The sequence below is a fragment of the Bidens hawaiensis genome, unplaced genomic scaffold (assembly GCF_021521415.1).
Source record: "Bidens hawaiensis isolate Kalapana, Puna unplaced genomic scaffold, B.hawaiensis_p1.1 tig00049975_1, whole genome shotgun sequence".
In the NCBI taxonomy this organism is placed as follows: domain Eukaryota; kingdom Viridiplantae; phylum Streptophyta; class Magnoliopsida; order Asterales; family Asteraceae; genus Bidens; species Bidens hawaiensis.
This window is the reverse complement of record NW_027498962.1, coordinates 1-72,089: the sequence shown is the minus strand read 5'-3', so window position 1 is coordinate 72,089 and position 72,089 is coordinate 1. Positions and strand designations below refer to the sequence as shown.

Below are 72,089 nucleotides of genomic sequence, written 5' to 3'. Positions count from 1 at the left end.
AGATGCAAGAATTGGCAAGCCAACTTCAAGAGTTGACTGCTAAAGGATTCATTCGCCCTAGCTCTTCGCCCTGGGGTGCTCCGGTGTTGTTCGTTAAAAAGAAAGATGGATCGTTTCGCATGTGTATTGATTACCGCGAGTTGAACAAACTCACCATTAAAAACCGGTATCCCTTACCACGTATTGACGACCTCTTTGATCAACTCCAAGGTGCCTCTTGTTTCTCGAAGATTGATCTCCGCTCTGGCTATCACCAGTTGCGCATCCGCGATGAAGATGTTCCGAAGACTGCTTTTCGAACTCGTTATGGCCATTTTGAATTCTTGGTCATGTCCTTCGGTCTAACCAACGCACCCGCCGTTTTCATGGATCTAATGAATCGGGTGTGTAGGCCTTTCTTGGATAAATTCGTGATCGTGTTTATCGATGATGTTCTGGTGTATTCTAAGACCAAGGCCGAGCATGAGCAACATCTCCGATTGGTATTGCAAAAGCTTAAAGCTGATCAACTCTATGCTAAGCTTTCCAAGTGTGAATTCTGGTCTGATGAAGTACAGTTTCTTGGCCATGTTGTCAACAAGATGGGTATTCATGTCGACCCATCCAAAATTGAAGCAATCAAGAACTGGATTACGCCATCCTCTCCTTCTGAGATCCGTTCCTTTCTGGGCTTAGCTGGTTATTACCGGCGCTTCATTTCGAACTTCTCGAAGATCGCTTTGCCTTTAACAGCTCTGACGCACAAAGGTAAACCGTATATTTGGGGCTCGAAGCAAGAAGAAGCCTTTCTAGCGCTCAAGCGTTTGTTGTGTGAAGCTCCTGTTCTAGCGCTACCTGAGGGAAGTGATGATTTTGTTGTGTATTGTGATGCCTCCAACCAAGGTCTCGGTTGTGTTCTTATGCAACGAGGCAAGGTTATCGCTTACGCATCAAGGCAACTTAAGGTTCATGAAAAGAATTATACAACTCACGATCTCGAACTTGGTGCAGTTGTTTTTGCCTTGAAGATCTGGAGACACTACCTTTATGGTACTAAGTGTATCCTCTACACTGACCATAAAAGCCTTCAGCATATCTTTGATCAAAAGGAACTTAACATGAGGCAACGCCGATGGAACGAACTCATCAGCGATTACGATTGTGAGATCCGGTATCATCCTGGTAAGGCTAATGTGGTAGCCGATGCGCTCAGCCGAAAACCCTGCCAGCTTAACTGTATTTTGCCGCGCACGCAGCTTCACTTCGCGCCGATTCAAAGCAACCTTGAATCGCGTATTCGTGACGCGCAGCGCGCATCCATCAGTAATGGTAACCTTCGCGCCGAGTTAGCGTGTGGCGCGGAAGCACTCTTTGTCCCTAATCTGAGTGGAATTCTCTGCTATCTTAATCGCATCTGGATTCCCTTTGATGAGAATCTTCGCGCAGATATCCTGAGTGAAGCGCACAAATCTCGGTATTCTATTCATCCTGGCGCTGATAAGATGTACAAGGATTTGCGCATTACTTATTGGTGGCCCGGTATGAAAAAGGATATTGCTGTGTTCGTAGCTAGATGTCTGACTTGTTCTAAAGTAAAAGCTGAACACCAACGCCCGTCTGGTTTGCTCGAACAACCAGAAATTCCTACGTGGAAATGGGAATGTGTAGCGATGGACTTTATTACCAAGTTACCTTTGACAGCAAGCAAACATGATAGCCTTTGGGTAATAGTGGATCGATTGACTAAGTCTGCTCACTTTCTGCCCATTCGTGAAAACTACCGTGTTGAGCATCTCGCGCAGCTTTATGTCAAGGAAATTGTCTGCCGCCATGGTACTCCTTTGAGCATCATATCCGATCGTGATGGCCGTTTTATATCTCGCTTTTGGAAATCTCTCCAATCTGCGTTAGGAACTCGCTTGGACATGAGTACTGCATATCATCCTCAGACTGACGGACAGTCTGAGCGAACTATTCAAACTCTCGAGGATATGCTCCGATCTTGTGTTCTTGATTTTGGAGGTAATTGGGATTCACACCTGCCTTTGATTGAGTTCTCTTATAATAACAGCTATCATTCCAGTATTGGTATGGCCCCATTTGAAGCACTTTACGGTCGTAAGTGCCGCTCCCCGATCTGCTGGAGCGAAGTGGGTGAAACTCAAATCACAGGACCCGAACTTGTTCAAGAGACAACCGATAAAATCGCCAAGATCCGTGATCATCTGCTGACTGCCAGAAGCCGACAGAAGAGTTACGCAGATCGTAGGCGAAAGCCTCTCGAATTTCAAGTTGGTGATCTTGTTCTCCTCAAAGTGTCGCCTTGGAAAGGTGTTGTCCGCTTTGGGAAGAAGGGTAAGCTTGCTCCTCGTTATGTTGGTCCATTCAAGATTCTCGCGCGTGTGGGAAAAGTTGCCTACAGACTTGACCTGCCGCCCGCGCTCAGTAATGTGCATCCAACGTTCCATGTATCCAATCTCAAGAAGTGTTTAGCTGACGAGAACCTTCACATTCCACTTGATGAAGTTCAAGTTGATGAAACTATGCATTTCGTTGAGAAGCCTGTTGAGATTATGGATCGCGAGGTAAAGCAAACCAAGCGCAGTCGTATCCCTATCGTGAAAGTTCGTTGGGAGTCCAAGCGCGGAGCCGAGTTTACATGGGAAAGGGAAGATCAAATGAAGATCAAGTACCCGCACCTGTTCTCTGCGCAACCTACTTCGAGATAAATTTCGGGACGAAATTTCTTAAAGTAGGGGAGACTGTGACATCTGCCCTGATCCGACCCGACCCAGGTACCCGTTTCTCTGACCCGATCTCTTTCTTTTATAATTTAATATTTATTTATACTTATATTTTACTTTTAATAATAATATATAATTTCCTTCCCGCCTCTTTCTCTCTCTTTCTTTCCGCCGTCCCCTCCCTCTTCCTTCTCTCATTCCGCCTTCTTTTCCCTCTTGTCGCCGTCCCGCCCTTAAGCCTTGTTTCCCTCAACCCTTTGCTTGTCCTTTGGTTCTTCCCGCCTAAGGATGTCTGCAGCTCCACGCGCCAGACTCCTTACATGGAAGCCTGCGTGAAGACATCTTGTTCCTGCGATGCGTGAAGAGAACTCTTCTCGCAGCGCGCTAAGAATGCATGTTCTTCCCGCGATGCGCTAAGAATGTATGTTCTTCCCGCGATGCGCTTAGAATTCTAGTTCACACAGCACGCTAAGGATGTGATTCTTCCCGCAGTGCGCTAAGGATTGTTGTGCCAGCCTTCGCGCTCGCGCACTCAGCCTTCTCGCGCTTAACCCTTGTATCTTCTGTTTTATCCAGCCTGTATGCTCTTGTGTTGCCTTTTCTTCTGAGCTGTTGACCTAACCTATCTAATGTCTGAATAGTTACTTTCGGCGCAGCATGGTTACCAACCCCATTGGTTGGTAGAAAAAGTGACTGACATTATCTTTTGAGATCTGCTTTTGCCATGCTTGACCAGTACCTTTATCTGAACCGCCCATGCTTTTTACTGTTTCCCTGACAGCTTTATCTTGCCCCCTGCAGCTGCCATATCTTTTGATATCTTTACTTTTCAGAACTTTTTACCGTTGATATCTTTTCTTTTACTTTTTGAGATCTTTTCCCCTTTTTCTAGGGTTTGTGTCTCCTAGGGTTTTCCTATAAATAATAATAATATTTTCCTAACACTTCACACACAAAACACTTAATCTCTCTTATTATCTCTTCCTCCCTTTTTGCTCTCTGCCGTTGTCCTCCTGCCGTCTCCTCTCTTGCCTCCGTCTTCCTCCCTGTTCTGCCCTGCTTTTCCGGTATTATATATATATCATATATAATAATTTACTTATTAATTATGCTAACTTATTATCTAGACTTAAAACGGATCATTAAAACAATAATCTTATTTATAGGTTAACTTGTGCTTGTTTAAAGTTGGTTCTTGCTTTATCTTACACCGCATCGTTATCAAGTGAGTTATCTCGTATCTAATCCCTTTTTATTTTAAATGCTTTGGGATGTTCATGTGTTCATACAAAACTTGAGTCTTAAACTGTTTATGAACTTTAGTCGCGCAGTATCCCATGTGTTGAGGACGTAGACTTGGCTGTTTATTTGTATGTGTGGATCATTAACCGTATTGACGGTCTATTCCGCAGTTTTCATGGTACCATTAGATGAACACGGGAGAACTATTGTCACACCCGGCCCTGAGCGGCGGAAACAGCCGGGCGCGCGCGAGTGGGGATTGATAATTAAGCACGGGCCATTGCAAAACATTCAAAGATTTTCATTGCGCATGAAATGTTTAATACAAATACATTACATTGTTTAAGATTACATAAAAACATCCAAGTATAAAAACTGTTGAAGATTTCCACGCCATATCCCCTTGCGCGGCGGGTACAACCACGCGCATCGAAGGGATAGAACTAAAATCTTCCAAAAAGCTAGTTTTAGATGTTCAGCGTGAGGTGCTCTAAGTGTGACTCCATGCGCTACCTAGTTATCTCCTGAAAGACACGTAAAAACATTTGAATCAGTATAAACTGAGTGAGTTCACAAGTTTTAGTAACTTGATAAATCGTATTGCATCATAATCATTCTGAAACATATTCTGTTGGCATCATTAAAACACATGCTTGGTAAGACAGTTATATTAACATATTCTGATAAAACCGTTCCGCGGGTTACGCGCGAACATTTCTGGGAACTGTGCTCGTCTGTGTAAGTGGCGCTGCCACTACGAGCTAAAATAATGTAATACCGTCCCGCGGGTTACGCGCAGACGTTTCTGGAAAACTATGCTCGTCTATGCAAAGAGGCATTGCCCCTACGAGCTAAGGATACTGTCCCGCGGGTTACGCGCGAACAATTCTGAGAAACTGTGCTCGTCCATGCAAAGAGGCATTGCCCCTACGAGCTAAAATAATAATTCCGTCCCGCGGGTTACGCGCGGACGTTGTGCCGGAAAACAAGGCGCTCGTCCATGCAAAGAGGCGCGACCCCTACGAGCGGGCTCAAACCCATAGTACTGCCCCATGACCATACTAGGCACTCGTCCATGCAAAGAGGTGCGACCCCTACGAGTGGGTGGATCAAACCAGCAGTCCCTACCCTTAGAGTTCCAATGGTAAAGTGATCACTTACTCGAGTTCTAGCGCACATACATTGAAAACCTTAGATAACCGTTTGCATTGCTCATCATGAAACATAACTTAAACACATAATCGCTTTCATAGCTTGTAAGTATACCATGATAAAACATTATTTAAGTACGTGTCCCTCGCCCCGAAAGCAGTTTAAAACAGTGAAAACAGTGAAAATAGGGGCTGTGAGACTCACCTGTGGTTCTTGTTAAGGGATTAATCGAGATTCGGGTTTTCTTGGTGTTGGCCTCGGAATCGAAGGTCTAGAATACGATCAAATAACAAGTATATATATTAAGATCAAGAAATAGGAGAATACAAGGGTTGGATAGTAGGTTTCAAGGTTATATTCTCGGCTTACCTAGTAACAAGATCGGAGCTGGAAACAACGGATGCTTGGGAAAGGATTAGTGCAAGTTCGTAGTTCTTTGAAGTGTGTTTTGGGTGATAATTTAGGCTACAAATTTATAGGCAAACTCAAGGGAACACAATCCCTTGCTTTAGGGAATTGTAATCTTTTGAAATGATGATAGAGTATGGAAATTATTATTATTTATTAAAAAGAGTAGAAAAGTAGATTAAAGATTCTGATTTGATATGGACAGGACATGCAGGGCTGTGGCTGGTGAGAGTGGGTGGCTGGCAGTTGACTTTTACAGTTTGCTTTTTCAGTGCTTTAGACAGTGTACAGTAAAAAGTAGTTTTCTGAAACACGCTACCGCCCTCTTTTGGGCGGGGACAATTTCCTTAAATCTGAACATTTTGACTAAGTGTTCTGCGCGTATAACTTGGTGCGCATAGCTTTCTGCGTGTAGAACATTTCTTTGCTGCGGGTAGGTGCGTAACCTTCTCGCAGTTTAGGGATATTTGAGTTTCATTTGTAGATTCTCCAGGTGGTCTTGGTATTTCAACATAGTGATCAGTCATGTTGAAGTCAATTCCATCCTGGAGCTTCAGACAAACTAGCTCTCAACGTTCCCGCCATGCGGGTAGGTTAGTTCCCTTCCGCACGCGCATAAACGATGTAGGATGCACCCGCCTTAGCATCATGCGGGATGGTCAACCCATAGACAACATAACGTTTAAGTTACATGAAAACATAAAGCCAAATCATTCACGCATGGCGCATATAATATATGCTCACGCAGGTTCTTAATATGGTGCGCTCGCGCAGGGCGCACATAACACATGCACGCGCTGACTATCATGGCGCGCATAATATTTACAATCACCTAATTATTAGGTTGATTACTTAGTTTAAGGGGTTGGGAATTTACCGGGTGTCACAACTATCGTTTATGATTTTCTCTTTTGTATACACATGCACAGTTAGTCTTGTTTGTGAGCTCAATTGTGAGCACTGGCAGTCTTGTCTCTTAGAGTTGGTCCCGATCAGATTACACCCTTGTTGAAAACCAGACATACACATGTTGCGCGCAGATTTATTATTATCTATGTATTGTATTAAACTTGATTTCTCACCAACACGCAAGTGTTTGACGTTTATTTTAACACATGTTCAGGTTTGCAGTAGCCGTTTTGGGAGCTTAAGGACACGTAGGAAGTTCTTTATTTTGGACCTAGATTAAAATATATCAAGACAAGTTAATGTTGTTTGAATGTTATAATTTATAATATATTGATTTATGTTTGATTTATGTTCTTTATTTTCCCCGCTGCGCGTTTGCGATAAAATGAGTATTAATAAATATTGACACCAATAGTGTCGCGAGTAATGAAGCAATATGTGGCGCCCCGATGTATAATCCGCCTTTGGTCGGGGTGTTACACCTTGCTTCTTCTACCCCCGGCCGAGGCATCTCGGTAATATCCGCATAAGGATTCGCGGCTTCATTATCGCTTAGGTTGAAGTTTCGAGCGTCGGAACGGGGCATGTCTGGATCAACCAGACGATGTTTTAGACTTTTTTTTACGCGGACCACCTTCGGCGTTGGCATCCAAAACCTGGCCCCATTTTGGGTGAAACCTCAAGTCATCTTTACAAATGCCAAAGTAATTGAAGGCCCCGGAGACGTTATGTTGATACTCTGTCAACGCGTTTTCCCTGACTTCCGTGTCCGAGACACCGCTACTCCTCGTTCGATTCATCCGAGAGAAAACCGTATGGAAACCCATGCATTTGGTGTTTATGTCGCCCCGTTTCGACAGTAAGGAATCTTTTTCTCGACGCGAGTCCCCGCCAAGTTTGTGAAACAACTCTTTAATTTTGTGCCAAAATATCCCCGTTTTTTGATAGTTCGCTAAAAAAAATAAAAACATTACAAGTTCAATGTTTGTTCTAATAAATTTTAAAAAATATATATGTATTTTAAAAACATACCGCACTTGGCATCTTCCGATATCGCGCACCAAGCACGAGCACATAGTATGCACTCATCGATACTCCACGGTAACACTGTCTTTTTAGCCCGAGGTTCGTCGGCGGGCTTCTTTGCGTGTTTTCTCGGACGTCCGCGTTGTCTCGAACCGCCTACGGTCTCCGGGACGGGTTGTGTCTCCGGCACGAACTCGGCGTCGGGTTGGGAACCCTAGTCGGCAAAAATGTTTGTGGTTGGGGTTTGGAAACCGGGCAACGCATTTGGCATAAAGTTTCCTAGATATGCAATGTACGCGGCCATTTGCGCGTCGAACAGATGCGGGGGTTGAGGGACGGAGACGGTTGGCGTCAGGGAGGTAGATGGGTTTGGTTGTGGATTTTGGTTGCTTGCGTTGCCTTGACGGGCAAATTCACCGAAATCGAAAACATTTTGGTAGTATTGTAGTAGAAATAATTGCGTTATATTTGGTAGAGAAGTAGAAGAGTAGTGTTAAAAAAATGAGGCTTAGGTTGGTTTTTATTGTAGATTTTAGTTAAAAAGTTTTTTTTTATAATCCAAACTTTCTAACGGTAACATAGCTTTCCAACGACAACTTTTTTTGATTTTTGAGCCAATTTCAACGTTATAAATAAAACGCGAAAAAAAAATTCACAAAACGCGAGAGGGGGGGTGTTCCCCCGACGTTATAGGCTAAAACTCCTTCAAAACTTAGCCACTACGGGTGGTCTTAAGCTAAAACAACTAAATACAAATTAATCTACGGCATAATAAATGCACATACAATTAATCCAAACAATATAAAACACTAAATAAAAAACCACCAATTGGTGTGTAGCTGGGTTGGATAAGGCTTGGGCTTTCCTATAGGAGGTCTCAAGTTCGAATCCCACTCCGGGTGGCCTTGAGGTACCCGTCACCAATGAAGTTCTACTAAGACAGGGAAGCCGTAGTGGCGCGGGTTCGATCCTGAGGGTCGGCCCAGATCTGTCGCGGACTGAATAGAGGTGTTTTACCGGCGTCATACCTCTTGCGGGGTGGGGTGATGGATATCCAAATGGGTACCGGGGTAAGGGTTCCCTCCTCAAACCTTTTTTTTAAATAAGAAACCATGATCTAAGCGCACAATTAAAAACAATCTAAATATCAAGCATAAATGTGTACTCAAACAAACACTTTTTTTTTTCTTTCTAAAACTCTAAATCCAAACTCATTTTATAATCAATATAGTTGAATTAGTAGTAAATAGGTTTGAGATTGAAATTGACGTTTTACGTACTACAAATTTGCTCATAACTTTTTTTGTTCAAAAACCTTCTTAAACAAAAAACGATTATCCTTTAGACAAATCTCAAATCATACATTTGGACGCAATCGAGACGTGCGCATCTACTTACCTCACCAAGTCAGCCAAAAAGGTATGGACTTGGCACATACAAAAGCATAATGTATCCTAATTACTTTGTTTTGTCCAAGAAGGATATAAACACTACCAATCAGTCCGTTACATGAACTATGATAAAGAAGTGAAAGTTATACTCCTAGCTCCAATTTGGGGGGGCAAAATAAACAATAACATATATATATGAACATGGAATGATGAATATATCCAAATATATAAAAAGAGTATCAATCGATCTCCCCTTTCTTATGAGAGTATATTAATTCAATACAATTTCAACAACCACCTCACATTCAATACATATACACATCTATTTTTACAAACTCTACTTTTCAAATATTGTCATGTTGGAGGCTGATGAAAGAGAGAGCACCCACAGCCCACTCTATGGCAAGGCTAACAATTGTTTTTTCCCCTGCACCTAGCCAATTGATAAACCAGTTTGAGTATCCATCTGGATAACTACCGAAGATCCGTGTCCAGTTTGTCCTTTGTGGCAAATGTTATGTTCAAACAAATAATACCGAGTCATGCTTAATGTTTATTCTCAACCGACATTATAATATTTTGAGTGCATTGCCTGTGGATAAGAAAAAAAAAACTATACAAAAAAGAAGTATCCGGTTAAACATGTTTAAGTAGGAGTAATAATATAAGATAAATGACATCATATATGTATGATGATTTCACACAAGCCTCTTTATATTTAAAACGGACATTTGTTTATTAATAGGATGACATATACTTATGATGTTACATTTTAAGTCTCTTATATAAGAGTTTAAACAGGCATTGTCTCCTGTTTAACGAACATCATCCAAAGTCGATATGGTCCACCCATCGCCGATCAGCCACAAGCCTACACAACAACTCTTAGGCTAAGTGTAATGGGCGACGTTGGAGGGCGATTTTGGGCGATGAGGGGCTAGAACACCGCCCCCCCACCCCTCCCCCGGCGATAATTGGGCGAAAGGGGCAGGGGCGGGGTTTATTTGTTGCCCGGTGGAGAAGAAAAATAATATTATTATATTAAAATGACCGTTTGACAACGGTCAAATTTAAAAAAAAATAAAAAAATTTAAACAATATATATATACCTATATATATATATATAAACATACACCATTCTTCTCCATTTTATATCTATTTTATACACAAATCATACCCAAATTCTTACAAAAAATAAACAAAATGAATCCTAGAAACAACCCGAACCAACCGAACTACCAACTCCCTGGTTTCGGTCAAGCGTATGGTTCGCAATCGAGCCAACCGAACCAACCGAACTACCAATTCCCTGGTTTCGGTCAAGCGTATGGTTCGCAATCGAGCCAACCGAACCAACCGAACTTACAATGGAGCCAACCAAACCAACTGAACTTACAATGGAACCAACCGAACCTAAACATGTACGCCAACTATCTCAGCCCGCAAAACACAATGCCGGCGTTCGTGTCTACAACACCGGAGTCGGAGCCGGTGACGGTGCCGGAGACGCAAACGTCACGGGCCTCCGGTTCAAGTAAAAAAGGCGACCCGTAAACCCAAAAAGAAACAACCAGTGGAGCCGATGGCGCAACGTTATCCGTACAAGCATTGGAGCGAGGAGGAGGTGGTGGCCCTCGCAAGGGCTTGGATCGTCATTTTGGAGGATCCCGACGTCGGTAAGTTTTTTAATATTAAGTATTTATTAAAAATGTATTTAGTGTTTATTAAAATGTATACTAATTGTGACAAATAATTTTAATTTGTAGCTAACTTTCAAGCCACCTGTGCGTTTTGGAAGAAAGTATTTGAAGCTTGGCTCGCGATAACAGGTAAACCCGAAGACTACCGGGGAAAAGAAACGGTTCAAGCCCACTGGAAGGGGCTTAACGCCGATTGTCAAAAATATGCCGGGATAATTAACCGGTTGCAGGGGTCCGGCTGGCGTAGCGGGCATAACGATGTCGACATTATAGTCAAGCCTTGAGCGACTTTCGAGCTCAGGGTCGCACTGTTGAGCGGCCCGGGAAACCGTTCAAGTATTTGAGTTGTTGGGAAAAGCTACGTGGTTGCACGAAATGGAAGGGGGTACCAACCGTTCCGGCCGCCCGACGAGCCGGCTCATCCCGGCCTTCAAAAAGGTCGAAGACATCGTCGTCGACAAATCCGAGCACACCAAACACACCCTCCGATGGTCGTAGCTTCTTCCTGGACGACACGGTCAATTTAGCCGACGATGTTGATATAGCCGATGACGAAGAGGTAGAAGAGTTGCCTCAACCACGCGGGAGATCGAGAAAAAATAAGAGGGAAGGTTCGTCATCAACACGATTCAATACGGAGCCCGTTGAAATAAACGAGTTGGTCGGTCGTTTGGAAACAAATGCCACCGTAATAGGAGCCGACCTTAGAGCATCCAACAAACAACAAGAAAAGCTGAACCAGACGTTGGAATTAAAACAAATGCCACCGTAATAGGAGCCGACCTTAGAGCATCCAACAAACAACAAGAAAAGCTGAACCAGACGTTGGAATTAAAACAAATGAAAGACGACTACGAATCCCTTTAAGCGGAGGGGTTTCACGAGGAAGCCGCATTATTGTTTCAACGACGACGTGAAAAAATGCGCGAATATTACGGATATTAGTTTCTTTTTTTTGTTATGTTTTTTTTTAATTTTTTTATTTAATATGTTTTTTAATATTTTTAGTTATGTTTTTTTTGTATTTCTTTTTAATTTTAATGTATTTTTATTTAATTATTTAAATAAATTGGTTTTATTTAATTAGTTTAATTATAAAAAGAAAATAATAAAAAAAACACTGTGGGCCCAACTAGTAGCCCCTACACCATTACACCCCAAAAACAAATTTCAACTCCATGCTAAATGGGCGCCACGTGTTACAATTCGCCCCTAATTATAACCCCTCCACTACACATAGTCTTATAACACCTCTTTTGCAGCTGGCTTCTAGTTATTATATATTATTTATTTTAGCATTATTATATGTTTGCTACTCATCTAACACGGAGTTCCATATGTTAATTACTCATTTTGATTTGATATTGCAGTACGTACTGTTCATAATTGCCATAATATAACGACTTGAGAAACACGAGAGACCAAATGTGGTAATGAATATTATATATAATCATCAGACTGAAGACATGGTAAAATAAAGGGATTAGAAAATATCCAAATAGTTATTCAAGAAATCATAACTTTTTGTTTACAAATTAAGAGTAATATAATTTTCTAAGAAACATAAGAATAGATGTATACCATTGGATCTAATATCTAGTGGTTAATATTGGTAGTTTCTAAAAGTTATATAGTTTTCTATTTACATGTTATAATGTCCTATTTAAGTGGTGTACTTTATTTTAAAGTCTTCTCACACTTCTTACAAAACAATTATTTTTTATTTAAACCCTTATATATATATATATATATATATATATATGGTAAGGAATCTAAAAGAACCATTTGAAAATTGAGAACTTTGAGAACCATTTTGAACAACTTAAAAAACCTCTAAAAAATATTTTAAAAAATCATAAAACAAAAAATAACAAAAATTTTAAAAAAGTAAAAACCAAAATTCTTATATTTCATTCCGGTTTTATAAAAAAATAAAATAAATTTAAAAAAACAAAAAAAACTTCGTATTATACACATGCGTATAATTTCATTTAATTTCTAGTTACGTAATGTACACATATGTACATTATCATATACCTTAAATTGTACGTATGTGTATAAAAAATCATGTATAAAATTTAAAAAATAAGTATTATACATATGTGTATAATTTTGTTAAACCGATTTTTTTTTTCAATTTTGTTTATTTTTCTTATAAAACTGGAATGAAAAATAAAAATTTTTGCTTTTTTTATTTTTTAGTTTTTTTTGTTTTATATTTTTTTTTATATTTTTTTTTGTTAAAAAGAGTGTTTTTTGTGGTCTAAAATGGTTTTTAAAGTTCTCAATTTTAAAATAGTTCTCACATTATCCTAATCATATATATACAGTGAAAAGATCCAATACAATAATACCTTAACGTACATTACGTACGCGAATCCATTTTTTCACCAATCGATTCATGAAATCACATCCAACTATTTCGGAATCGTCAATACATATCCAGTCAATCATTTGTTTACCGGAAAAAAAACAGATTTGGATGATTAATCGGTCAAGTTTTCACTTTTTTCGTGAAAACCGTTTTTTGAGCGTTTAAGTTTTGTGAGCGTTTTAGGTTTTTGCTTTTGTTTTTTTCCTTTGAGCGTCTCATATACCTACCGTACGTTAAGACATTACCGTACGGTAACTGCACCACATATATATATATATATATATATATAGGGTAAGGATCCTAAGAGAACCTTTTGCAAATTGAGAACTTTGAGAACCATTTTGGACCACTAAAACCACCTTTAAAAAGATATCTAATGTCAGTCGAAGAATTTTATAGCATTTTTTATAGCATTTTTTCTAACGTCAAGTTATTACACTATTTTGTCCACTACGTTTTGAACCCAAGTCATTTAGGAGCGACCCCACCTTAAGGCTATGTGTAGTGGAGGGGCTACAAATGGGGGCGGATTGTGACACGTGGCGCCCAGTCAGCAAATGTGACGAATTTGTTTTTGGGGTGTAATGGTGTAGGGGCTACAAGATGGGCCCACAATATCTTTTTTTATTATTTTCTTTTTATAATAAACTAATCAAATAAAAACTAATTTCTTCAAATAATTAAATAAAAATGCATTAAAATTAAAAAGTAATACAAAAAAAAATACATAACTAAAAATATAAAAAACATATAGCTCGGTTGGCGTACATGTTTAGGTTCGGGTCGGGAAATGAAACGGATAGCTCGGTTGGTTTAGGTTCATCGGGTTCCATTGTAAGTTCACGTTCAGTTGGTTTTGCGAACCATAATGTTAACCGAAAGGAGGGAATGGGTGGCTCGGGTTGTTTCTATGATTCATTTTGCATATACATATATATACACACACAACATATATACATATACATATATATATATATATCACACACAACATATATACATATACATATACATATATATACACACACATACATATAATATAATAATAATATTTCTTCTTCTTCTTTCACGGCGATAAAAACACCCCGCCCCCGCCTCTTTTCGCCCAAAAATCGCCTGGGGGCAGTGTTCGCACCCCTTCGCGCCCAAAATCACCCAAATTCCCGCCCAATTACAAATAGCCTAATAAACACATTAATATCATTGAACTTACAAGCTCGTTTATTTTTTTAGTTATGGATCTATGGTTAGAACAAAGATAAATCAAATTATGTATAGACAGTAAGTACAATATATCCAAAAATTTATAGAAACTGAGTTGTTTGTTACGTAGTCTACGTACCCAAAACACACAACACATGCTGAAGGTACAAAGGAACACGTAATACACACACAACACATCGGTATACTTGAAAATAACATAGTACTCCAGACGCAGCGATGTTCGTCGGAGGGAAGGAGAGAAGACAGAGAATCGGAGAAGATCGAGAGTGAGAGAGAGAGAAAGACGTGGTGGAGGGAAGATGAAATAATCCCGCCGATTGTGCGATAAAATATCATCCATTTGATCCTTATCTTATCAACGGCCAGAATACAAAGTCTGATTGTTCACCCAGATTAGGAGCATTAGCGGCGACAATTGAGATGTCACCGCTAATTCTCACTTTTCTTGTAGTGAGTATAGCGTCTTGAGGCTCTTATATAAGTGTAGTGTATTAACACCATACTTAGTATCACCATGCACATATTATCAACTATAAATATTTAAATTATTTGTCGTACGTAGTAGAAGGTTTGTCGACAATCTATCAAAAAATTGTGTGTTGGTGATCTATTGGAAAACGTCTAAATGAGATGTTTTTTATTAATCGCAATCGTTCAAACTTTCAAATAAAGGTAATAAAAGGATCACACTACAACAGAGAGACAGGTAAACGGGTAACAAGTTGCGCCGTTATCTCATTTTGAACGGTAAATTCGATCGTACTGAAAACAAAGTTATCGTTCTTCGGATGAGTTACTGTGTATGACCCCGTTGAATGAATTATAAGTAATTCGTCATTGTATATCTCTTCGATCGGTAATACCTGTCGTTGGTAATCTGTCAAAAATCAATCGTCCACCCCCAGATTTCCGACAAAATATCTTGGACGAAATATATATGACCAACGGTTAGTTAATATAATAAAATAAAATAAAGTAACCGATTTTGATTAGATCAACAAATTAAGCGGTGAAAACCACGGATTCTTATCGATCTTCTTCATTTGTCATCCGTACAGAAGCTGCCGGTTCGACTAGTGGTGTAAGTGTAACTCTCAAGATACTGGTATTAACTATCCATGTGCATAATATGATTTAGTTGATTTTTAAATAGTTTATTTAATTATAACGCCGTGCCTTGACAAATAGTTAACTTTAGGTGCATGTTAAATTGAAGATAGAACAATAAAAGCTCATTATTATTATTATTATTATTATTATTATTTTATTATACCTTAAGACTAGCAACGTAGATCCGACGGACTTTCAGGATTTTGCTCACAGCCTTCATTCCTTTTCTTCTTTAAACATGGGACCGTATATCAAGGGAGAGTAAGACAGATTACAAATCTTTTTCTACTCATCTTATTTTACTTTTATTTGACCAACGTTATTAAGATACGTTTGATGTACGTGTAACCAAAATCAATAAAACAGTCTGATGAAATAAACAACAAAATTGATGAAAATATCATAGTTTTCTAAGGTGGAGTATTTTAAATAGTGCCACGGTCATCATGCCGGTAAAAACTGTCGATGATCCGTGTTGTCTTTAATTACCCAAATACGGTTTCTTCATGAACTAAAGCGATGGATTATCGATGGTTGTAGTATTCGCGAGAGATTAATAATGGATGAATAGACCCGTATAGATTTTCTAATGTAAATTAATTAGTTTGAAATGAAATAATCAAGGTTACTTTTAGGTTTTTATGTATGTTCTTTTTTTAATTGATCCAATGATCCAAATTACAAAGATTGCTAACATCTTATCAAAATATGTCTGAAGATTTTAAAAGAGTTAATGCATAAAATAGTTTACACATATGATTATTGCTGTAAATGTCGCTAGGCGCTACCAGATCAGTCAACTAGGGAATCGTGAATACGCGGCAAAGCAAGGAGTATTCGGGGATTACTCACCGAGTAATCGGCCTAGTCGGGAACTGGGGAGTACTTAGGGATTACTCGTTAAGTACTCGGCCACCTAAACCAATGTTTACGATACCGCATATGATTGACTTTACTAATAAAAAATATATATTTACCTGCATTTATAAATGTAAACATATATATATTGTAGTTGTATATAAGTGTAAAAATAATGACAGAAGATATATGTGTTTAAACGATGTACAAAACCGTGCAATGATATATTTCATACATGTAGTGTGTTTAAACTATGACAGTTAATTAATAAATTATAAATCATTTTAAATTATAAAAATAACTTTACAGTCATCTTTTAGTTATTTAATGCTTCCGAGTTAAACACCTATCATTCTCTGTGTGACTCTCTCTCTCAAAATTAACATATATGTCACTAACTGAAGCCTGGAGGATGAAGATCATGAGCTGAAACAAAAGTTGACAGAAAGAAAGCAAGTTGGCCAAGTTTTTGAAAGAAAAAACAAACAGGAGGCAGGATCAAAGGAAGAAAAGTTAAGCATAAAAAATGAATCAAGGTAAACTGATTGGTATTCTTTAACTTTTCTATACGCGTGTGTGTATGTATATATCAATCAGATTCTTAAACCATAGAGAAGGAATGTTCAAAACATGTAATCGCCATATATACACTATGGTAACATATAGAAGAAAAAATGTTAAATGGCCAGTTTGAGCTCATTTGATGGTCAATGACAATATCAATATGGATTTTGTTGGAAAGAAGTCCCCAAATAAATCCTATATATATATATGTTACCAAAATCATGAATTTTATTGTATTAGCATATGGTTTAGGAATGAGATCAGTACTTTTAAGTGTATTTTGAAATTTTTTTTACTTTGTGACAATTAGCTGCATGCCCTTTTGTGTGGTGAAAAAACTTTTAATTTTGTGAAAACACTATTGAGTTCGCTTATGTCTAGAAGTACAAAAGGTTACAAGAAAAACACTTAGAGGCTCGTTCCTAAACTAACTTGATTCTTCAAAAGTTTTAAAAATCACACTAGACCAGCCAACCATGATCCACAAGAATTATGCAACGAACGTTTACAAGAACATGGACTTGTTTCTTGTTTCTGATAATTCACTAGCACACAACTAATTTCAGTAGATTTATAACATTCTCAAGGTAGCTAAATTAGAGCATGATGAGTGCAGGAGACGGTCAACTGTCTGTTCCACCAGGATTCCGGTTCCACCCTACGGATGAGGAGTTACTCTACTATTACTTGCGGAAGAAGGTTTCTTACGAGGCTATTGACCTTGACGTTATAAGAGAAATAGACCTCAACAAACTTGAGCCATGGGACTTAAAAGGTATTACCAGGATTTTAAGATAAAGTTAATTTAGAAGATAAATCATTTGTATTCTCATAATTGACATAAAATATAGTAGTCTGTTTGGTGATCTAAAGCGAATTATAAGAATCAAGACTTTTTATGTAAATTTTCTTTTCTCTTTAGTAACATGCATTTTTTTATACTATGTTTAAATTGCATATAACTGCATATGTTAGAGTTGTTATGAGTTCTATGGAAAAGAATACTTTGTTCTTCTTGTCAAATCTTATAAATTAAATAAACACTAAAAATTTGATGGCACGTAAATATAAAAACCCAAAGCTTCACCTTATCTTTACTTAACGAGTCACCCTTGAAATATAATTCGTGTCGATTTATGCATGTTAGTTTTGCCAATATGTGATACCATTATTACTTGATTAACGTACAGTTAATCTAACTAGTTGGTCGCCTCTGAAATATAATTCATGCTGACTTATGCATCTTAGATTGTAATGAACTTGATGAATTTTCATGTAGATAAGTGTAGAATCGGGTCAGGTTCAGAAAACGAATGGTACTTCTTTAGTCACAAGGATAAAAAGTATCCTACTGGAACACGAACAAACCGGGCCACAACTGCAGGGTTTTGGAAAGCAACAGGGAGGGACAAGACCATCCACCTTCATAGCAATTCCAAGAGAATCGGATTGCGGAAGACCCTAGTATTTTACACGGGACGAGCCCCTCATGGCCAGAAGACCGATTGGATCATGCACGAGTATCGCTTGGACGATGAGTATTCCGGGACACCATCAGAGGTAGATGTCCAGGTACAATATTCAAAAATAATATCATATCATTAGCAAATAATGTTTACACTAAAAGAAAATTCATTTCCATTCAATGACCAACGAATCACCATTTAATTGGTTAAAATCCAAGATGAAATATAATTAAAGTTTTTAAAATTCGCCTACGCTAAAGCTTTAAAACATAAAAAATAGTCTCTCTTTATTCTTAGAAAATTGTAAATACTTTTTAACTTTAATTTTTTATATTAAAATAAAAAAATAATGACAGATTTCCGATGACAATCCATCAGTGAATGTCTATGTCGAAATTAACTAGTGACGGAAGTACATAGTCGTGTGAAGAATAGCGTATTGTTAATTTTAAGTTTCAGCAAGTGAACTCTTAATATTGAAAACAGGAAGACGGTTGGGTTGTATGTCGAGTTTTCAAGAAAAAGAACCATAATAGAAGCCCGTTTCAAGCCGAAGATCATCAAGATCATACTATTTATGCCGAAGAAGATAATCATCATCACATAGTTGATCAAGACATGAACAAGCATGGTGATAGTATGCACACTCTACATAGCTACAACTGCAACATTACAAGTAATCCACCATTATTCGATGGTTCAATGCATCTTCCTCAGCTCTTAACTTCCCCTCTCGAACACATCCCATATTTTCCAGCACAACATCTAAGCCGACACATGGTCGATAACAACAACATCAACAACGAGATTGGTACTAGGATGGTAAATGATATGGATTGTTCTAAGAACTTGTTGAACTTAATGTCAATGAGTCATGGTGGTCTTGACAAACCAGTTTTCACGACTAGTAATGTGACTGCCGATTGGTCTTTCTTGGACAAACTTCTAGCTTCAAGCCAACATCATCCCGGGTTTACCTTTGATCATCACAATCAACAAGGAACATGTAATGATCCTTCGTCATCTTCCCAACAAGATCATCATCCTCCTGATGTGAGCCATCCTTCTAATATATTTCCTATTCATAATTACCTTGGTTATGAAACTGATCTTTTGAAGTTCTCCAAGTAGATTGCGGAGGCTACATATCATGGTTTCTTATGAAATACGAAAATCAGTGTAGTGTTATGTGTATTTCATGTCAACAATCTTGTTCATTACTTGAGTTTTTCAGCCTAGCTAGGTAAATCTACTTAAATTTGCAATCATATATAGTGATACATATGGTAATTTTGGTATTTGATTTATGTTATAAAATAATACAAATTAATCATGAGTAGAATTTTAATAAATGATTTAAACACACTCAAAATAACATTTAATTTAAATAATTTATTATATCTGAAGTTATAAATTAGTGTAGAGTAAATGTACTAATGGTAGAGTAAACAGTTACCCAATTTAAACAAACCCGGGAATTGACATTTCAATACTGTCATTTTATATGTATATGGTTAGAATTCTCTCTCCTCCCAATGCGCCTATGATGTAAAACGGGAATCTTTTGATAGTTGGGAATCCCTTATGATAATCATCCACGTTTGAAACATATCGTATTGCCTGAAAATTGGATAGGATGGCCTTTACGTAAGGATTTTGTTCCCAAACATATAACCTTATTTGTTCCTTGGTTAAAAAGATTTGAAAAAAAATTAAAAGAAATCATTAGGGGTGGTTAAGGTAAGCTTTTATGCGGATAGCCCATAATGGTGTTGATAGTTAAAATTTGAAAAATCGAATAGGACAAGTAACTTTAGTCCTAATTGTTGGGTTAGCAAGATTATCAAAGTCCAAAATAACCATTTATTAAGGAAAACGCAGCGGAAATAAAGTTTTAAATCTTGTTAACCATTACACATAAACCCGTTTATGTTAAACCCAATCCAGGATCCATATAGGATTATTCATGCTATCAAAACACAACCATAGAGTGTTAACATACATACCTTCAAGTCTACGGATTTGAAGGAGACGAATGATTGAAAGACGAGCTTCCAATGGAGGAAACCTCAAGCTTGTATACCCGAACAAGCTCCAACAAACACCTTAGTTGCTAGGGTCCTAACACTTGATGCAAGAACAAACCCTTTTGTTCTTTTTCTTCTTCTTGTTCTCAGTTTCTACGGAGAGAAAGAAGAGAGAGTTGTGTGAGTGAGAGAGAGTTGGTAATGTTGATGCAACCAAGAATTATCATCTACCAATTACCCACCTTGCAAGTATTGGAAGAAACAAAAGGAAGAGAGAGATGAGGGAAGTTTTTCCACCCAAATTTCAAATCACCTTTTATTACTTACCATTTATTTACTTATAATGTTTATGTTATAAAACATAAGTAACATGCAATATGTTATTTAACCAATTTAAATAACATCTCTCAAAATATAAATTATCCATATAATTTATTTAACACACTATTGCAAATATTTAGAAAACAATTTTTCAAATATTATAAGTGTTGGTATTTATTAACTAGATCATATCTAATAATAAATATCGTGGCATTTGTCTAGCTTGTTATTGGGTATGACCCGACTTGGATCAACACGTACTAGCCACATCAACTCTAATATGTGTCTTGGGCAGATCGATTCCAACAATCTCCCACTTGCACAAGAAACATATAAGATTGATGCAAATAGCAAATACTGCCTAACAACGGTTTACTATCCCTAATACGCGTGACGAAATGCCATTCAATAACATCATCCCCTTCAAGTCCCATACTTGAAAATGATTTAGGTGAAACTATCATTTATCCTTTTTGCCACAAATGTCATGTTAAATCCAGTGACACAGAGTGATCATTCTCTGTTGATTTAACTAATCAGGCCTTAGACATTTAACTCTCAACGAATAAGAGGGACAAATCCCTTATTGACCACATACGTCTCTCACTATCACCTTGTACTATACTTGAGCTTAGCCTTATGTACTGACATATTTCATAGCAGCGAAGAACTAAGTCAAAGTATAATAGTCGGCGAATATCAAGACCCAATATGTATCTCAGGTCGGAGGATACTATGATGTTCGCCTTTACTCAAATTTACTTATGATCACAAATCACAAGGATTCCACGCAGTAAAATTGAGGGCGGGTCATGTCCAATATTTATCCCATAAATATCTGTGAACCTTGGTTGCAAACCATTTGCAATATTCATACCTCATGAATATCTATCAATCCAAGTTCATAATAGTCTTACTTTCATATTTGTTCCCACAAGTATGATCGGCTACGAACGTTTAGAATAATCTAATAATTCACGGATTTAAACATGCTAAAATGGAACATAACTCAAGAACATGACCATAACCAAAACCATATGATTGAGTTAAAATAAAATTGTTCCGATATCCAAATACAAAATTTGATCAAATTCAATCACTAGAATATCGATGTCCTAAGGCGCAAGTATGACCCTCATGCTTCGGTCTTTCAAGGAGCTTCGTGAGTGGATCCGCAATGTTTTTATCAGTGTGAACTTTGCGAATACATATCTTTCGTTTTTCAACTTCATCCCTTATGTAGTTGAATCTCCGCTCAATGTGCCTAGTCTTTTGATGTGCACGGGGTTCCTTGATTTGAGCAATCGCACCCTCGTTGTCACAAAATATTTCTAGAGGGTCCTGAATGGTACGGACTACCCCAAGATCGGCAATGAACTTTCTAATCCACGCAGCTTCTTGAGCTGCCAAAGAGGCGGCGATGTATTCTGATTCAGTGGTGGACAAGGCTACCACGTCTTGTTTTGCACTCTTCCAAGAGACAGCACCACCATTTAGAACAAAGACATCCCGATTGTGATCGAGAATCATCTTGATCAGTTTGGAAACTTGCATCAGTGTAACCCTTTACAACGAGTTCCTCCTCACCAGAGCCATATATCAAAAACATATCCTTAGTCCTCCTTAGGTATTTCAATATGCTCTTAACCGCTATCCAATGGCTGGTTCCCGGATTTTGTTGATATCTACTTGTCATGCTCAAAGCGCATGACACATCCGGTCTGGTGCAAATCATGGCATACATGATGGATCCTATAGCATATGCATATGGGATTCCATTCATTTTGTCTTGCTCAACCTTTGAGCTTGGACATTGAAAAGTACTCAATATTGTTCCTCTTTGAATGGGTACGAAACATTTCTTAGAGTTGTCCATCTTGAACCTTTTCAAGATTTTGTCAATGTATGCACTTTGATTCAAACCTATCAACCGCCTTGATCTATCCCTATAGATCCTTATTCCCATAATATAGGCGGCCTCACCAAGATCCTTAATGGAAAAACAGCTTTCAAGCCAGGCTTTTACACATTCCAAGGTTGGAATGTCATTTCCAAATAGTAATATGTCATCGACGTATAATACCAGAAAGGTAATGATGCTCCCACTAGCCTTTTTTACACACAAGCTTCGTCAGCGTTTTTGATGAATCCAAATTTCTTAACTTCATCATCAAAACGATGATTCCAACTTCTAGATGCTTGCTTTAATCCATAGATTGATTTCTTCAACTTGCATACTTTGTTAGGATGTTGTGGATAGACAAAACCTTCGGGTTGAACCATATAGACATATTCATTAAGATGCCCATTTTGAAAAGCAGTTTTGACATCCATTTGCCATATCTCATAGTCATAATATGCGGCTATGGCAAACAATATCCTTATAGACTTTAATATCGCCACGGGCGAGAAAGTTTCATCATAATCAACCCCTTGAGTTTGAGTAAAACCTTTTGCTACAAGCCTAGCTTTATAAGTATCCAAGTTTCCATGCATGTCAGTTTTCTTCTTGAAAACCCACTTACTTCCAACCAATTTGGAATTAGGAGGTGGAGCAACCAATTAAATCGAAGATTCCCTGTCATGAAGTGGTCCGCATACACGTCCATTTTATTGGCTGGAGGCTGATTGGCGGCAGAGCCTTTCGCCAGATATTCTAGCTCCCATTGCGACGCTAAGCCGTAGACGTTTACGATGTCTTCAAAATTTCTTTTCTTCCAATGGATAACAACGTTATCAATAGAAGGCGTTCTCTTCTTCTTCCCAGCCATTAGATCATTTGGTAATTGGATGAAATAAGAGCTTTTAAATATTTGCAAAGAACAGATCTGAGAATTGAGAAAAGTTCGAAGGAAAGGAAGAAGTTGAAAGAGATAAGAATGAAATTGGATGGGAAAGGCCCTATTTATACACATCACAATTAATGCGATGGATGGGCTGCCAGTGGAGAGAGAAAAGTATGGTCCAACCAGAGGATGACACGTCAGGCGGGAAAGACGAAAAAGCAAAAAAGGAGACTACAGAAAGACGTCATACACGTCTTATCAATTGTCATGCGACAGTTCTTTTTCCGCCACGTCATCACCTCACCCCCACTTGCAAATCCAAAATATCTCAAAAGAAAATATCCAAAGTGTAACACAATACAAATTTCACAAAATGGCGGATAATCCTTTTTATTCATGCCAAAAGATAATTACAAAATATGAAATGAAATTACAAGTCAAAGCCTATTCTATAGATCAGGAGCGGATATGTCTTCCGTTTCGGCAGTCTTGGCAGATGGTGAATCTGGTTTTGATGATGAAGGAGGCGTATGTGGAGTGTCTTCAAATTCATCCTCCAAGTACTCCTTCAGGCGTTGCACGGCGTCACCCGCCGCTGCAAATTTAGGAAGCATGTCTTGCAAAGGAAATGACAAGTTGTCATATTCATTAAGACGCATCTCATACTCCTAGGCAATATCGAGTCCATGCAGCGGGTGCTCCTCAGTCGGACGGCCAGCTTGAGCATATTGTAATCCTTCATTAAATCCCGTCAAGCGGCCAGATTGAGAAGAGGCATTGAGCAGAAGTGTGAGACTGTCAGTTAGCTCAGTCCCTTATTTGATATGCTTGATAACCTGTCAAGAAAAAGAGAACTTATAAGAATCGACGACATGATCAGAATAAAGGAAGATAGTAAGGGAAAAAAGGGAGTAACATACCAAGTTAAGGCCCTGCCCTAACAACCACCGTCGTTCCCTTTCAGCTCGCTCTGCTCTCTCCTGAAGCTCATGGAACCCGTCAGTTATCTTTTGCTTGTCATTTAAGTAGTCGGCTGCATGGGCTTCCGCCTCATCACGCGCTTGCAGAAGTGAGTCATATGCGGCTTGCATATCGGCAGCTCTTTTCTCCATAAGCTCCGCTCGCTCCTTCTGCACCTTAGACTCCGCCTCAAGATCCTGAACAATGGAACCTTGATGGGACACTTGGGCCTCCAGGGCGGAGTTTGCATCAAACGCCTTAGCCAAATCCTTATTCTTTCTCTGAGTTTCATCTCGTGCAGCTTGAAGGATGGCATTTTGCTTGTTGCAGGACTCCCTCCACAGAAGAGATGCAATGGCGTGTCTGTCTACTTCAGCCTTCAAAGCGATTTCAGCATCAGATAATTTCCACTTGGCAGTGTTGGCCGCCAAGCGTTGCTCATCGGCCTCTTTCCTAGCCTCGTCAGTGGCTCGAGTCATCTCGCCCCATCTCTCCCCTATGGACCGCCATTCCCGCAAAATTTCCTGTCCAGTAGCCATTGTGTTGGCTAGAGACGAAGAATAATCCATGTAAAGATCATGGCGGGAACGACCACGCTGAAAGGTCCGTTCAGCAGGAGGAAAACATTGGCTAACGATGGTAGCACAAGTGTTAGGATCCGTGAAACGATACCCTTTCATGACATTCCAATGAGGAATGTGCAAATGGTCATCCTTCCTTGGATTGGATACCCCATAGTAGTCAAAACTTGATTGAGGGCGTATCGGGGAAGAATGGGTTGGAGGAGGAAGAGGTGACGATTGATGTGGCGCATCATGCGCCACCAGTCCTTCAGTGGCCTGGATTGTTTCCTGCCTCCTAGATCCGAAAGCGTCACCAGATGTGACAGTTGTAGACGCTTCCGTAATCTCCGGAGGAGGAAGCGGTGTTTCCTCAATATCCGACGGAAGAGACGGCGGCTTCTCCGTCTCCAATGGCGGGGATGGTTGTTTCTTCATCCCGGGAGGAGAAGAGTGTGCCTTCTCCGTCTCTAGCGGTGGGGATGGTGGTTTCTCGAATGATGTACCCCCACCAACAGCCCCAACTGCTCTACACATAACAAAATAAACAGTTAAGCAAAGCCTAATAAAGTATAACAGGAAAGTAAAGTGTTCATGAAAACTTACGGGACATCTCCTTGATACGATCACCAAGCTTGACCCTTTGTTTTTTCGGACGATGGGTCCTAGCTTACTTTGTCACCGGTCTTCCCTCAGCATCCGCGTGGCTTACGCCCACATCACTTGCCTTGGGAGACTGGAACTTCCACTTCTTCTCCAACTCTGCCAATGCATGCAAGACATATGAGATTTCAGAAGCAACATCAGAGTCATGTTCCTCCTGAGGTGTTGACTCCTCACTCGAGGACAGAAGTACAATCACCCCATCAGAGGTAATGACATTAAGCGGACATGATTAAGTATGTACGCACCTGTTTGGAAGATAGCTTCCGAAACCACAGGTTCCGCGCACACCTTAGTCGGAAAGAGGAAATGATTCCGGGTCCTGTTCAGAATACGTAAGACTTGCGCGTCTTTGACACGTTTCTGAGGACAACCCTTATCGTCATAAAGGGCATTAAGCATGGTCCCTTGACCTGAAACATACACAACGAAACTTCAAAACAGAGTTGTTACAGAAAGCTAAAGTCACAAAGAGAATAAGACTTACTTTCATCCACATTCATGAAGAATGGCTCCAGATCAGGATACGGTCCCAAGCGGCTCATACCCGCCCACACTAAGGCTCCTTCCGTAAGGGCCCACATTGGTGTTGGTTTAGACATTAGGATGCATAACCACTCTTGGCCTTCATGTGAAGCTGTAACAACTTCCGGCAGCGCCTCATTGGCCGGACGACGGACCATGGCAGCCGGAACAACATCTTCTGAAATCCAGAAGAATTTGGTTTGCCATTCTTGAGCACCGCGGATGGTTCAATCCCGATAATCCTTTTGTGTATCGGAACTCATTTGAACCATCCACCACGATTGGTCACCCGGTAAAAGACCGGGAACCGATCAATTCATGGCACCATCTCATTCGCCTTACACATGAATTCGAAATGTCGAATTCGCGTAAGCTCAAGTGGATGTAATTGGGAAAGATGGATCCCATAAGCACTGAGCACCTTCATAAGGAACTTGGCTATCGAAAACCGAAGATTCCCATGAGTGAAGAAGTTGGCATAGACTGCCATCTTGCCAGAAGGAGGCATACTAGCAACAGACCCGGCAGCAGGGAACTCCAGTCCCTATTCCGGTGAAATACCATAAGTATGAAGTAGCGTTTCATACTCAGAGATATCCCAGTTAATCTCTACTTTGTCAATATCCGATGATAATGATCTTCTACACTAGCCATGGGTCCAACAGTAAAAGAGAAACAACGAGCAATCTTGAACAGAATCGAAAGATTAATTGGAAGTCTGAAAGAGAAGACGAAGAGAAAAACAAGAAATCAAAGGCGATAAAACTTCAAAAAGAAAATAAACTCCACTATTTATACGCATCGCAATTAATGCGATGGGATACGAACAGTGGAGATAAAAATACGTCGTCTACTCAGAAGATGCCATGTCACGCGGGAAAACCGAAAAAGCGAAAAAGGTGTACAGTCGGGTACAGTGACAGTCAGCATAAACGTCTCGTCACCTGTTCGCAGCGCCTGCAAGTTGTCAAATTGTCCTTTTCATGGTTATCCACACCACAACAGAGGATATTTCTACCAAAACATCAAAATTCAAAAAACCCCCAAATATATCTTAAGTCCAAAATTTCACCCGCATAAAAATTTACACGGAAGAAACAACGGACTGGGGAGAATTATAGAGGTAGGGTACCAAAAAGACCCAAATACTCTTAAGTATCACCCGCGGGTCACAGGGAAGTCCCTCATATACCACCCGTGGGACATATGGATCACTCGCATAACTCAATAAGGGGGAACACCGATACGTCCTAGAGACCATGCGGAAGCATCCAGGCACCCTCAAAATCATCCGCAGGGTAGCATACTCACCCGCTAGGATAACCGGAAGGCAATGCCACAGGACAACTGTAATTAACTAATTACCTTCTAGAAGATTTACCAAGATCCTTTCTTGGAGGATACGTGACTCATCAGCCAATGAATAGAGGTCAGTTGACCAGGTTGTTATAACCGTGCACATGGCCATATATATCTCGTCCTATCATAAAGAGACACGTGTCCAGGTTGTTATAACCATGCACATGGGACGTATAGCTCAACCTATTATATGAGGACACATGTCCAGACGCTTACAAGAGATTTTCTAGAATGGGACAGCTGACCCAATTATATTCCCACACTCTTCGGCTATAAATAGTTCACAATCTCCATGAGGTAACACATTCACACCCCACTATCTACTTAAAATACTTAAGTACTTTCTCTCCATCGGAACTGTACTTATTCTCACGCCGGAGAGTGGTTATGGGAAGACCCCCCCTCTTGTCCTTCCCGTAACGAGCTCACGGTGCTTGTTTTGCAGGTTTATGTCACTGGACTTCTAGAGGTTGTGCTCATATCGTTGTCAGTTGTATTTGTATCCTACCCTGTGAACTCATTAATTCCAAAACCCGTTATGGAGATTGGATCGGTGTTCCTTCACATTGTTTAGAGACTTGGGCGTAACACTTGTGTCACTAACTTATTATTCAACACATGTACCATCATCCCTACAACTAACTAAAATTTGTAAATATATAAATTCTGATCCGACATAAAGTTTGATAAAAACAGACTTTATTTAAATCAGATGGGTTTTGAAATCCATTTGAGAGGGAGCAGTCACAGTCCCTCGGGAGTTGAGCAGATGCTTTACTCTTTTGTTGTTCCCCGTAAAGCAAATCAATAATCAAATCACTGAATGATCAACACATATTTCATATTGCAACTTCAGACCCAACATACACACATACAATATGGATGCTGCAACTAAATCAAACGAAAGAAGATCAACACAATAACAAATACCAATACCAATACCATTGTCTCCCTTAACAGAATGGCCGCAGTACCATAGCCATCAGCCGCAGGAAGTTAAAAGAAAAGGCCGCCGGAGAACGTTGTTAGGACTAGGAAAGACATCCAAAGTGAAGTGTCATGATTCTGACCATGAAGATGGTTTTGGTGTCAGTGAAAAGTACGAGAATGTTAATGATCGAAGGGTTTTGTTGCTGGGAGTATTGGGATGCCCGCTTACACCTATTTCAGTTGATAATAATGAGTTTCAGTACAACATCAAAGATAATAATATTCCATTTGTATGTTCTATTCTATCTTTCTGACAAATGTTACTCATATTATTATTACTCATTCCTTTATGCAGGTTTATATAAATAATTAAAAAACAAAACATTGTTTTTATAGATTATTAGCTTATAATATTTTCTGCAGTTAATGTAATAAACTTTAACCCATATACACATATACAGTCATAATCATGTAACCTGAATATTATTTGTGTAACTCATTAACAAGTTAAACGGATTGTAAATAGGTTGTTATGCTGTAAGCGGGTTGTAATATATGGGTTAAACGGGTTGTAAATGGGTTGTTGCATAGTAATAGAAGGAAACGGGTTGGTGGGTTGTAGTTAACGGGTTATGTGGATTGTCTGGTAGTTGTAAATTGGTTAAAACTAGAGTTGGCAATGTGAGTGGGTTGGGTTGGGTTGGATTTGAATGATGGGTCAGGATGGGTATCGGTCAGGATGTATATGAGGTCAGAATGGATTTTTAAAATAGAGGGTTAGGATGAATATGGGTCAAGATGGGTAAAGCTAACCTATCTTGACCAAAGTTAAAGGTTGACATACAAAGGGTTTTAAAAACCCCTCAAAAAAATATTCAAAAAAACTATTAAAAAAATAATAACTCAAAATATAAATAAAAAACGCAAAATGTAAAATAACTAAAATGTTCCCCCGTTATCCTCGTTCATTAAAAAAAAAGAAGAAGAAAAACGTTTTGTACCGGTTCAGGTTCGAGTTTTTCGGGGTTTTTTCGGTTCGATTTTGTTTTTTTTTTCATTTCGGTCGGTTTCGGTATTTGCTCGGTTTCAATGATTTCGGTTTCGATTTCTCAGCTTTTTCGCTTTCAGTGTTGTTTTGTTTTAATCAGTTTTTTCGGTTTCATTTCGTTTTTTTTTTGTTTCGTTTCGATTCTTTTTGTTTTATTTTGGTCGGTTACGTTTCAGTTTTTTTTGTTTCGTTTTGGTAAGCTTTTTGATTGCATTTCGCTTTTCTTTGTTTCGTTTTGGTTAGTTTTTCGGTGTCGTATCGTTTTTTTTGTATTGTTTTGGTCGTTTTTCTATTCCTGTTGAGTTTCGTTTTAGTTTCGTTTTGGTCGGTTCGGTGTTTTTGATTTGTTTTGATCCGATTTTTAAATTGCATTTAGTTTTTATATGTTTCCTTTTGGTCAGTTTTTCAGTTTCAATTCAGTTTTTTTGTTTCGTTTCGGTCATTTTTCTATTTCAGTTCAGTTTCGTTTCGGTCGTTTTTCTATTTCAGTTCAGCTTTGTTTCGGTTTTTTTGTTTTGTTTTGGTCGGTTCAGTGTTTTTGTTTTGTTTTGGTCAGCTTTCAGTTGCATTTCGGTTTTTTTTTTGTTTCGTTTTGGTCGTTTTTCTATTCCGGTTCAGTTTCGTTTTGGTTTTTTTGTTTCGTTTTGGTCGTTTTTCTATTTCAGTTCAGTTTTGTTTTTCTATTTCAGTTCAGTTTTGTTTCGTTTTTGTCGGTTCAGTGTTTTTGTTTTGTTTTGTTTTGGTCAGCTTTCAGTTGCATTTCGTTTTTTTTCGTTTTGGTCGTTTTTCTATTCCGGTTCAGTTTCGTTTTGGTTTTTTTGTTTCGTTTTGGTCATTTTTCTATTTCAGATCAATTTCGTTTCGGTTTTTTTTGTTTCGTTTTGGTCGGTTAGGTGTTTATGTTTTGTTTTGGTCAGCTTTTCATTTGCATTTCGCTTTTTTTTGTTTCGTTTTGGTCAGCTTTTCGGTTTCATATCGGTTTTTTTATTTCGTTTTGTTTGTTTTTCTATTTCGATTCAGTTTTGTTTCGGTTCGGTCGATTCGGTGTTTTTGTTTAGTTTTGGTTAGCTTTTCGGTTGTTTTTCGCTTTTTTGTTTCGTTTTGGTCAGTTTTTCGGTTTCATATCGGTTTTTAGTTTCGTTTTGGTCAGTTTTTCGGTTTCATATCGGTTTTTTTATTTCGTTTTGTTTGTTTTTCTATTTCGATTCAGTTTTGTTTCGGTTCGGTCGATTCGGTGTTTTTGTTTAGTTTTGGTTAGCTTTTCGGTTGTTTTTCGCTTTTTTGTTTCGTTTTGGTCAGTTTTTCGGTTTCATTCCGGTTTTTTGTGTTTCGTTTTGGTCGTTTTTCTATTTTGGTTCTGTTTGCTTTTTGTTTTTTTGTTTCGTTTTAGTCGGTTCAGGGATTTTGTGTTTCGCTTTGATCGTTTTTTGGATTTCGGATGAGTTTTCTTTCGCACGTGATAGTTTGGGTATTTTGAATTAGATAAATTTTGGATAACTTGGATATTTTGTTTTGACCCATTTTAACCTATAAATGAAACTCATTTGTATATTTCCAACCCATCTTGACCCACTTGAAGAATTTTTATGATCCATCCTAACTCATTTTACTTTTAAAGTTTATCCATCTTGACCCAAAACAATCCATTTGGGTTGGGTTTGCCACCCTTAGTTAAAACGCTTGTCTTGTTGTAGTAAATGCGTTAGACGGGTTGTAGTAAACGGGTTAAGTTGATTGACTGCCTATTTTCATAAATAGGTCAAAGGGTTGACCGTGATAAACAGTTTTTATTATAATTTTAATTAGGTTGACGAGTCAATATGTTTAATGAAACAAGTTAAACAGGTTAACCTAAACATAACCGGTTCAATTAAATGGGTTAAACATATCAACTAGAAAACAACTTGTTTAATAAACTATTTTTCATTTCGGGTGTCATGTCCATACTTCTAACCCAATATAATATATGTTTGTAGGAGAGGTCTACTGCACAATACATAATACAACAATACTTAGCAGCAACAGGGTGCTTAAAGATGATGTCAACCGGGGCCAACAGTCATCCGCAGCAATCGGGTTACTATAAAAACATGTACACAACAGGGACCGTTAAAATGACATGTTGTGAAACCGAGATTTCATCAATACGAGGACAAAGTGTCACCAAAAGTGGCAGCCGGTCACATGAAACCGATAATGTTAATGGTTGTTTTGTTCTGTGGCATATGGTGCCCGGAATGTGGTCTCTTGAGCTTGTACTTTCTTCGGGCAATAAGGTCTTGGCTGGCAGTGATGGGGATACTGTTTGGGAAACAGATCGCAAAAAGGTCCAAAACGCCCCTTACGACGTATTATTCAGGTCACTTCTTTACACATTTGGAGATCATATTATTATTCTAGATGCAAAAATAAATGTTTTCATGACTGGACTGGTTATCCAATTAGGGATGAACCAGTGTATAATTATTTTTTCTACCCAAAATCGTATTTATGGATTCATTTACTACTCCAGATTTCATATTTATTTATTTAAAAGTTAATATTTTATTAAAATTACAAAATCTACACCAAAATCTAAGATTCCAAATCTATGTCATTTATTAAATTGTTTTGACTTCATCCGTAAGTCCGTCCGACCAGTGGACCTTACTGTCTGGGGTGATTTTGAAAACATTAGAAAAATCATGTTTGCAGGCACTACTTGTGTTTTGTGTGAGTTAGATACGGGCTTGCATCCTTGGTCGTTTAACCCGAATATTGGGTCCAAATCTAATCATTTTGCGCTCCAAATTATAACATGCAGCGGTTTTTTATTATTCCATTTTTAATGTAAATCACGTTGCGAACGATGTGAAACCTTTGCTATCTACATAATTTAAGCATATTTTAGTTACTACCTTTCCAACCGGGTCATAATAGCTAAATGTCAAGTTACCCTTGTATGTCAAGATATCATTTTAAAAACATGATGTGCATGGTCCTGTGTGACAATAAGTTCGCTAACGAGTATAATGCATTTATGAAAACTTGTAGGGACTGGATCCGAAGAGCACAGCTATGTTATTTGCAAAGGCGGAACGCTTAGGGGACAAGAAAATAGGGGAAGAAGAGTGTTTCGTGTTGAAAGTTTGCGCATCGACGGAGGATTTAATTGCACGAAACCATGAACCAGGCCCTATCATGGTCGAGGTGTTAAGACATGTACTTTATGGATACTTTAGCCAAAAAAGCGGGCTTCTTGTATACATGGAGGACTCACAACTCACTCGAGCCATAGTCGGGCATGATAATATGAACAATGCTAATATCTTTTGTGACGATCAAATGATCGAAGAAGTAATGTATTGGGAAACTAGTATTGGTAGTAGTATTGGAGATTATAAGCCGGTAGAGGGTTTGATGGTGGCACACCAAGGACGGTCTGTAGCCACGGTGTTTGGGTTTCCTGACTTGTGCTTACAGGACCAACAACCGTATGTGTATAGGACTCGGTTTGAAGAGTTATGGAACATTGATGATATTGCGTTTAATATCCATGGTCTATCACCTCATTCGTTCCTCCCGCCGTCCCAATAAATTGTATGAAACTCAGAATTTATATCCATCTGACTTTGTCTAATATATAGGGGATTTTATTATTTTCATTTAAGTTAAGTTTAAGGAAATGTATCCAAATTTACTTCTATTGTCATCATTTTCAAAAGTTTAGTTGAAACCACCTAATTGTTAAAAATACTTTTAAATGTCACTCAAGTACAGTTTAGTTTATTTTATGCTAATTCGAAGCGAGTTGCATTTGGATCCTTCGTCGGATGACAAGTCGCCCAGAACTTAGAATCTGCATTGAGATCAATTAAGCCTTTCTGATTGAATTTATTAACTGATTAAACAATTTCATTCAAACATAGTGCGTATTTACAGCTACAGAAAACTGGCTATAATCCACCCACTTGGGTGTTAAATTATTTACAAACATGTTAAGACTGTACATCTTTATATTAATACCCTTTTCTATAAAACAAATCATCTTTTGGCAGCCATTGCTTCTTCAATGCTTCTAATAACTACACTCAAACTATCGCCATTTTCAAGAGCTTTTACAGCAGCTTTATGTGCTTGTTTATGCCATTTCAACAGATTATACGACTGTAAAACCGACCACCTCGCTAGATTCGACATCTATTTCAACACGATAACAAAACCATAATCAATTATCATCAACATTTACAAAGAGAAAAAGGCCAAACTGATCAAACAGTTACCTCAGCAACAGATAATGGTGGTTCCAAAAGCAAACAAATGCTTCTAAATAAATTTTCATCATTTTCTCCACCCTCGGCTTCACCATAAACAAGAGCTTCGGCTGCTATCCCACCAAATAGCACCATGCAGTATCTGAATAACATTTGCAAACATTAACAAATTATATTATTAGTCATTCGGTTTTAGCAAGCAACTTACATCTTATTATGTATACATATATGCCTTGTGACATCTAATGTGGCATTTAATAATTCATTTTAAAATATGAACTTTAAAAAAAATATCATTTTTTTTTCAAACTTGTAAATAAATTTGTTTTTAGATATTTTTCACTTATCCGTTCTTTGCACACGTGGCCTATAATATATGGCATCAACCAGTACCACATCATTAATTTACAAGTTAAATGGGGCTGCTTAATAAAGTTGGTGATAAATTATAAGTTGGTTCGCCCTTTTACATATATTGATGTGTGTATGTGTAAAATATGTATATCTCTGTATATTTGAAAAGCTACTATTCACCCCCTATAACTTTTTAATATACTTTGAAAGTGGTTGTGAGTGAAGGAAAGAGAAATGGTAATGATAAAGGTATAAAAAATATTATTTAATTGAAAATGAGAGAGAAAATGTAGTGTGTTTTAGTGTAATTTTGAACTTAGGGATCGGGAATAGGATGGGAATGCTATAAGTAGAAAACAGCAAGGGCCGATGAACAATTGTACCTATTGCGTTAACTATGATACTTAAAATGATTATATGTATGAGTGTGTGTATATGTCTCAATGTTGAAACATTAATTACATAAATAAAGAAGCACCTGTCAAAGGCAACACCGGTGAGTCGGCCCTCAGCAAGCTCGTTTTGAAGATTCTCATCCCAAAACTGTGTTCCTGCCTGCACAGTTGAAATTAAAATAATGCCATCAGAGCTCCGATTAACTTTTTACAAAACAAATTGCAGCTAAAATTCTAATATTGAAATACCTGCCCTTGAATCCCCATCTGCATCGCAACAATTGGATCTAAAATTACCCCTCGAATGGGGCATCCCATTAGGTAAGCTACAATTTCCAAAACAGGAAATTAATCATTAATCATTAGCATAACACAACTCTTTAATATAGAAAATAAAAATATTGCACATTAATACTCACCAACAAGAAGATGTCCTGCTTCATGTACAAGAATACGCCGCTTGTAAGGAGGCCAATAACTTGTTATTTGGGCTAAACATGTGCCACCAAGAAAGATGGAATCCGCCATGGCTAAACCCAATATTACCGCCAGCTGTGGTCGGAGATCAACTCCATGGTCAACCAGATATGATAATCCAGCAAAAAATGCAGCCAGAATAACACTAGAGCTTGTAGAAAGACCCCATTTCTTTGGTGAAAGTTTGGAAACTGTACCATCAAGTATAAAATTTGTTTCAATTTGTTGCAGTTTGCGTTTATTGCAGTTATAAGATGAACGAACAATAACACAGATCATAATGTTACATTTCTTGCATAACAAGCAAGATGATGTAAGTTTCAAAGAGATTGCATACCTTCTAAACCAGTTGAAGACTTCAAAACAGTCGGAGTAACATCTCTTGGTCCCTCAAGAACTGCAAATTATAAACAATGATTCTCTCAATTTTAGAACAAAATCTAGAATTCTATAAGTAATGGAGATATGCATGATTGTATATAGAACACTCTAGAAAACTCTTTAGGCTAAGGGGTATACACCCCTCAACACCATTCCCCTCATTCTCCACGTCAGTTCCCCCCCCCCCCCATCATTCAACATCACCATTCAACCCCCTTCAACCAAGGAAATACACCACTCTCCATCATTCTCCACCATTCACCATTTTTATTATAATATTCAAAATCCACCACTCTCCACCAATGGGCCCCACATGAAAGCTTTACTGATGCGAGTGACCATCCTCAGTGAGGTCTGGGGGGGGGGGGTGTTTGCGTGAGACCGGTGAGTAGTGAGTGGCCATGTGGCTACCACCTAGGACCAGTGGGGGTTGCCCACTGGTGTATACCCCTTAGCCTTATAAAACAAGAGCTACAACAGGGAACTTATTTAGAAGCTTAACTGCTAGACTAATTTATTTAACTCATTCTTATTCTGATATCAGTTGTAATAGCATCCTATGTAAGAGAAAGTGTTTACATTTGCTTATGCTGTAACTTGTAACCAAACGCACAATAATCAGAACCGTATAAATATATGTGCAGTTTGAATAAAAAACATTGAAATTGTTTATTTAGAGCTGCTTTCCCCCATTAAATAATTAGCAATGAGTTCAACATATACCCAGTTTAAAATAAACTAATAGAGAACCCTAAGAACTGTATAAGCACTTGCGCGCCACTACGTCCTTCATCAAGGATTCACGTGAAGCCTGTTTCTTTATACAGTACTGGGTGAGTTGTCAAAGTCGACACAAAAGACAATCCCGTGTGCGTATTTTTCGCAGATGATGCTGTGCTAGTAGCAGAGACTAAACCAAGCATGAATGAGAAATTGGAGGATGGCGAGTAACCTTAGAATGAAACAGTTTAGGGATAAGTCGCTCTAACACCGAGTACCTCTAGTAATTATTTCTACAATCTAAGGTACTCGATAAAATTGGGCACATGTTTGCAGCAGCAAAAACAACAGATATAATTATGCAAATGTTACAAAATATTACCGATACTGCGATACTTTGCGAATTGGTTTAAGAAGCCCTTATCCTTGAGGAAAGCATAAGCAGCAGCAACAAGCCTCAAATCATCCGCATTTAAGCAAGTATCCAACACATCCCAATCTCTCTGCAACTCCATCAATCCCAAGGGTTTGTTATTATTATCATCAGTAGGCTGTGGGATATCCTGGAGGAAACGAAGAGCTCTGCCCAGATCTTTCTCTTTAACAGCTTCTTCATACTCCCTCCATTCCGTTAGGGCTCTGGGCCGTGAATAATGTTGCCGGATTTTCAACGGATAATTTGGAAACTGATTGGACTGGAAGAAGTTGTGTGGGCGTGATGGGGAAAATGGAGTACACCGGAGGAGAGAAATCGCCATTGAAGAAGCCGTGTGGTGGATGCTTGGTTGAAGCATAAAGAGGGAAAGTATTAACAGATTTTTTTTTTATATTTTCACCTCTTTTCCTTCCACTCCCTTTGGTTTGTGTTCTCGGGTGTCATTTAAAGAGGAATGAGAAGAAAATATGAAAGAATCGTGTTGAAGAGGATGGGAAGGGAAAGAAAATGATTGAAAATTTAAGTCCATACTCATCCTTCCAAACTGGAAAGATTATGAGAGAAAATGTGTGTGTATAACATTAACTACCTATTGACTCTTAAATTTTCTTTTCTTTCCTTTCATTTTCATTAAACTCAGGAACATGAAATGAGGTGACACATTTTCCTTCCCCTCGCTTTCTTTTCTCTTTCAATTCTCCTCATTTTCTTTTCTCTCCTTAAATGAAACTCGGGAACACACTCGGGACTGAAAAAGCCGAATCATAAAAATGAAAGTATTAACCGACGGTTAATTTTTTAATTTTTTGAATAACTGATTTTTTGATTCGGTTTCGGTAACCATTTTTAAATAGACAAAAATAACTGAACCGATTAACTAATACTTTTTATCTGTGACAATCATCTATAAAGATATTATGTTATAGTATTTTAAAATGATGTTTATCCAACTTTCTTTGACCATTATATTCTTTATCGTAGATATTTCACTCCATTAGTAACATGTATTAACTCGTTTCGAATGCAAGTGACTTTAAATTGCATTTATTATCTTATATAGTATTATAGTGGCTAAAATCTTCACATGTTAAAACTTAAAATTAAGTTCATGAGTAATTCTTTATGTGTGTAATGTGTATAACCTAATTGTTTAAAATGTTATCGGTTTTAATTTTGTAAATTCTTAACAAAGTTAAAAAAATTTAGTTAGTGTTAAAGGTTTTAGGTTTAGCGGTTAATCAACCAAACCGAACCGAACCAAATCAACCACTAATAACCACTTAACCAAAATTGAGTGGTTATTGTTTTTTAATAACCAGAGTGTTCGGTTATGATTTTGGTTATTGCCATTAATCGAGCCGATATGAACGTGCACATCCGTAGTTTATGGTGGGTTTTTTTACCCAAACCCAAACCCAAACCCCGTTTAAGATAAAACTTGAAACCCAAAATTAGTTTAAACAAAGGTTAATCGGGTTAAACTGATTAACACGAATTTACATTAAAAAAATGCCAATTTTAAATCTACATAATAATCAATTAATCATCATTAAAGTCTAGTTTCCCCCTCGTAAGTTTTGTTTTTGTCATGAACATAATGTTTTGTTTAGCTGTTTGTATGCATGTATATTTTGCTTTTGTCTTCCTCCCATAAAGATAGACGTTTTTTCTAGTTAATATTCGGATTGACTTTGTGCTTGTTTTATGTCATTTCTAGTTAATATATGTGTTTATTGCATACAAAATTTTATATTGGGAGGGATTTTATTTGACATGAATATCATGTTACCGTTATTTGTGAAGTATGAATTGCAACTAGTATTTAGAAACTCAAATATCGGTTAACTCGACCCAAATAAGCATGATATCTATCAATTTAGATCTTATTTGACCTGAATATCTATAAATTGACCTGAATTAAAAAAAACTCAAAAACAAAACCCTTAGGGGGTGATTGGTACAGAGAATGGAAAAGGAGAGAAAATAGAAATGGAAATGGAATTGTAGAGAAAGAGAATTGGTATGGAGAATGAGAATTATTTCTCTTGTTTGGTACACGAGAAAATAAACAGAGAACTCTACCATACCCAACCCCACCTCCACCCAACCTGACACCACTCACCACCACAGCCCCACCACCACCAGCACCACCACCACAGCCCCACCACCACAGCCCCACCACCACCACCAGCCCCACCACCACAGCCCCACACCACCAGCACCACCACCACCACCAGCCCCACCACCACAGCCCCACACCACCAGCACCACCACCACAGCCCTTTCTTCAACCACAGCCCACCACCACCGGCTGCCGCCACCAAATCCCCTTCTTCAACCACAGTACACAAGAAATTAAAAAGATTCAAATTTTTTGGAACATAAGATATAGAAAAAGGAGGCTCAGATCTGTCATCACTGCCTCTTTGGAGATTTTGTGGTGGTGGTTGTGGTGGCGATGATGATGATAATCAGAAGCGACCTGCGACCACCGCCGATTTCCACCACCACTGTCACCCACCTGCGACCACAATCACCCACCTGCGACCACAATCACCCGACCATCTGAAAACCCTAACCTACCACGAACCACCACTTGAAACCCTAATCTCCGTTCACCCGTACCACCTGCAACCTACAACCGGTTACCATCTCTGTGTTCACCACTGCGAACGGCGGAGACGGGGTGGTGGTTGCAGACTTGGAGACGAGGTGGCGGTTGCAGACTTGGAGACGAGGTGGCGGCCGGAGACGAGGTGGTGACATGCTATGAGGAGGCTGCTGAGAAATGGATTTCTCTTTGTTTTAAAGAGAAATGGAATTCTCTAGTTTTAGAGAAATAAAAAGAGAAATAGAAATGAAAAGTGGAAAACAAACAAAAGAAATATTTCTAATTCCATTTCTCCCCAATCAAATCCCTCTACCAAACACCCCCTTAGTGAAAAGCCAATAGGTTGATCCACGTTGTATTTTTGTGGAAACGGGCACATATATCGGATTTGGACCCAAAGAGGGTTGATAACAGTCAAAGTTTGTTTTTGTTCAAAGTGGTTTCCATGTATATAATATTAATTCACCTTGAAACCAATGCGGTTCATTTTTAACTGGTTTCAACGAAGGATTTCTCAAACAGACAGTCCCATTTGAAACAAGGTCTGGATTCGATTCAGGTCAATAAACAATTATGTTCTCAAACCAGATTATATCTTTGTGTCTAGTGAAAAAACAACCATAGTTATTTGGTCAACCGATGGCATGGTACTAAAAGACTAATCTCTGCAAAGATTGTTGCATTCCATTGCTTCGGTTGTGGATGTTTTTAATAATGGTGTATCTAGCAATGGACAATTACGAACTTGGGTGTGTTTGCTTTTTATGTTTGGGATATAAATGGTGGCGATGTAGACATTGTAAGGATGTTTGTGGGAAGGAATCAATACTTTAGAAAAGTTTATAAACGTTTGTGGGTGTTGTTGATATGTCAGATGACTAAACACGTTTGTGGACGTTTTAAAATTCATCACAATATCCTCTTTGTGCATCATTTTCTTTGTTTCAACCCTAGACCATGAATCAACGGTGATATCTAGACAACAGTAGTTTAACCCACACCCATACACCTTCTATAAGGGCTTTTTAAGGCAATTGTTGAAAAGGTCATGAACTTTTGTTGCATTTATACATAATCCCTAGACTATATTGTTGTTTGATTGAAACACTTTACCTTCTTTAGTTAATAGAATTCCTGCATTTAATTATTAATTTAAACCCATTTTTTTGTATAACTAAATCCTTAAACCTTTCAAAAGTTAATGAAAGAGTCTTTTGCATGCTGAAATCTTAAAATTTAATTGTGCTAATCACGTAAAATAAAGTTGATTTGTGCTAACACAATAAAAGTTTATAGGTATTCTTAACGACCGCCCCTAAATCTTTTTAAAGTTGTTACCTATATAAAGCCAAACTTGTTAGCATTTTTATTCAAGAACACCTTAAATGGTGAAATACTAAGAGTAGATGTATATGTGAATTCTGACAATCACAATGTGGAGATGTTAAACAGTAGAAGTATATGTGAATTCCACCAATAGTAATGAAGCTAGCGAGTCTTAACGCTAAGGTGATGACAGCCGTCATTGACATCAGTGATTCGACATATACAATTTTGTATCAGTAACTTTTGTTTGACATGTGCATGAGTATTGTCATATCGTTATAACTTATAACTAGAAATTAATGTATCGTGATTTTTTCTTGATCTAACTCTATTACATACAAATATGACAGATATAACATTACGTCCAGTTTGACTTATTTAGTTTTTTTTAAATTCTCTCTCGTAGATATCCCAGTGTATAAAATTCTTGTTAGTTTCTTCAAAAGTGAAATATTAAATTTTGTCTGTTAGTTCTTTTCTAGTTAGGCTCAATTTTAAGAAATGAAACAGAAAAATAAAACAAAAATGATCGCGTGGCCTAATGGGTAAGGCGCTTGCCTCCGGAGCGGGAGGTTGTGGGTTCGAGTCCCATCTCGATCGTTTCAATTTTTTCATCATTTTAGTACTTTATTGATGCTTTTTTGCTTTCTGTGATTGTAATTGTGTAAAAAAAAGAAAGAAAAGAAGATATAACTTCTAGGGCTTGAATTATTTATGCAAACGAATCTTAACACCATATTTACGAAATTACAGGTTTATACCAATCATCTCAATGGATAGTTTCCATTTTGTTTTCTTAAACAAGCCCCAATAACTTATTTTTTTTATTGAGTTCATCAAACATACATAGTAACATTACAAATTTTTTTATAAAGTACATGAAATTTAAACTTCTAACTAGTGTTTTACCCGGCGCAACTCCGGACGATAGTATAACTCAAGCATTGCCGGTCTCAAGCATTGAAGCGGTACGTCGATGGGAATTCGGTCGGTTTCGGTTATGTGCGTTATAAAACAAGATAAATTATAAAAAATAAGACAGACAAATGGAGGTAGCTTTGGTCGGTAAAACTCGAGTGCTGGTAAAACCAACCATTTTCGATTTCGAGCGTTGAGGTGGCGAGTCTATGCAAATTCGGTTGGTTTTCTTCACGTTCGTTACAATACCATAACTAAAAAAAGCAACATCAGGTCGGTTTTCGTTAAGGTATCGGAACTAAAACAAAGCGCGGTGAGGTCTATGTGATTCAGTCGATTTTAATTACATTTGTGACGGTGCCAAAACTAAACAAGCAGGTCTGTAAAACCCGGTTGTCTAGTAAAACCCGAAAGTTGTTGGTCCCAAACGTTACTACGGCGAATCGACGTGAATAACCGTGTAGTTATCAAATTTGAAAAATGTGTGGTTCATATTCAATGTTTTGATGCATAGTAACTTTTGTGAGTGTGTTAAATGTTGGTTTTTAATATATATAAAATAACAAGATAAACAAGATCAATTTGTGAAAATTGACGCATTACATAAATACACAATCAAGTAACTTATCCAACAAAGAGATGGTTTTTCTGTAACTCAATTTCTGAAATATTCATCTAGTGCAGGCAGTTGACAATATATATATATGACCAGTTCCACAATCAACATGTTCCCTCTACAAATTCTTCAAAATAAAAGATTTAATGTTAGCATACAGCTCTTGTAGCTCAGTTGGTTAGAGCACCCGTTTAGTAAGCGGGAGGTCTTGAGTTCGACTCTCAACAAGAGCAAAACATACATTTTTCATCATATAAGTTTCATTTTTTAGATATTAAATTTGTTAACGAAATAGTAGCTGTAGCTCTAGCTCACCCTTTGTGCGTTCCATAATTCCACTCACTCGGTTTCCAATGTTAGCATGCAAAATTAACTATAATCAAAATCATATAATGAATCAACAATGCTTTTGTGAAGAGGAACATATAAGAAAAGTTTCTCTAGAGAAGTAAATTCTCATTTTTTAAGATACGGGTCACATTACAACGTACATAAATTTTCATCAACCATATGATATTGTGCCGACTATTTCATTTCAATTCAACTCAACTCAATGTGACCCAATTTGAGGGAGGGGCACCCACCACCTCAACCCACCACCCTCATATCTTCCAACTTAGCCATGAGTAGTAGTCCTCGCCCTCCAACCTAGCTCTTCTAGCTTGCTTCACCATAGGCACCTTTCTAGCACTTCTACTCGTTTCATCACATAACGCGCAAAACCTGCGACTGGTATGAGCTTAACCTAGCGCTCCACAGAGTAGCCTACATCAGTTACACGTGTATAATGTCTGTTACGCACATTCCAATGTCGGTTACCCGCGCAGAGTTTGTTACACGTGTTTAATATCAGTTACACACTTTTAAGCTTCAGTTAGTTTAAATGTCGGTTACGAGCATTCTGGTGTTGGTTATGCCTAGTGAGACAGGTAACACGTGTCAAGAGCCACGTAAAATCCGTAGCCCGAACTTGGTACTGTAACAGCCCAGCTTCCGACACACCATAATATTGTCTGTTTTGAACAGGACGTACCACCATCGCCTCACGGATTTGCTTTTGGTTGAACAGGTGAAGACTTCTTAAGACTCCCATATGAGCATTTAACTATGATGTTCTCCCCTCATTCACTACCATTAAGTGTCCAAAATGCGTTATGATGACTTATGAGGAAGGCAGGGGCGGACCTATATGTTTAGCAGGGGTAACATCCGCTACCCCTCAATTTTTCGTCGGTAATGCAAAAAATCTATTATTTTGACGGTTTTTGTATTTCGTTACCCCTGAAAAAAATATAATGTTACCCCTATTTGTTTATAGTCCAACCATATTAAAAGTTCAAATAAATTAAAGTCCAACAAAAGTTTAAACTCAAACCAATTATTATCTATTGCCCTATTAACCACATTTGTTTTATGTTCGTTGTTTGGTTTAAGGTTTAAAATTTATTTATTTTACCGTATTTCATACAATGTAAACAAAACAAAAATTGAAACAAGGCAATAAATATACATATGTGGTGCAGATTTCTCTAATTCGGTTTCGAAAGCTTAAAATCGAGACATTACAACCTCTTCTTTTACTTTATCAAACGTTTCTTTATAGACCGCGCAAATTGTGGCATTGTTCAAATATTCATCACACATTCGATTGCGTAAATTCGTCTTGATATAATTGCAGTTGCAAGCGGTAAAACCAACACTAGCTTCAATGTTCGGTAAACCGGAAAGCACGCTACTTTTCTTTGGTTTGTCAAATATTGAAACTAGCGTTGGTTTTTACTGGTTGCAACCGCAAACGTTAAAAGGTGTTTTTATAAAATGAAGTTTATCAATACGAATTTGTGCAATCGAATGAGTGATAAGCAGTGTTTTCAAACCCGGCCAGTCTCGGCCGGTCGGACCGGGACCCGTTACCTATACCGGGTCGGGCCATGGTATTTGACCGGTTTATTAAGAACCCGGCCGGGTTTGACGGTTTGCGGTCCGACCAGAACCGGTGACCCGGCGGGTGAACCGGCAAAACCATTTTTAACTAAATAAAAACTTTTGCTTACAATGGGAATCGAACATTTGGCATAGGACGAGACAAAAGCTTAATGTAACATCATGTTTTTCTAGTTTCGGTTAATAAATGGAGATATGATTTATTATAAGTCGGGCTAGTGTTGGGTTAAATGGATATGGGTTATGGATTTTGGTCATGAAGGAAAGAGGAAAAGACCATGGGCTTAAGTTCATGATCCATAATTATATAAGCATTAATTACCCATTTATTATTCATTTACACATATTCCATACACCACCAAAACACACACTTAGCTCTCTCTCATCTTGCTCTCCCTCTCTCTAGCCGAAATGTAACATTCGTTAATTTTTAAACCCGAACACCCGACCCGTTTTAAATTTTCGGTTATATATATATATATATATATATTTCAAGTTCCGTTCTATGTATTCCTATTATGTTCGCCAACCGAGACATTTTGATGTCTCGATGTGTTCGTAGTTTTTTTAAATTATCTATACAACATTTTCAATAATTTAATTATAATTATGACGTTTTATCATCATTATTCATTCACGTTCTATTTTGTGTAATTCATTAACAAAGTTTAAAGTTTTAACATGTTATTTAATCGAGTACCGAACTATCCGAGCATAATACGAACATATTTCCAAATCATTAACTTTTAATTCATTTATATAGCATTTAGAAGTACAAGGTCCAATATGTAAATATGTATTTATTTTATTTAAAAGATATATGAAAGTGTAAGGGCTAAATGTGTAAAATTATTTTAAAAATGTAATATAATGACAATAATAATGAAAAAGAACGCAGCACAGCCCCCAAGCCGTCCTACTATCTCGTTTTTCCGGCGAGTTAAGTCCGGCGGCCGGAAATCGCGTCCGAGAAGCGCAAACCTTGTATATAACCTCCAATCGATTCGTTTATCCGTCTTAAATGTTATCTCCACCATCGATAAGTAATAATATAAGATTTATTTCGTCATTAACAACCTAATAAACTCATGTTAATTATCAAAACCGCCGGAAATTTATAATGGTTAATAATGATCCATTAAAAGTTAAACGATCCAATTGTTATTATAAATAGCGTCTAAACCATCATCTAAACTGGTACTAATCATCTAATCTCTCTAATATACTCTTTAATCCCGTAATCATTCTTCAAAGTTTGTTTCCGGCTAAGCTCCGACCACCATCGAGCAAGAACATTATCAAGTAAGTAATATATGTTTTTTTATCACGTTGATGATTCTAACAAAACCCATAAACTAATTTTAACAAACATGGAACGGTTTTACTTATTGAAAATCTAGGGTTTTGTTGAGGAAGAAGATGGATTCTGTTATAATATATATATATTAATTTGCATACATAAACCGTAAAACGGATTTTGTTTGGTGGTTAAGTTGTTGAGTTGTGTTGAAGAGGACCCCGGATTGAATCCGGGTCAAAGCATATTTTGTATCATTTTTTTTGTTGTTATAAATCTTTTATTATCTATAATATATATATATATATATATATATATTTTATGAATTATAATAAATCAAATAAAGTTTCTTTTAAGTTAAATAATATTAATTATAATAATATTCATCACTTTTCATCTAAAACCGACTCTTGTTTTCATTAAAGTTTCGTTAAACCCAACTAATATTATATTATTAAAATGTCTTTTCATTTATCTTATGACACGCCACCATATTTTTTTTCAAGATAACTTTGACCGATATAATCACGATCCTTGGATATTAAAATTCTAAAATTTATAATTACTAAAAGAGTTAATGGCCATTTTCGTCCTTGTGGTTTGCGACTTTCGCCACTTCAGTCCAAAGTTTAATTTTTTGTCAATTTAGTCCTAGTAGTTTTCATTTTTAGCCCGTTACATCCTCCCGTCTAACGGCCTCCAAGTATCCCGTTAGTTCTTTATCACCTGAGGGCTAGAAATGTCTTTTTACACATTACCTCAGAGTCATAATAGTCTTCTTATATATTACAATTAACTCTTATATGTACTGAATATTAACAAGAACGAAGATACACACTACGAAGATACACCAGCGATTTAGTGAAGAACAAGTGAAGAAGAACCATCGATTAAGTGTGATTAACTGAAGAACAACATGGAAATGTGGGATACCAGACCTCCTGGTGTTGATTTCGATCCAAACGTTGTATATGGTATGAATTAATCCTAACCCTAACTATTATCTATTAATAAACCATTGAAATCCAAACCATTTTTCAATTCAATTTGTTAATTTTGGACAATTCGGTTTCAGGGAATTTTCCAGACCATTTTACAATTGAGTTCCACCATGGGGGAGAGTTTGAGAAATCTCTAGAAACTACATACAAGGGGGGGGGTATGGTTACTTTTGTTGATAGAGTGAATGCTGATATGTTTTCAGTGATTATTGTGAATGATATGGTACAACAATTAGGTTACAACGAAGAGGAAGTTCTTAATGACCAGAAATTCTATTTTAGGATTCCCGGAGAGGACTTAGATTCTGGTTTAAGACCCTTGTCCAATGATACTGATGTTCTTAGTCTCATAGGATATATTAGTGTGCACAAGGTAATTGAGGTGTATGTGGAACATTCACACCTTGTATCACAGGTAAAAGAGGCGTCAATGATAAGTTGTTTTAATGTGGAAAGAGATGATGAATCAGAATCTGATGAACCTATAGAGGATGATGTAGTTGAATTAGATGACATAGATTTACATAATGTTAGGGTGCCTGAATCTGATGAAGATGTAGAGGGGTTTGATAGTGATAGTGAGGCAGAAGGCTCTGATGATGATTCAGACTTCATATTTAATGAAAACAGTATGGATGACCCAAATCAGGATATGGAATTATTTAGAGCAGCTGTGGATGATATATCTGATGTAGGTGAAGATGTTGAAGATAAAGAAGATGAACTAGATGATTTAGATCTACATGATATTGATAGTCTTAGTGATCCTGATAATGAAACTACATTGCAGAGAGCTATTAGGATGAACAAGAAAAAAAAGAGAAAGTCACACTCAAAAGAAACTGATGAAGAATATTGCCCTTTTTACTTGGGTCAAACTTTTGGTGGTAAAGATGAGATAAAGCAAATGGTGAAGACCCATGCAATTCATTCAAGGAGACAACTTCATGTTGTGAAGACTGACAAGATTAGGTATCGTGTAGTGTGTTTGGGGAGAAACTTAAATATGGGTAGTTGTGAAAAGACAAATGAAGTGAAAGAGAATCCCATGCCAAGGAGGAAAAGAAAATGTAAAAAAAGTTGTGGGGCCCAAGAGGGTAGTTCCAGCCATAAATCCAAACCTAAAAGGAATAAGATTCCTCCTCCCACTTGCCCATGGGTCCTACATGTGTCTTTTGATGGGGCTGAAAGAACATGGTGTGTGACAACATTAGATACTGAGCATCAATGTTTACAAACTAGAAGTGTTTGTTTATGCACGGTTGGGTGGTTGGCAAAGGAACTGGAGGAAGATCTAGAAGACAACCGAAATGAAAGTATGAGGAAATTGCAAAAAAATATTCAAAGGAGGTTGCAAGTTCAAGTACCCCAAACCAGATTTACAAGGCTAAAAGAGTTGCTAAAAAGAATGTTGTGCATGATTTTAGTGGTCAGTATGCTATTCTTAGAGAATAATGTCAAGAGGTGGTTAGATGCAATCCAGGTATGTATTTTTAAGTTTTGCTAAAACTATTTCTTATGTATCTTAAAACTGTTTACTTATGCTAGGTACAACTATCAAGAATGATGTTGAAAGTTAATGTAATCCTAGCAGCCCAACTAGACAGTTTAAGAGGATTTATGTATGTTTAGCTCCATTGAGGGAAGGTTTTAAATTATGTGGGAGAGAATTATTGGGGCTAGATGGTTGTTTCATGAAGGGGATATACCCAGGCCAGATCTTAACTGCTGTTGGAGTTGATAGCAACAATGGTATTTATCTTGTTGCTTATGCAATAGTTGAATAAGAAAATACCAGTTCATGAACACGGTTTTTGGAGATATTAGCTGATGATCTGGATTTAACAGTTGAGTCTAATTTCACTTTTATGAGTGACAGGCAGAAGGTAATTATATTTAACACTTGATTATGTTTTATATTATATTACTTACAAATATTGTTGTTTTAAAATTAGGGCTTAATACCTGCAATACAAAAAGTTTTCCCAAATGTTGAACATAGATATTGTGTAAGACATATTGAAGAAAATATGAAACAAAAGTGGAAGGGTCAAGCTGCAAAGAATCTGTACTGGAATTGTGTATATGCAACTACTCCTTAGACATTTAATAAAGCAATGAAGCAAGTGTTTACAAAAAATAAGGAGCTATATGATTGGTTGAGGAAATTCCACCAAGGCATTGGTCACTCACATTTTACGGGTATTTTTATGTTATTAATTACATTCTTGTTAAGTACATTATTGTTAATTACATCCTTTTCATTAAAATTACATTATTGTTAATTACATTCTTGTTATACTATACGTAGGGCACTAAGTGATTTACAATTAAACAACATGTGTGAGGTGTTCAATAGGCAGTTGACACCTGGAAGGGACTTGCCTATCATTAGCTGCCTAGAGTACATTAGGGAATACCTAATGAAAAGAATTATGAAAGTGCATATGAAAATAGCAAAATGTAAAGGGCTATTAACACCCAATGTTACAGTTTCATTTAAAAAAATCAAGAAGGATGCCACTAAGTGTAATGTCATTTGGAATGGGGCTACAAAGTATCAAGTTAGTGGTCCAAATCAAGAGCAATATGTTGTGACAGTTGACCAAAGGTCTTGCACATGCAGAATGTGGGACTTGACTGGGATTCCATGCAAGCATGCAGTGGCATGTATTTTTGATATGGGTGAACATGGATTGGAAGATGGTGTGCCATAGAAATGGGTTGACAAAGTGTATTGGTTACAGACATAGAAGAATGTTTATGCACACACCATAGATCCAATCAATGGCCAAGAAGAATGGGCACCATCCCCTTGGCCCACTACATTGACTGCTCCTAAGCACCATGTGCAGATTGGTAGACCAAAAAAGAATAGAAAGAAATCTGCTGTGGAAATTGAAGAACTGAGTCAAAAGGTTGGTAAAGCCAAGAAATTGCCAAGGAAGGGTCGTACAGTTACGTGTGATATTTGCAAGCAACCAGGACACAACAAGAGATCTTGCAATAAGAGAAAAACAGGAGAAACAGGAGAAGCAGGAGGTTCAGGAACACAAGTTGATGCAACTGATGCAGCAGGAGGTTCAGAGGTTTAAAGTGTGTTATTAGGATGGTACTATGTTTGAACTTGTAATATTTTGGTACTATGTGTTTATTTATGTTAAAACTTGTAATCTTTTGGTATTAGGATGTTTTTGGTACTCTTGGTAATCTGTATTGGTACTATGCTTTTTAGTACTCTTGGTAATCTGTATTGATTAATTGACCTTACAAAAGTCAACTGCAATGGCTAGTGCTATAGTGTTAAATTGCATTTTGGCTAGTGCTATGGTCTGTTTGTTTATCTTTTTTGGGTCTATATGTAAAGAGAATGTTTTTTTATCTGCATAAAGGCCATAAAGGGCATTTTGGTCTGCATAAAGGCCATAAAGGGCATTTTGGTCTATCTCTTTATCTTTTTGTTAATCTGCATAAATATATTTTTGATCTGTTTGTCTATTTTTTCATGTTTGTTTGATCTGAACAAACAGGCTGATAAATGCATACTTTATACTGATATGCATACTGATAAATGCATACTGCATACTGATATGCATCTGTTTGTATATTTTTTTTTTCCAAAAAGGGCATTTTGGTCTCTCTCTTTATCTTTTGTACTATGCATACTGATATGCATACTGCGAAAGCAATATAAGTTGTTAATATGTTAATATACAACTGCAATGGCTAGTGGTATATCGACCTTACAAAAGTCAACTGCAATGGCTAGTGGCATAATATGTTAATCTTTAATTTCATATGTTTTTGTAATTGGTTAACTTTGACTTTTACAAAGTCAACTGCAGTGGTACCATATGACCATACAACCATTAAGTTGTTTAACATTTTACACAAAACCAACCAATTAACTTGTCAAACATTGTACAAAACACTTAATCAAACATTGAGTTGTTAATATAACCATATGTTCAAACAAAGACAAGACAATATAACCAACCAATTAACTTGTCAAACATTGTACAAAACACTTAATCATACATTTTCATATCATAGAATTAGTACTACAAAAGACAATACATTGGTACCATGACCATACAACAAAGAGATCTTAGCTAGACAACTTCAACATATAGTGGAAACATACATAAAGGAAAAAAACAACCAAAACAAAAGTCAATGCAAACTTCATTCTTTTGGTCTTCAATTCCATTTTAGCACATGTTTGACATATTGGAGGATCCACCCAAACAACAAAGCCACAACTCCTTGGCTGCAATTAACAAATTTTAGGGCAAAAATTAGGGGGAAAAAAACCAATTTCAAAAGAAAAGACAATACAATTGTATAACTTACCTGTTTGCTGCAGCAATAGAACTGTCTTCCTGGGTTACTCTCCGTATATGAGGTATGAATCACAGTAGGCCAACCACATGAGCAGAAAACCATGGTTGATGATATAGGGTTTTGATGAACAATTTGGTTGATGATCTAAGGCTTCGTTCTGCTTTTGGTATTATAGGGAAAAGAAAATTGATTTAGATTAAAAATAATCTATAACTAAAAAAGAAAAAGACAATAATACCCTTAAACTAACGGCATACTTGGATGCCGTTAGACAGGAGGATGTAACGGGCTAAAAATGCAAACTACTAGGACTAAATTGACAAAAAATCAAACTTTGGACTGAAGTGGCGAAATTCGCAAACCACATGGACGAAAATGGCCATTAACTCTTACTAAAATCGTTAAATTACCGTTACAACTTTAAATAATGCTATAATACCAATTGCCATAAAAGTTGCAATAAAATGTTGAATCCCTAAAACTAAATATTCTAACTTTTATAATCCCGATAGCTGGTATTTAATTTTTGTATATTCAATTCTAGTTCGTGAAGTTCAATTGCTTGGTTTCATTTACGCACTTTCAGTTTAATTTCAAGTTTGTCTTCAACTTCAAGGTGAGTTTCTCACACCCCCATTTTACCATTTTTAACTATTTTGGGGGGTAGCATATATATCCTATCAACAATTCAATTTCGTTTATTCATTACTTCAAGATAGTATTATCATACGCCCCCCTTTTGCGCTCAATACATTTGTTGTATGAGTGGAAAAGGGCCTCATTATCCGAGTACGTTGGTGCACAATCCCAACCGAAAAGGACCTTACTTGCGCTTATCTGAGTACGCTGGTGCACAATCCCAGTTGGAAAGGACATTACTTGCTCATTTACACTTGTTCATGGAATTGTATGATTTTTATGTACGTATATCAAAACTTGTGTGAACTCACCAACTATTCATTTAGTTGACTTTATTTTATATATATGTTACAGGTACAATTATTATATGATGAAACGGAGAAAACACTAGAACTTAGGTTATATTAATAAATGAACAAGTTGTTAATTGTTCTCGTATTTCCCTTGTATTTCTTGTTACAAACTTGTGTACTTGATGTTTAAATTAATTAATGATAATATTGTCACTTAATAGTGTCACATGTGTTTTGGGCAATCTGTACGTCACACTCGGGCGTATTCCGCTTTAGCCAAGGTGTTACAGATTGGTATCAGAGTCGTAACTATAAGATAGTACATTAGACGTAGTTTTCTAGTTAGTTATAGTTTATTTGCTTAATTGCTTAGTTTGCATAATTAGAATTTATGTGGGCCTTATGTGATTGTTCAAAGCACTTAGTTGTTACTATTATACCTGATGATTCAAGTACTTCAATTACAAAAGCACACACAAGTCCAAGGCTTATGCCTAAAAACAAAGATTTTTCCAACATTTTCAATTATTGATGTTCATTGTGGTGTTCCGATATTTATTCTTCTTAAAGATGGTTGTTTATGGCGGGTATGTAGTAACTGTAAGGGGTACGTGCCTGTTTTCCGATACTCTTGACACCAAGGTTATTGAAACCTAAGCATAAGCAATGCGTATAAATCCGAATCAGACGCGGGACCCGGTTGCTTACCTGGAGAGTTAGGAAAGAGCATGAACTCTATTAAGCCAAAGCATACCACTTTCAACGCCATATGAATCACAACTTTAAGTTTTCAAACGCGACCATGTTCTCTTTGTGAAAAGAATATGGTTGCACTCCTCTATGTTTTACAATGTGTTTTAACTGGAAGTCTGTACTTGAATACCCAGCTTTCGGTTCGATTTAATTACGCATTTTTATACGAGAATAGTTAAGTTTAAAAATTTTGTGACAAGTTTTCTTTATTTATACCCTCATTTACGGCTTAAACTTTTAAAAGTTTGCAAAGTAATAACCGAATTTCAAACGATTCCTTTGTTATTTTACTAATATGTTTTAGAATTGAAAATTCAAAGAGTTATGGTGATATATAAATTGTTGAATTTCGATTTGATTACTATATTATTTTATTTATTTACTACTACGTTTTATAATTGAAAATTCGAAAGGTCATGGTGGCATATGAATGGTCGAATTTCAATTCGTTTACCTTATGTTATATTCATTTACACTTATGTTTTAGAATTGAAAATTTAGAAAGTTTTGGTGGTACATGAACACTCGATTTACAATTCGCTTCTATAATTTATTGTTAAGTTTAATATTTATTTCATATGATTATTCAATAATTTTTAGATTTTCGTTTGTTGAAGGTGAAAACTCATTACGTCTCATGGGAATTCAAAATTTGTTTCATACGATTTCTTTTGTTTACTTGTTTTCATTGATGTATATAGTAGTCGTTTTCATACTTACGTCCAAATTCACGTGAATTCTTCATGTTTCGTATCATGCCTTCTTGTTTTCCTAATTGTCACACTCAACCGGCGAAATAACAATCTAAGTTATCAAGTAAATGGCCTCCGCGATCCCGACCACCCCACGTTTGACCGCATCTACCTTCATCGCTATATTAATTCAAATTCAAACCCAGCACCATTCTTGGAAACTCAAACTAAACCCCACCGAAAGCCTCGCACAGAAACACGCCCTTTGTATAGTATGTTTAAATCCCACCACTTTATTTCCCCGAAACTTTGGTATACTTCAATTTGTGGTAGATTTAATTACCACTTATTGCTAAAATTTACCCAAACACAACGCCACTCACCCATCTGCAAGACATGTACCTAACCATTTGTCTCAATCACATGTGTGACCTCATGCTTCAAGCCTACTATCATTGTGGTGACCCTAGCACACCCACCATACTTTGGAAGGCCTAACTTGTTTCCACCATACCTTTACCCCACATCTTTTGTCTATTCTTTTTGACTTCTCGATTTCAATACTTAGGTTTTACAAACTCATCAAATTCGTCTATATTTTCATTTGCATATTTTATTTCTTTTACTAACACCTTGCGCCTAATCCCAAATCCTCAGTTATTTTAGCCTTCAGTCAAATAGATTTTCTTTAAAAAGATTTATTACCTTTATTATTATTATTATTATTATTATTATTATTATTACTAAAGTTATGAATATTACCATCGTTATTAATATTACTACTACTTTTTTTAGTACCATCACCGTAATCATTGTTATTATTATTATTACAGTTTTTATCAATAGTATTATTATTAAAATTTTTATTATTATTTTTGTTAATACTTTTATTATCATTATGATTAGTAATACTACTATTACTAGTATTATTGTCATCACTAATAATAATGTAATTATCATTTCAAACCATATTTAAAGTAAACTTTTTATTTCAAACAAGTCTTAAGTCCTTTAAGGCAATTTTTCATTCAAAAAGACATATACCTAGACAATCATTTCTTTTCTTTCTACTTAGGTCGCGGACCAAAAGAAAACATTTGTTTTTATGTAAAAATTTTATAAAATTTGCAAGTCTTTGCGATAACTAAAACTTTTTGTCAAAATAAATTTTATTTCGCCATTAAATTTAAAAGCATCACGTTTTACAGCCGTTCGTAGATTAAAGGTCTCCTTTCTTTCCCCTTCTTTAACGCCAATGAGTTTCGGCTAAGAAATTATGGCACCATCTCCCACGTCAAACTCTAATACCTCAAATAAACCAACTTTCGAGAAGACAATCGTCGCAAGCTACATTTTCTTTTCTTTAACTTCTCTTTCACGTATTTTTTTTGGACTTACCCAAAGTGATCTTTATATCCACTTCTTTAGAATATTGTTTACGAAGTTTATTTCGATTGTTCATTAATCTTTGATCCATATTCATTTTTTATTTCTTTTTTATTTTAAAAAACGCAAATTCGTACGTCATCCTTAGTCGCATGTTGTGAATCTATTTACGTTTGTTACCTCGGGATCTCTGACCAATTTCCCATCAACGTAATCGTTAAGTGGAAATTGGGACTATGAACATGTATGTGTACATAGTTACCTAATAGAAACCGTATTTTCATTTTTATTTCTACATTTTACTATCGGCGACCGTTTCTCTCCAAATGAATTCGTTTACTTTGGACTGTGTCTCATGTACATGCCGAGTTTATTTGATGTTATATTTTTACACAAATTGTTTTATTTATTCTTGTACTTTTCTTCTATTCAATGTTTTATTTGAACCAATTTATTGTTCTTGATTTCATCAATCTAAGACAAATACTTTATTTTAATTTCGAAGTTCTAATTATATACTTGATACGCACAAAGTTACTATTGAAAAATTTTCTTTTCACCAACTTAATCGATTTCAATATGTTAATATTAAAATTTTCGTTTATCCATTTCATTTCAAGTTATTATCAAATTTACATGTTTGTAAGATATAATTGTTTATTCATCTCAACGCTGCCATTGGTCACGTCAATGTTCTATTGGGGATTTTCATTTTTTTTAAACATCATGATATTTTGATACTTAAAAGTTTCGTTCATTTAAACTATTCTCGAACCCAATGCGTTAACAAATTACATGTTCATATTTCGTTGGTTAAATGCTACGTTTACTTACCACGTTATTCTCAACCCCATTATTTCAATTACATGTTACGATGTTCATAATTCGAATGTTTTCATTCTTTAATTTCATTACCTCTTTTATTTTGTTTTCAACATCGTTTACTTGGTTCAGACTACGATGATTTCATTTATTTGACTTAGTGTTTTCGCTTTATCCTTGGCCTGAATGGTATAACAATGTGTTTTGTAATGTTTTACCCTTTTAATTCATTATTTTTTTTTTACTTTTAACGTTATACATGAGAATTTTATTTGTATATCTAAGGTCTATGTTTTAAAACCACACAATATGGGCACATTATATGAACCATCCGACGATAGAGGTAATTATGGGTCAACACGTAATTATCAAAGTCCTCGCATGGAAAATATAATGAGTCTATTTGTGTGAAATAACTCGGAACTTGGAATGATTTTGGGGAACGGGACATACAATATGATAAGGGCATGGTGGATACGCCGTTGGTATATCCTATATATAAGTGTCCTTGTCATATTTCCTATTTGTGGCGTTTTTTTTCGGGTCATTCAAAGATCTACGTTATTTTATTTTTATATATAAAATTTTTAAATTTCTAACAACTCCGTATATTAGTTGTTCTCTTTTAAATTTTATTTTTATTTTAATTTCGGGACGAAATTTCTAAAAGTTGTAAGTCCTGTAACATTCATTACTTTTTAAACCCGAACACCCGACCCATTTTAAATTTTCGGTTTTATTTGTATATATATATATATATATATATATATTTCAAGTTCCGTTCTATGTATTCCTATTATGTTCGCCAACCGAGACATTTTGATGTCTCGATGTGTTCGTAGTTTTTTTAATTATCTATACAACATTTTCGATAATTTAATTATAATTATGATGTTTTATCATCATTATTCATTCACGTTCTATTTCGTGTAATTCATTAACAAAGTTTAAAGTTTTAACATGTTATTTAATCGAGTACCGAACTATCCGAGCATAATACGAACATATTTCCAAATCATTAACTTTTAATTCATTTATATAGCATTTAGAAGTACAAGGTCCAATATGTATATATGTATTAATTCTATTTAAAAGATATATGAAAGTGTAAGGGCTAAATGTGTAAAATTATTTTAAAAATGTATATTATATGTTTCAATTTTATTATGGTGGTGTGTATTAGGGGATGATTGGGAGAGTTGTAGTTATCTTTTTCAACAATGATAAAAGTTCCAATCCAGAAGTTCGTGTTCCAGGTCAACGTGAACCAGCCTCACGAAGCGATGGCGGGAGAAGATGCACATCTGGAATCCTCTCTGAGATTATACTTGATCAAGCTTTCACAATCAGAATCTCTTTCCAAGACTTCATCTCAAGGTAACCTAATATTGATATATATTGATGTGGGTTTAGTCTAAACAGGCTTGGGTAAGTTTTGGTCGAACTACGAACACATTTAGCTAAATAGGCAGGGATCGAGTTGATTAGGTACTTTTTATATACATTTGTATATTTGGTTGGAAATTTGAATTTTTTAGAGTAATAGTATGCAAAAAGTAAATGAGTAAAATAAATAAATTTTTTGTTAAACGGGTTGTGTTTGTGTGAATCTGCGAAAATTGGTGACATCAGGTTCATGTGTTTGACATGATTTTTGGTAGGGGTATCAATTATGTTCGGTTGTGGAGCTGAATCGTTAAACCCAAACACGACCTATATATTTATTCTTGTAAAAAACATCAACGCAAATCAAGTTGTAAACAGTTAATCGGGTTGGTGTGCTTTTATAAATGGCTTAAGCAGGTTTGTAAATGGGCTGACCTGTTTATTCAATCTGGCCAACCCAATCACAATCCGTGTATTAAATGAGTTAGATATTGCCAGCCCTAGTTTTTTGGTTTGTGTCGGGTTCAATCTGCCAACTGGCGACAAGGCCCGTTTAACACCCCTAAATCTAAATGCACATACACGCTCACACAAGATTGATCATGATGTCATTGATGTGAATATTTGTATATGTTGCAGATTTGAGGTGGGAAATCACAGCTTACTTTTGCTCACTACCAAACAATAATGGAGAGAGGTGGATTCCAACACAAGCATTGAAGTGGCAACAACTACCTTTAATAACACCAATTAAGTCCATAAATGCTGACCAATTGTCTGTTCAACTATATTTAGAGCATCCAAGTCTTTTGGAACCAGTTTAAATCTTTTGGGTAATCTTTGCCCTTATTCTTCCTCTTTTATTTTTATAATTTTTGGTAAAATTCGAAAGTTGTTATAGATGCTTGATAGTACATACACTTAATTGCATGATTCATAAAATGTTAAGAACTAATTACATATTTCTTTCAAAACATAGATAAAAGTGAATACACCTGGTGTATAAAATCATATAGAATATTGTATATTAAAAGTTATAATAGAAAAAACAAAGTTATAACTTAAATAAAAACAAGTATTTCTACTCGTGTGTTGTGGCTGGGCAGGTTAAATGCATTACATGTTCGAAAGTAACTGTGCTTTGAGGCGGAAATGCGGGGGGTGGTTGGCTGGTATCGGTTCGATTTGTTATGATAAAAGTTTTGTGGCAAAAGTTTCATTGCCGAAGCTGATGGGCAAAAAAATAAAGATGTAAATTGAAAGTTTAAAAGTTTCATTACCAAAGTTTGTTTGACACAAAGGTTTTGCTCTTTGTAATTTGGCCATCGTTCATTATATTAAAGTTTGGTTCTTTGTAAGTGTTGTCATCAAAGTTTCACGTCTTTAAGTTTTACTTCTTAACTTTGCTAATGAAACTTTTACGACCGAACTTTTACCATAACGAAATGAACTAAAACCGATCAACTTTTCGCTGCGTATCTGACGGAACGCGTGTGGTAAAAATGCTTGTTTTTTTACTTCTTTTCAAGAAGTACATGGCTAGTTTTTTTAGCCGAATATTTCATGCTTCCATATAAAGAAAAACCAATAAACTCGTAATTAATGTTTTGCGTTGTGATATGTATAGATCCAATAAAAAGCTGACACATTCTCTCAGTGGTAGATATTATTTGAACAGGGTAAAGTTAAAATACAAAAGACAACGAAAATTAGAAGGGTGAGAAAGAATCGAGTCCATTGATCTTAGATTTGAATGATTGAGATTAATTTAATAAATAAAAATGATAGAAAAGGCATGAAGGTAATAACCCACCCTTGTTGACTTTCTCTCTCTACATGCAAGGCACATGTCAATTCCCCCCATCATTTTAAAATGTCCATAACTTTTTCACACAACACTATTTTTTAAAAAAAATCACCATAATAATAAACGTTTTTTTATCTTTAATATGAGTATCATATTGTTATATAAAAAAAATTAATGTGTTTTTTAATTGTGTTTTTTTGTTGTTCATTGTGTCATTGTGTAATATGTTGTTTCCATTGTGCTTTACGTTTCAAGTCATTGTGTTATATATATTCACCATTGTGTCTTACGTTTTAGGTCATTGTGTTATACGTATTCCCCATTGTGTCTTACGTTTTAGGTCATTGTGTTATACGTATTCACCATTGTATTTTACGTTTCAAGTTATTGTGTACCATATATTAATCATTGTGTTTTATGTATTAGATAATAGTTGTTATTTTATCATTATTTTTACATATTATTATTACACAACTGCGTTATTAGTATTTAATAAAACATAATGATGAGTTGAAAGACACAATAACGAAAAAACACAATGACGAAAAAAGACACAATGATAAGCGAAAAGACACAACAGTGTGCGAAAAGACACAATGGTGCGCAAAAAGACACAATGACAAAAAAAAGACACAATGATAAGCGAAAAGACACAATGGTGTGCGAAAAGACACAATGAGTGAAAAAAGACACAATGATAAGCGAAAAGACACAATAGTGTGCGAAAAGAAACAATGTCGTGATTTTTGTTTTAAATTTTATATAACAAAAATCATACTCTTAGTAAAGATAAAAAAACGTTTGTTATTATGATGAATTTTTTTTTTAAATATCATACGAAAAAGTTATAAACGTTCTAAAATAATGGGGGTATTAACATGTGCATTGCATGTGGGGAGAGAAAATGTGTACAATTACCTCTATACCCTTTTTCCTTTGGTCTCACTTGACACATGTCATTTGGTCCTCACTTGACACATGTCAATATTTATGGCTTCTCACACTTCTCATTTTTATTACCCTTTGTAGAATAACTTGACACTATTTGAACATATATTTAATTTGTTTTTACGTATATAGTTATTATTAATTTTTTTTGTTAAATAATAAAATGGCTGTTGATATTTTCTTTTAGTTCGACGTCACTATTTGAAGAATTTTCCTTTTCTTTGAACTTATAGTCAAAGTTAAGTTTTATTAAAGTAACTAATGACAGGCTTTATAGTTTGTGGTTGTGTTTTAAACAACAATCTCGAATTGGCCCAATCTATGTTTTGGTTGTATGCTGTTTTGATATTAATGAAGATGTGACCTTGTGCATCATATGTACGTCTGTACGACTAAAGTGCACCATAAACAAAAAGAATATTATTTTCTTGGATTATACTGGGAAGGAAACCTAGTGCATGTAAAGACTATTCGCTGTGTGTTGTGCTTCGTTAAGCCAGCGTTATGCTTGCCAAATCATCAGTTTTGGCGCATAATCACCACCCCACACAAACTAAAGAGAGAGAAAAAAAAGAAGTTACACTGTTCACGGGCTTAATTTGTTATTGTTATATATAGAAAAATAAACTAACTTGTTAGTTATTTCCGGCAGAAAAGTAGTAGTTGGGGCCGGGCCCACATGACCAACCAAGTTAAATTCACACATGACATGATCCAACCCCCACGAGATGAGCTAACGCTAACGCTAACCAACCCCCATTCTTATGCCACCTTTTAAATAAATAGTCGTCGTACCCATAATATTCACTTACACTTATAACAACTATCCACCTATCACCGTGTTATTATTATCTTCCATCAAACCAGATCCAAATTAATGGAGACCACAGGCAATGGCAACAGCAACACACCGAATAAACATGTTGCAGTGTTCACATTCCCGTTTGCCTCACACCCTGCTCTCCTCCTAACCCTCGTCCGCCGACTAGCTTCCGCGGCCCCTACGGTGGTTTTCTCCTTCTTCAACACCGAAAAGTCTAACAATGTTTTGTTCTCTGAGCTCAGTTGCAACAACATACTGCGGTACAACGTGTCTGATGGCGTACCGGAGGGCCATGTCTTTGTGGGAAAGCCTCAGGAGGATATCAACTTGTTTCTGGAGGTGGCTGAGGAAGAGTTTAGGAAGGGTGTTCGGGCTGCAGAGACGGATACCGGGCTGAAGGTTAGTTGTCTGGTGGTGGATGCATTCTTTTGGTTTTACGGTGATATGGCGGAGGAAATGAATATTCCTTGGGTGGCCTTTTGGACTGCTGGAGCTTGCTCTTTGTCTGCACATTTTTATACGGATCATATTAGGCAGAAAACTGCTCAACTCTTAGGTATGTTGAATTTTTAATTATTTATTTATTTATTTATTTGTGGGTGGCTTAGGAGAATTATAAGGGTTTTTCTATGGTTTGTAACCGAATTTATGTTTACAGGTTCAACTCAACCTGATGAAGAAATTGCTGACTTGATCCCTGGATTCAAAACGGTTCGACTAGGTGATTTACCAGGTGGAGTCGTCTTAGGAAACCTCGAATCACCGTTTTCAACCATGCTACATAAAATGGGACGAGCCCTACCCCGAGCAACCGCGGTTGCCATAAATTCTTTCGAAGAACTAAACCCTGATCTAACTAAAGACCTCTCTTCAAAGTTGAACAACTTCCTCAACATTGGTCCCTTCAATCTCATATCCAAAGAAAAAACACTAACAAAAAATGATGAGTTTTCTTCTATTTCTTGGTTAGATAATCAAAAGACGAGAGCGGTTGCCTACATCTGCTTCGGGACTGTTTTCAAGCCTCCACCTGAAGAGATAGTCGAGTTGGCTGAAGCACTCGAAGAGACCAAAACCCCATTCCTTTGGTCAATCAACAAAGATTCAAATAAGCATTTCCCTAATGGTTTCTTGGACAGAATAACCGCTAATGGGACTGGGAAAGTTGCGCCTTGGGTTCCACAAGATCGAGTGTTAAATCACGATGCAATAGGGGCGTTTGTAACACACGGTGGATGGAACTCGGTGTTGGAGAGTATCGGAGCTGGTGTCCCGATGATATGTAGACCGTTTGTGGGGGATCAACAAATCAATTCTTGGATGGTTGACAGAGTTTGGGAAATCGGCGTGAGAATTCAGGATGGGAAATTCACAAAAGCCGCGACTCGTGATGCTTTGGAACAAGTTTTCTTGTCGTCCAAAAGTCGGTATGAGAGAATTGAAACATTGAAAGATCTTGCTCACAAGGCTGTTGCATCAAACGGGAGTTCTGATAAAAATTTCAAGACTTTGGTAAAGGTGGTCACTGGACATCCTGAATCAGACTTTTGAACTTAATTGACTTATTACTCTTTTATCTATAATCTATGGTTGTTATCTTAATATTATGTTTGAAAACCTTAAACAAGAAACGCTGAATCATATATTAGTGTAAAGTTGGTTTAAAATTATCATATATTCTAATAAATGTCTACCTATTTTTGCCACTTGTCACACTCATAACTTTCTTCCTCTTTTTTTTCAACATTTCAATATTGATCCTTATATTTTAAGTTATTTCAATATATGAATTGAAGTTTATTTTCTTGAATGTAAATATTATTTGATTCATTCATTAACATTAACGGTCAAAGATAATAAAATAAGGAAATATCAAAATTGAAGTTGCAGACCTACTAGAATAAAATTTTAAAATCATAGGTAATTAAAATAAATGTAAACTATAACTTGTTTTTAAACCGGGATTTGAGCATAATTTTTTTATATAAGATTGGTTTTAAATTTGGATTTAAAATTTTCTCATATATATTTAAACTCAGAAAAATGTGTATTTTCTTAATTTTCTCCAACTATTTTATATAAATATTGCAAACATGAAGACTACATTTTATATATATATCTCAGTGTTTAGCATTAAATTATTGAAGTTGAATATTATAATTATAATCCATATGAATAACAATTTACTATATGAACTATATATCATTTATTTATATGACTTTTTTGTGAAGTATAAAAGGTTAGCAACAAGAAGATCAATATTTAGTTTTCAATATATTTTTTCATAACTCAAGACAAAAATGCTCCAGAAACCTATATTTTATGACTTGATTTATATTTCTTTATACATTCAAATATATTAAATTTAATATGCCTTATAAGACAAATTACTTAATTAAAAGCATTCAAATTTTTAAACAAAAAAATCTGCTTCAATCCTTTTCCACTATTTTCATTTTCCAAAAATCATTTAGGATATGAAAACCTAGAATATCGTTTTCATCAGTTATTCCTTCAAATCATTTCAATATTACATTACTTAGTATTTTATTCTTAGACAAATACAATGATTTGAGGTTATGTTAGTGTTACTTGTTGGGTAGTACATAATTAAAGTGTCTATCATAGGTTTAACTATATTTAAAATAATAAAGCTATACACAACTTTTTTTAACAAAAACAAAAAAAAGAATTTACTGTTATTTGAACATGGCTTTAAGGTTAGTATGTCTTTGTCATTTTCCATTCATATAAAATGAAACAAATCATTTTATTTTATTTAAATTTTGGGTTTTATATGTTTATTGATTATACAATTGTTAATTTATTATATAAAATTAATTAAAATTTGTCATATGCAGAATATTAGTAACAACAATTTTTCATGATCAATCAATTCAGATTCTAAAGATTCTAAGAATAATTATATCATCAAAGTTCAGGTAATCTGTTTTATGAGATAATCATGTTTTTTTTATAAACATGAGCAAATGATCTCAAATGACATCATATATATTAATTGATCAAAAGGTATATTATTTTATGTGTATGAATATATTTTTTTAGTTTCATGGATATATATTATAATTTATTTAGGGTCGCGGTATGTACTTAAATAACCTTATTTGTCACACAAACAACTATACATGGCTATACCAAGAGTTATACGCAGACATATATGTTACTTTATAAAGAGTTACAAGCATACATGGACTAAATAATTTTATTTTTGATAAACAATGTATACCAACCAATGCAATCACAAATGTAGTGTACAAGGAAGATTTTACTCTCTCCGTCCCATTAAAAGTGTCAATGTTTTTTTTTTTCCCATTACAAATTTCTAATTTCAAAATTTATTAGTCAATTTACAAATTTACCTTAAACACACACAATTAACATTAATAACGAATGTCGATGAACCCAATTTTCAAGGACATTATTGTCATTTAGTAAGCAAGAAAAGTAATCATTCAATCTACTTTAAACTTTGTGTTTTTCAAACCATGACACTTCTAACATGACGGAGAGAGTACTTATTTGTAACATATTTGTGTAATCTTAGTTATGTAATTTCTGTAATTTTCATATAAATTGTAATTGTATTAACAATATATGATCATTTTGTTGACTGTAATTCACTTGATGATTACAGTTTAAAATTTTCATCAATTACCCGTGTAATACACGGGCCTCAATCTAGGTAAGGAATAAAGTTTAAAGTTTTGTTAGCGAAAACATGTAACATGATTTACACAAGTATATTGGTATAGATAGTGGCGTATCTAAAACCAATTCATGGGTTTAAAAAAAAACAAATTGACCTAGGGGGTTAAGGGTATCATAGTATTTGCTTATGGTACGTGAATACAATAAACAATAGAAGAAAAAAAATGTTGTCACCCCGACTAGGTAATTGCGGAATAATAATTCGAGAATGTAACAGACATCTCTGGTATCAACCACATTATTATAAAGAAAATTTACAACTAATTTACATCATATTTTATTGGTTGGTACTACGTTTACAAACTAGGCGAAAAACCCATAACCAATTCTCGAGGCTTCTTATTCTTTATTATATACTTGCATCTATTTACAGCGATTCAACTTTACTCTTAACACCGAGCACGTAAGCAATTCATTCCAACTTTGGCTCACCTGAAAAGCATGTTAAAACGGGTCAACTACCTTTAGTTGGTGAGTTTCAAGTTTCACGAGCACGAACAAAACCAGTATACGTGTTCGTAAAGTTCACAGTGTGTATGTATGTGTATGATGTTTTATACTAAGCCACAAGTGAAACCGAAACGAGCTAAAAACACATGGCCACCCCTGCCCATACACTCCCATTGGCATTTAACAGCCACTTTGCTCCAAACAAGTACTATGTATAACACCACATAGCAGAATGTAATAAGCTTAAATGACAATGTGCAACTGGGTTAACATGTTCTGGCATACCCCTCCGGCCCTGTCAGTTGGGTTTGTCAAACCGATAGTAGTACTAAGTATGTATAATTAATCACTTGTGTTTGTGGGGACTTTCAAGCGTTAGTACTTAGATAATTCACATCATCACAAGTTTTCAAGTACATAAGTATGTATAAACATGTTTTCCACCCCAAAAGTTCATAAAACAGTTTAGAAAGTGGGGTCATGAAACTCACTTTATTGTAGTTTGAACTGGTATTACATATCAGTAACTAGTGTGCCTCGATTATAGCTAGAATCCTATATCCGGTATAGTACTGTTAATACTAGTACATTGTTTAAACTAAATCTGGTTGTTTATCTAGTCTAAGTATAACTGTTAGGCCCAAAACATGTCATTAGTCTTAGATTGTGACGTTATACGTTATGAAATTTTCAAAACTAGACTTAGCTCAGTTTCACCGTTTTTCGTGCCTGGCCAAGTTGATCGTTTACGCGTTTCAGACACAGGTAAAATCACAAAAACTTAAGTAAACGTACTATTTGATAAAATGAATTGATTTATAAAAGAAATCTAGGGTTTCAGTATCTGGATTGGTCGCAAGGTTCGTTTCCGGTTGCATACGGGTTACAAAACGCATCAATCCACCAATTTTGTCCAGAAATCTCGTAAAAGGTTCGGTTTTATCAAATTCATTCAAAACTATGATATTTGACCACTTTTGACGTTTTGACATACCAGTCAGTTCGTTAAACATAATATTGCCGGTTTTGTCAAAACATATGTAATTTAAATCTTTAAATTATCATAACTATTTATGTAATTATCTATAAATTATGAGAATTTTTATAAATTTAAATTAAAATCTGTAGAATTTATAAAAATATTTTCAGAATTTTTTATAATTAGATATTTATTTATAAAAATTCATTTTATGTGTTATAGTTAACCGATAAATAACCCGTTAATGCCAAACAATTCACGAAAAATCCAATAATTTTTCTGAGTAATCAAATTACCATAAAATAACCCCTATAAAATTTCCAGAACCTATTTATTTGACCAAAATACCCTTTTTGCATTTTTCGGCTGTTAAAATCCGATAAAAACGCAATTGCACAAACTAAACTTAGACATCTTAAAATGATACAAAAATTTACCAATGATCTTAGCATTATATTTCTGATTTCCAAACCAAATTTCATAATTTTTCAAGAAGTGTAACTATTTTTCATAATTAAACGCTAATAAATTGTAATAAATTCGCCAAATATTCTTCGTTTATCGAAAAATTACCAAATTTGAAAAGTGACTCACTTACATATTATATAATACTAGCCAGTTGCCCGCTCGATGCAGCAGTGCACGTAAAAACGCAACCATTGTTAGTACGTTTGTAACCTCGCAACGGTACGTGCGAAACCCGACAGTGGTATGCATTTAACGTGGCATCGGGCGTGTAACCGGTTCCAGTAAGCGCACCACATAATGCCTATATGCGAGCAACCGGTATGTATAAACAATGTCATCCATGTAACTGATGCTTGAACACGCATAACACGTGGTGACAAGCAAGAAGCAAAGATGAAATGTACAATAATTTCAAATAAACTATTTTTAACCCAATCCTTTTTTACGAACCTATTTCGACCCGAAAGCGTTTTAACCCGAAGCCCATTTTGACATTAACCCTTTCGATCTAAACTCACCCCGACATGAACTAAATTAACCCTTTTTGTATTAACATGTTCCAACCCTAAACCGTTCCAACACCATTAGTCGAACATGCACGACCTATTGCTAGTAATAATTGGTAATCATGTAACATGTTAGTTTTTTAAAAATTAATAAACAATAGCAATACCATACTCAAATTAAAGATAATAAAATGCTCGTTTTTAGGGTGTAATATTTTAGAAAAAATATTGACGTGTGAAAAAAGTTACGGTCGTTTAAATGTTGTGGGGTAGTTGGTTAATAATTAGGGGGGAAATATGTAACTATTTAATATACTAACAAAACTTGATTAAAGTTGAAGGACCACTATTGTATATTATATTTGGATATGCAAAGACCACTTTATCCTTAAATTCTTAAAATTTTATGCATTGTTACTTGTATAATGTGCAACAAGAGGTCCTTCACTCGTATATTATATAATATATAGTATAGATATAGTTTTCATCTAAGCCGTTCAAAGTACTAGAATTCCTTCTAGAAGCGGTGGTTGGAGGCAGTTCCGCACTCTCTCATATCCTGGGCAGTTTGCTACGAGCAGTTGTTTCCGTTCGCAGACAACCGGTGAGATCGAGGGAAACACCTACATATATGTGACTTCAGTTCTTCTCATTATCTATGTATGTGAGTTCCAGTATTGGAAAAAAGGGGTTTTATCTCTGCGATTCAATAAGGCAATAAGCTGATTGCTTTGGAATCAAGACCACCAGCATAAACTATATATGCCAACAATCAATCTTTTGTCCCTACCCCCGGCATCGTCGATCACAACTTCTTCAATGTTGCCGCTTGAAAGAATTTGTGAGTAATTATTTCAGTTATTAATTTAAGTTTCAAATTTCATTAAACTTAGCCCTAATTTTGAGTTTGACTTACAATTAAAGGTATGAAGTTCCTGATCGTTTGTTCAGCCATTGCAACTGCTCTCATATAGGTAATTTATGTTCTTGTGGTAATCCGGATCATAGGAATTGAAAATTATTAACCCAACTCATTGTAGTAGAATATTTTCCTATATATTACCATTATTCTTTCACTTTTCATAATTTGATCCCATTGAAGGTTTTTTTATTGGTATTATGTTATCTTAGTTATTTGTGCCCTGTTTGCGATGCGCGCATATAATGTATATATGTGTGAACCCTCGGGTGGGCAAAAGTGAAATTGCACTAATTTTGACGTTATTTTACTAATCTCATGAAAATAACGTTAAAAGTGGCGGAAGGTTAATCAGGCATCATGTGGTAGCGTTGATAGCCGAAAGACAAGGGTGCATGCACCAATCGGCCGGTCCCAATGGTTGAGTGTTATGTGCCTTATGTCCAAGGCTTGATGCAAAACTACTATCGAGCCGAAGGTCTCACCGGAAGCAGCCTCTCTGTTCCTACGGGGTAGAGGTAAGGCTGTCTACATCTTACCCTCCTTAAACCCTACCATAGCTTTGCTATTGATGAGATATACTGAGTACGATGATGATGATGATGATGTTATCTTAGTTATTTATCAACGGGTACACAATGATTGTGCTTTAATTTGTTTCATGTCTTCTAGGTTTCTTCATATTTATGTTTTAAAGTTTGTTGTTGCACTAAGATTGATGGGCCACGTTTATCACTTTATTTGTCGTGTTTGATTTTATCTCAGACTAGATTCATACATTCACATTTACATTTATTTGGTTCAAATAGGAAAAGAGCACACCCAAGCCAATCAAGACGAAACAAGATTTGCAGGATAGCTATAAATACAAGAGGTTTGAGAACTATGAAGTTCAAGAAGCCGATAAAACTGATGACGCAACGTATTTGATAAAAATGTATTCTTACCAAGTACACACCACATGTCAAAGGTAACAACATCTTGCTTATAATTTTTCATATTATGTATTCTAATACTTTTTATGGCGTAGCCGAACCATCGGTTAATTGTTCGGTTCAGTTATGACTATTGATGTTGAGTAAGTTTATCGTTATTTTATTTTTTTCACTTTTTACCTGATTTTTGTGAATTGTGTACATGAGATTGTAAGTCAGTTTATGTTCTTTCACCATATTCTTAATATTCTAAAAAAAGGTAGGGGTGTGCATGGTGCGGTTCGGTGCGGTTTTGGGCTAAAACCGAACCGAAAACCAAAATTTCGGTTTTTCGATTTTTCAAAACCGTTCGATTTCGGTTTTTTTGGTTTTCGGGTTCAATTCGGTATTTCGATTTTTCAAAACCGTTCGGTTTCGATTTTTGGTTTTCGGGTTCAATTCGGTTTTTTCGGTTTTTCTACTCGTATTTTGGGACAAAAAAGTTTGACCCAAGATATTGAATTGGGCTTAGTATTTTAGAAAAAAAATAATGATTAATAAAATATTGTTTATTTGTGCATGGAATATTAAGAGCTAAAAAAGATGCCTACATTCAAAACTATAAATAAAATGTCATAAATTCAATAGCAAACGTTAAATATAAAAAAAAATATTCAAGTGGATAAAACATAAACGATTCAGCCAAAAAAAGTAATTCAACATAAACGATGCACATTTTAATAGAGTAATATTATTTGTTATTATTAATATTAATCACATGAAGAATTTAACAAATAGGTATATAAGGTCGGTTCTGTTTTAATGATTATGGTTCGGTTTGGTTATTACGGTTTTTTCAGATTTTTTGGTTATTTCGGTTCAGTTTGGTTTTTTCGGTTATTCACAAAACACAAAACCGCAACAAAACCAATATTGCGGTTTTTAATAAAACTCAAAACCGAACCGTCGGTTTCTAATTCGGTTTGGTTTTTTCTGTTTGATTTTTTCAGTGTTTTTAGTTTTTCGGTTAATGCACACCACTAAAAAAAGGTGAAGTGGATAGTATAGCAAATATAGCATCTGTTATCTATATAATGGTTTATGTTATCTTATATGAGATTGTTTTTCGTCAACTGCGGGAATACCAGAGTGGTTAGGCCAATGAAAGATCTATTAATGTCATAAGGAGATATGTCACCTTTGATAGAGATAGCCGGTAAAAACTTCTCTATAAATTCACTTCTTGGTGTAGGTTGATTCTTTGTTTTCCTGAAAGAAATACACTCACCATTTTTTTCCTTTTCTCAATTTCTTGCAAGATATACGCAGAAGGGTGTGTTTTTGAAAGGAAAGCTAACTGTCCATTTGAGACAAATACATCAATTTCATCTCTAATAAAAGACCTTCATGGTGCTCCACCTGGTAACTTTAGTGTAGAGCTGGTAGAAGTCATTGGATGTTTGAAAAGTATATGAAGATAATGGCATCATTTTGGTGGGGATGTTGCTAAAGTAAAGTGAATTACTGTAATATTTTGATAATATAGAAGTGATAGTAAATCATAGAATAAGCATATTTAGAATTGACATGTTTACATGCTAATATAGACATTTCTTTCATCTTTGTATGTCATTTTGTAAATCATTTATGATAACAAGTTTAATTATTATTGAGAAACAGCTGTTCAAAACTGGTTTTGTTTAAAACCAACGATCTTTTAGTATGAGTGAAATTGATTGGGCTAGGTTCAAGTGACCCTCAAATTACCTCATTTGTTTAGTTCTTTAAGATTTTAAAAAGTAAAAAAACGCGTTGATTATATGTCTCCTAACATATGAAATTTCAAAAATTGTTAAAAAGTATTTGTTGATTTTTTCTAAAATCGGTCTTAAAAATGTTTTACTTTACTAAGATATTTTAATATTAGTATGTTTACACATATTTTAAATCTTTTTTTAACAAATAATGTTTTTTTAGGATGCGAGAAAAATAATTATATTGTTATAACATATAAAACTAGTTCCCTAATGTTCCTGAAAAATTTCACAACCTAACAACAAGCACGTCACAATCGAAGCACAAATAACCCCTAAACGATTAAACCGCTAATACCCAGTCGGTTTTCCGATCAGTTAAGCTTTCTGTTCGAGTTTTCGGGTCCTTGGTCACAAAGTCAGTGTCAATACATATCATATAACACAAAACCAAGTATAAATAATCCATCATCAAGCCTTGTTAATTAGGGTTTCGGTTAGGGTTTCAAACCGAACTTTTAAACCGTAAAAACATTATATCAACGTTATAATCCGTGTTCTTGGTCAAATATCCATATGTTTGTGGTTTGTAATCATGTTTAAGATCAAAACATGATTTTAGGTAATTTTTAAAGGTTTTGGATGGTTAAACATGATTATCACTAATCAAGACATGTTTATATGATTATAACTTGATTAAAACAAGATTAAAACTTGCAAAAATTGTCATCTTACTTGGTGTTTTTGCTGTGAAATATGAAGAACAAGTTGTTCCAGATGTGTGTGTAAGGTTTGGTATGAAATGAATTGAGAAAAATATCTAAGTGTTAAGATATATCATAAAGGATGCATTTTATTTCTTTAGCCGTCATGGGGGGTGGGGGGGTCCCCATGGGCCCCTCCTTTGGCCACAATTTTCCTAATTTTGCATGCCAAGGTGAAATCTCGAGTCCAAATTTAGTTCGGGTTCGGTTTTTGATGTGAAAAATAGTTCGGGTGCGAAAACATCGCGATAACGGACGTTTTTCGACTCATTTTAGCAAAATAATAAAAACATATTAAATGGTTATAAAAACCCAAAATATTTTCAGGAATTGCTTAAAACATCTTATATAAGTGTTTTATAAATCTTTTTCGGCTTGACGGATGCTACAATGCTCGTTTTGATGTTAACGATTGCGTTTAAACTCATAACGTATTGTTAAACGAAACCTTTTTCGTTTAAATGATTTTATACGTACTGGGGTCTTAATATCAACATGTTAGCCAGTATAATGTATATATAACTCATATATGACCCCTCAATATATATATACGGGTCATAATCAGTATTGGTCGGTTACTCGTTTAATCATTACGAATTAACCGATTTATCGTGTTTACTCGCTACGTAATGAATAAGGTATACCTCGTTTTGTCACGAATGTCACAAATGTGCACTGACTTTGCCCTTTGCCGTGAATGATTTGATTTTTATTCAACGATGAAACTCAAAAGACTACTAAATGAAACACGAACGATTATGAAGAACAATTACTAGGAACTGAATTCCAGAGAAGGGGATCAGAGAAGAGTGAATGAACAAATGGTGGCCTAATACCTTATCCCCAATTGTTAAATTTAACTAGCTGAGGATCACATTAACAAACTCGCTGCTAAAAGACCATATCGCCCTTATTGCCACTGAGTAATAAGTATTGACACATTGGACCCCTGAAATTTGTTTACTTTTACACTACATTCTTAACATATTACATATATAATCTTGATCTGGTAATATAATCTTTATTAATTGGCTTACACTACTACTACAATCTTTAAGCATTGAAATTTTCGTACAAAACATGTAAAATGTGTAAAAACTTTTTTTTTAATACCACATAATCTATTATTAACTCTTAATAAAACCATATTGATAACAACAAAAAGATCAAATATTCCCACAATCAGTGATACGGTGAAAAATCTCAACCTCTACAACAATTTACAAGAATAGAAGACGAAGAATCGACCACAACCAATAAGTATAGTAAAGTGAACTTAGACAAAGGTTTTGATAACTAAAAAATATATGTTCATCTCTCCTTTTTCTTGGTGTCTTCGGCTTTCATATAAACTCGATACGTCAATCGCTTTTAAAGTTATAGTAAGCTCTTTATTTTTTAGATATTTACATTTTATATCCTTTCGAAGCCCATTACCAACAGAACTCATAGATCAGCCCATTACCAACACAGTAGGTCAGTAGCCAATAGTCCAACAGCCTCATCAGTAGCCCAGCAATCAATCATATAGCCCAAACAACAAGCAGCCATAAAATTCTGAATGTTTTCTCACAGCCAAGGAAATTCTTATAGCCAATAATTCTGAAGGTCTGATGTAACCGATCTAGTATTAAAACATCCCATTATGACATTAGGTCAAA

General features: G+C 36.0%; 4 protein-coding genes, 2 non-coding genes and 1 pseudogene across 7 annotated transcripts; 6 read left to right on the top strand and 1 right to left on the bottom strand.

Moving 5' to 3' along the window:
- The first annotated feature begins 17,148 nt into the window (after positions 1-17,148).
- On the top strand, positions 17,149-19,275 carry LOC143598354 (protein SOMBRERO-like). Its single transcript, XM_077076590.1, has 3 exons — positions 17,149-17,453; positions 17,958-18,244; positions 18,631-19,275. Exons 1-3 carry the CDS (start codon positions 17,282-17,284, stop codon positions 19,273-19,275), a joined length of 1,104 nt encoding a protein of 367 aa, XP_076932705.1. The 5' UTR covers positions 17,149-17,281.
- Positions 19,276-27,949: 8,674 nt separating this feature from the next.
- LOC143598353 (uncharacterized) lies at positions 27,950-33,011 on the top strand (annotated as a pseudogene). Its single transcript, XR_013147100.1, has 3 exons — positions 27,950-28,565; positions 31,300-31,682; positions 32,357-33,011. The product of XR_013147100.1 is annotated as an uncharacterized LOC143598353 (transcript).
- Positions 33,012-33,238: 227 nt separating this feature from the next.
- Positions 33,239-36,661, bottom strand: LOC143598355 (uncharacterized). The gene is made up of 7 exons (XM_077076591.1): positions 36,286-36,661; positions 35,140-35,199; positions 34,745-34,993; positions 34,575-34,651; positions 34,409-34,485; positions 33,586-33,718; positions 33,239-33,502 (listed from the first exon to the last, which is right to left on the bottom strand). Exons 1-7 carry the CDS (start codon positions 36,659-36,661, stop codon positions 33,347-33,349), a joined length of 1,128 nt encoding a protein of 375 aa, XP_076932706.1. The 3' UTR covers positions 33,239-33,346.
- A 4,142-nt stretch (positions 36,662-40,803) lies between these two features.
- Positions 40,804-40,876, top strand: TRNAR-CCG (transfer RNA arginine (anticodon CCG)). The gene has a single exon. It is a non-coding gene; the product is annotated as a tRNA-Arg (tRNA).
- A 1,093-nt stretch (positions 40,877-41,969) lies between these two features.
- TRNAT-AGU (transfer RNA threonine (anticodon AGU)) lies at positions 41,970-42,043 on the top strand. The gene has a single exon. It is a non-coding gene; the product is annotated as a tRNA-Thr (tRNA).
- A 5,703-nt stretch (positions 42,044-47,746) lies between these two features.
- On the top strand, positions 47,747-49,147 carry LOC143598356 (uncharacterized). The gene is made up of 5 exons (XM_077076592.1): positions 47,747-47,804; positions 47,880-47,938; positions 48,008-48,120; positions 48,364-48,758; positions 48,831-49,147. The coding sequence occupies exons 1-5, from the start codon at positions 47,747-47,749 to the stop codon at positions 49,145-49,147; spliced, it is 942 nt and encodes a 313-aa protein (XP_076932707.1).
- A 10,852-nt stretch (positions 49,148-59,999) lies between these two features.
- LOC143598352 (anthocyanidin 3-O-galactosyltransferase F3GT1-like) lies at positions 60,000-61,575 on the top strand. Its single transcript, XM_077076589.1, has 2 exons — positions 60,000-60,501; positions 60,604-61,575. The coding sequence occupies exons 1-2, from the start codon at positions 60,000-60,002 to the stop codon at positions 61,494-61,496; spliced, it is 1,395 nt and encodes a 464-aa protein (XP_076932704.1). The 3' UTR covers positions 61,497-61,575.
- The last annotated feature ends 10,514 nt before the right edge of the window (positions 61,576-72,089 follow it).

Excerpts from the sequence above, each read along its gene's own strand:
- LOC143598354 (XM_077076590.1), top strand. The coding sequence starts at position 17,282 with ATGATGAGTGCAGGAGACGGTCAACTGTCTGTTCCACCAGGATTCCGG. Across the intron at positions 17,454-17,957 it reads TGAGCCATGGGACTTAAAAG|ATAAGTGTAGAATCGGGTCA; the intron begins GTATTACCAGGA and ends ATTTTCATGTAG. Across the intron at positions 18,245-18,630 it reads GGACACCATCAGAGGTAGAT|GAAGACGGTTGGGTTGTATG; the intron begins GTCCAGGTACAA and ends TATTGAAAACAG.
- LOC143598355 (XM_077076591.1), bottom strand. The coding sequence starts at position 36,661 with ATGGCGATTTCTCTCCTCCGGTGTACTCCATTTTCCCCATCACGCCCA. Across the intron at positions 33,719-34,408 it reads ACCGGTGTTGCCTTTGACAG|ATACTGCATGGTGCTATTTG; the intron begins GTGCTTCTTTAT and ends AATGTTATTCAG. Across the intron at positions 33,503-33,585 it reads CACCATTATCTGTTGCTGAG|ATGTCGAATCTAGCGAGGTG; the intron begins GTAACTGTTTGA and ends GTGTTGAAATAG.
- LOC143598356 (XM_077076592.1), top strand. The coding sequence starts at position 47,747 with ATGAAGGGGATATACCCAGGCCAGATCTTAACTGCTGTTGGAGTTGAT. Across the intron at positions 47,805-47,879 it reads TGGAGTTGATAGCAACAATG|CTGATGATCTGGATTTAACA; the intron begins GTATTTATCTTG and ends TGGAGATATTAG. Across the intron at positions 48,121-48,363 it reads GGTCAAGCTGCAAAGAATCT|GGCACTAAGTGATTTACAAT; the intron begins GTACTGGAATTG and ends TACTATACGTAG.
- LOC143598352 (XM_077076589.1), top strand. The coding sequence starts at position 60,000 with ATGGAGACCACAGGCAATGGCAACAGCAACACACCGAATAAACATGTT. Across the intron at positions 60,502-60,603 it reads GAAAACTGCTCAACTCTTAG|GTTCAACTCAACCTGATGAA; the intron begins GTATGTTGAATT and ends TTATGTTTACAG.